The sequence below is a fragment of the Physcomitrium patens genome, chromosome 8 (genome assembly GCF_059467195.1).
Source record: "Physcomitrium patens ecotype Gransden chromosome 8, ASM5946719v1, whole genome shotgun sequence".
Lineage (NCBI taxonomy): Eukaryota > Viridiplantae > Streptophyta > Bryopsida > Funariales > Funariaceae > Physcomitrium > Physcomitrium patens.
The window spans coordinates 5,187,956-5,260,044 of NC_143417.1; the positions used below are offsets into that span (position 1 = coordinate 5,187,956).

Genomic DNA, 72,089 nt, shown 5'->3' on the forward strand with positions numbered 1-72,089 from the left:
CAAAAAGTTAGGTTTGACAATAACCTTGCAAAATCAGAGAAGACATGAGACTTTAGCATATCCTTAATGCCCTTGAACTTTTCTCTCAATTCTGTGATTTTTGGAATGTCACTGTATGCTTCAAAATGGCTGCAAAGCTGATTAACTGCCTGCATGATTCACATGCAAAACCAGGCTCACTCCTTTGTGGTCATGAAGACCACTTGCTAAGCACTATTATGCTGATTGTTCTTTATATTCATAGAAGGGCGGTATTTGTAGGTGCGATATCTGTTCAACGGCATAGCCTGCCAGGCAAATGATGTGATAGCAGCACATAGATTATCGAACATCGACCTATCGTATCTTATCAAACACTTGCCTTCCGTACTAGCCAGCACAATCACCCAATAATAAAAATTTCAAAAGCTCAGCACTAACCTCAAGCTGCCCAGCTGCTTCCTTGTATTGACGTTTCACAGCCATAGCTTGAAGTTGTTCCACAGCTGACACTGCATTCAATAATCATCACGGTACGATACTCAAAAGCAAGCCCAGAATACTTCATCGTCAATAAAAAGCATTCAATCTTATGTTTATTAAAAACTGTAGCTTTCAGCCATTAGAAAACATAGAGATTATTTTAATTCAAAATGTGCTGTAGTAGAAAACATAGACATTATATTTTTAGTCGTTTTTACTTTTAATTTTTTCCTCCTTGGTGCACTTCTACAAAGAAACAAGAGCCGAATTTATGAAGTGAAAAACACATTTAAAAGAATTACAAACAAACCTAGCATTGCAAGACGATGAAGAGCCGTTACAGTGGTTGTGATATTCTTCTTTGCAAAATCCAGCTTCTTGATATCACGACAGATTTCCTGAACCATCACCTCACTTTGCTCTGCCTTTTCTTTCATTTCACTTATTTTCTGAGTCAACTCCTGCACATAACCAGCATTCGAGACCAGATTGCGCTTGGTTACCCTAGGTGAGTGATAAATCTACTTCTGCATGCATTACAAAGAAAGCCCAAGTATACGTGCGACAGACAAAACGAAGGCCATGTTCATAATGGCTATTTATGTTTAAAACTTACAAGGCTAAAATTTAACGGCTCCACAACTCATGCCGAGAGTAAGTCACACTATCAGCAAAAGCAAGACTCTCCAGATTATGTGAAAAACCAAAACACAAACCTAGAATATTAGCAAGGATGAGTGAATAATTAAATAGCCACAAACATATAGCGAGGAAGCACTACCTGGATGGCACGCATTGCAGCTGCAAGGTCCTCCTTAGCTTTAGAACCCGAGGTGCTCTGAATATTGCTAACTTGTCAATAATATGATAGAGGAAGGCTAAAAATACTTATACCATCAAGGACAGTCAAAGGCTTCTTTCAAAATGTTAGTATGTTGAACAAGGATCAGAGAAAAAATCAGTCAATAGTTGGAGAAGAGCAACAAGATCTGCAGTTAATCTCTCCACGAAGATTGGTTCCAAGCTAGCACCTGCTGCCTAATTGCTGAAATGATCTCAGCATCTACATGCCGGATCTTGTTACGCAGCTTTCCAAGAAGAGGATCTACTGCCACTAAAGATGCCTCTGCAGCACACCACAGAGTGCAGTTTTCAAAACCCTGTACAAACACAAAGCATAATATGTGCGGGGTACATCTCCCAAACGCAGGATAAGATTGAATTACTTACATCTGCGTAAAAATGATAGACTTGAATCTACCAATAGCAGATTGAGCATGTCAGTGACCATTTGGAACGAATGAGGTTGTAGAATTTTTAGAGTAGAAAACTGCAGAAGCATCGATTTACTACGAAACAAACCCCGACTAAGGTAAACCACTTAAACGCAATAATTGCGATTGAATGAATGCGGTTTAGGAAGACTAGGTTAGCTAAAGATATTAATTTGCATCTAATCCACTCGACAGTACCACATCGAACAAATCCATCACCCTTACTACCAGAAAGGATTGAAGAAGATGATTATATAGAAGGACTCCAGTACTCGGTGAATTGAAATCCGAGGAGTTCGCAAAAGGAACAAATATTAAATTAGAGCATCCAATCTACGCTATATTGCGATTCTGATACTGCTACAAGTGAACAGGATTGTTCCAACTCAAGCATTCTCAACCCACAGTCTTCAAGTCTTTGGAAACTCTTACAGTCTTCAAAGTGTGCTTCAAACTATATTACAAGCGTGTACGCCATAGGTAGCATGCCTCCGAGAATATCACAATCCACAAAGGTGTACAATGCCATTGTAGGACCATTCATATTAAACAATCCTTCCCGTGAGCTTAGACACATAGAGAAAGTCAGAGGAAAGTGCGGTGTTGTTCTAAAACTAAAGATGACTCTTCTGACATGACCTTCATAGTTCATAGTTAACTCTGGAGGGGCAGATAGTCCAAGGTTAGATGCTCAGAATATACGAGAGAACGTTCAGACGATGTGTATAGATGCATACCTGTTGGAAAAATTTCGTTGATGAACTCAAGAGTGCTCGCTTTAGTCCTCGCCATGGCGACCTCTAAATAGACTCCACTCTGACGAAACTTGTTCAGCTAATCAGCTCCAATTTGAACTTATCTCCCATTGAACCCTGCCCCTCTACCATCAGCACTCAAATGCATCGTCATCCTGTCCACTCCCGCCCAGATCTGTAATTAGAGCTCCTCCTGTTCTCCTCTCAACGTGAACAATCCGCCACGCCCCTCATCTACACAGCGCTCCTCGAGCTTTCCACTTCCTCCAGCCTAAAATACTTCCAAAAATTATCCTCGCAGCGAATCCAACAATACAACAAGGGTTCACACAACTCCGAGTAGATTCTCAGCTCCTTTACCACACATGCAATAATACTTCAATAAAACCTCTTCAAACAAACCATCCAACGACGCACGAGAGCATCTCACAAACCGCAAATAAGACAGTACCGCAATCGCAGAGGCATGTTCCCGATGCACTAAATGTGTCTATGAGATGCAAAAATTTGTCGCAGTTGCGAGGAAACGGAAGCTTCAGATCTTGTGAGGGGGGGATGAGGGAGACGGATTCCAGAACGAAACGGTCGTATGAAGAGCCTCCTGTTATTTATGGAACAGTCCACTGAATCAACCAGTGACCAATCAATGATCACGGAGGTCTCTCTATGTGTTATTGATGACCTGGTCTTCACTGGATGAAGGAAGAACCGTAAGGCGGGTATCAACAAGGATTCTGTTCCCTTCGTCCCCTTTGCCGTTCCCGAAAAGACCAGGGCTGTGTGTGCGTGCGTCGAGGTCTGGGTTGATTGCGGCATTCTAGCGTCTCCGAGGGACACTACAGGCTGCGTTTTGGCACCTGTCTCGTTCTCTTTGCTGGCCTCAGCGCGTCTGAGCGAGCGTAGTGACTAGAATTTCTTGCACAAAGCTACACAATTTTTGGGATAATTGTTTTTGGGTCAGCAGGCATCATGTTGGCGAGGGGTTTGGGGCGGAGGCTTCCCACACTCACCCGCCTCGTGCAATCCGCGGAGGGTTCCCCTGGTGCTCTCTTGGATGTGAGCAGCTGCGTGAGGGAGGGTCGTGGTAAAGATGGAGCCGTGGTTCCGTCCAGCTCTAACTTGCTCAGCCGATTCGGGCACTTTTCCCGCGGTAGATCTTGAATCTCTTTCTTCTTGCGTATGGTGTCAACTTTAAGAATGATAGTTATGAACGGTCAAACTAGGGCACGATGCGGGTTGTGTATCCCGTTATGCATATTTTTTTCCCTGTTCTGGAATTTTTTTCATTTAATAGGAGTGAGCTTGGTTTTGTGGCTTTTAGGAAAGGGGAACCGGTTTTGTACGATGCGTAGAGTTGTGGGTTCTGTCTGTTACCTTCTTTTGAGTAATTGTAATGATTTTGCTCTTGATCTAGTAGAAGTGCGGATTCTACAGCTAGAATGTTTTACCTGTCCAGGTTTTTGGCTAGCTAGCAGTTGCGTATGTCGCGGAGGTTTAGTTCTGGAACAGTTTCGGAAAGCTAATTATGTGTGATGTTCTTTGAAAATCTATATCCTGTTACCCTAAAAAATCAGTGATTCGATGTAGTTGATCCAGTGCAGAGAATTGTAATGTCTGTTTGAAAGTTATGATGTACAAAGGTTATTCAGTGAGAATGTGCGTTTAGGGTGAAAATACGAGGTCATGTATTAGAGGTTTTTGATTATGCGGAGTAACAGTGTGGTAGCAGTTGTTGCCTTGGGGTTTGATTTGAAATTGAATGAAGCGACTGATTATTGTATGTGTGCTTCGGCAATAAGATTTATTTATGACCACCAGCGTATTAGCAGAGAATATTAGTCTGGTACATTCGTTGTGATGGATGTGAAAGATTAGTATTTTCGCTCCTGACTGTGTGCTACAAAACATTGGTCCGAATTCGTCATAAATTTTCAAATGTTGAAATTAATTTTGATAGGCTGAGTATGAAAGGCGCAAGAACGTTGGTACTAAGCAGCCATTGTTGAAACTAAAATACCTTTGTTTCATTTTCCAGGATTTGCCTCAGACGCCTTAGCAGGTACAGCTTCAGGAACTGCCACTATGCCAGCTACACAAATGGCACTCAAGAATATATCCAACGAGATCACATACGATGAGCACACACATGAACGATGTGCTCCAGGAGATCCTAGCAAGAAAGCTTTTGCTTACCTGGTTCTCACAGGTATATTGTAGACCTTTCTCTAAAAGTTTTCCAGCGTTTCTTTAGTCCCGGTCTTAATCTTGCCTGGCTTATTTTTTTGTGAACTTCGGAAGTTCTGGGGTAGGGACTCTTTAGTCTCGGTCGCTTCTATGTTTTGTTTGTCCCGACAGGCGCATGTTTCAACAACAATGGTTGTAATTATGTACATACAGAAGATGTGCTCTAACAGTGTGGAGCATGTTGCAGGCGGGCGTTTCATCTATGCTTCAGCTCTGCGAATCTTGGCGCTGAAGCTGATTCTGTCCATGTCAGCCAGTCGTGACGTTCTTGCTCTGGCGTCATTGGAGGTGGACATCAGCAGCATCGAGCCCGGATCGACGGTGACTGTGAAGTGGAGAGGCAAGCCCGTGTTTGTGCGGCATAGGACTGAGGCAGACATCAAACTGGCGAACTCAACTCCATTGAACGAGCTTCGGGATCCCGAGGACGACGCCGCAAGGGTCCTGAACCCGGAGTGGTTAGTGGTGGTGGGCGTGTGCACCCACTTAGGATGCGTGCCTTTGCCGAATGCAGGAGATTATGGAGGCTGGTTCTGTCCATGCCACGGTTCTCACTACGACATTTCTGGAAGAATTAGGAAGGGTCCAGCTCCTTACAACCTAGAAGTTCCCCAGTACAAGTTCACCGAGGAGACGAAGCTTCTAATCGGTTAAGAGAGCAAAATGTGTTGGGTGTGACTCGGCTGATCTTTGGCTACACTTGAAGCTGCTGAATGATATATTTCAATCTTCGAAGTCCTATTGTTAGCTAGGCAATCGCAGTAGAGGTACATCGTGTGCGTCATACCAAGCAAGCTTTACATTTGAGACACATTTATTGAAGGTTGACAGCGTGACTTGTAGTCAGGCGTTAGGTTTGGTAGCTTTACTGGAGTTGAAATAACAATTGTCCTCCGGCACATATTACAAATTTGAATTGACTCCTTTCAATGCGTTTACAGCTTTCTGAGGAATTCAGTTTTTAGATTATGCCAGAGATGTGCCTGACTGCCATTCAGTATTGTCTCCTCGTCATTGCATTGTTCAGAAAGAGTCCAACCTGGAGTCTGGAATTCTCTATTCTTCACTTCTCGTCTTCTTCGCGCTATTAAATACTAGCAAGCTTCCAGATAGAAGTTCAACTTAATTCCATATAATGAAGGTCTCACAGTATATCAAATAATTAACTTGTGGTGAACCTGTTTTGAAAAAGCAGGTAGAAAACATTTCTAGATGATCGCATTAAGAAGGTACAAAAGTCAGAACAACAATGAGATTGTGAAATTAACGGAGGAACTTTGGATGTATTTTAGTTATCAAGATCAAATTTGCTTCCAAAATTAAGAGAAATGGATTACAACAGAGGCAAATGGGATTAATTAACTTAGCAATCTGTGAAGGTCAAAGGAATTAAAATCGTATCAATCACTGATTTCAGTAACCCAACTATTTACAAAACTTCTTTGAAGCTTTACAATTGGCAGCAGAGTTGAGAGCTAATGATATTGCATTTCAATCTCATTTAACTATTAATACTTTCACATTTCCAAAATCTTCTTTCACATAGTTTTTTTTTATAAACTTCATAGATCTCATAAAAAGAGTATTCATTATGATAATTAAATAAAATTAAATAATAATTATCTTAATTAATGTGTAGTTTCTAAATGTATTAATCACATTCATAAGAATTATTTCCATGCACCTCTTCCAGACCTTGATACTACTTTCAAAAAAATCTAATGTCGTATTCCATTGTATTTTTTAAAGCCAATTTAAAAATTCATATTTTATCATAACATATTTTTTTACACTTATTTCATTATTTTTTTCCACTATCTTTATTTCTTTTATTTAAATTAATTTGATTCAATAAAGACAAGGACTAAACTTTTGTAACTAGAGACATTGTTGAACTAATTATGATTTATATTACAAACAACACAAATGTAATAAAATTGCAATACATCAGCTTCATAATAAAACAATTGTTCACAACATGTGTTGTTTCCTATTAAAAAAAAGATTTTAAAAATTATCATGAAAAAAAAAATGTATTCATTATATACAATTTATACATATATATGCATTTATATTGTTTTATATACAAACTTTATATTATTTTACATACTCCCTCTTCTAGTTCACTTCTTAAAATGCTGCAAGTCACTTGTTGTATTAAGGGATTTCAAACATGATAAGATTGCAAATCTAAATAACTAAGATTTACAACTTGATATTTCCAAAATCACTCAAAATATCATATCTAAAATATCATTGTTCAAACCTTTGTACCCCTTGATATTTTGTGAAATATCAAGTAATATCAAATTGACCTAGCATGTTGACTTAACATTCTACATCCATCATTTTTCACTCTTTTTTGATATTCCTTATGTCTTTGAAGAAGATTCCTAATATTATAGGTTGTAGCAAAGGAGGTCATTTTGGAAGAACTAACCATGCCACAATTGTTTCTTCCTTGAAGACCCAATAAACTTCCAAAAGTTACATGGTTCAACCAAGACTAAAGTATGCGAGAAGCAAAGATCAAAATTTGGAGCTTTGGTGCGGTTTGTGAATCAGATAAACAAAACATCAAAGAACAAATTTAATTTTTTTGCGACTAATATACTAGGTTGAATGCATGGTATATATTATAATATTATAATTATTTATAGTATGTAAAAATTAACTAAAATATATAATATATTTATAATTTTTGATGTACATTAGAATGGTTAGTAGGTTAATTTTAAGAGAGTTGATGTAAGAAAATTTATTTTGAGGTTTATCTATATTGATTATAGTGTTTAAATTATATAGGATTTAGATATTTAGTATAAAACTTAAAGAGGACATTGGGATTCAAAGATGAAGATCTAAACCTCTAAAACAACATATTTGGAGGGATGAAAGCAAGATATGGATGGAAAAAATCAAAAGATAATGATTTTCATTCCTATTGATCAAGGGCCATGCCCAATAGGCATTTAGCATGTTGTCGACAACTATAACAAGGATTTTGACAACTATAGAAGAAGCATTTGAAAATCAAAAGGAAAAATTGTAAGATTTATAATTGAAGCTACAATCTATGTGCAAAGTTTAGAGGATTTGGAATTAGGATGATGAAGTTATAACCATTTGAAGTTAAAAAGTCTTTTTAAGACATACTGTTGCTATTTTGAAAAAAAAATGAGTTTTATGATTGATTTTGGAGATCGAGAGGTACAACTATAAGGGTAATTTCAAGATCTACATATTTTGTGAAAGAATTTTTGCATTTAGAGTTTGTATAAAGAAGTTATAGAGCGTTGAAGACAATACATGTAATTCAAAGGCAGTAAGTGAGTCATTTTGTTGATAGTAATGGTTGGAACCATATCTTGAGCTTTCGGATGAAATTTTGGCTCAATTTTTTTAAAAGTATATATTATTAGGTTAAAAAGCTATATATCAAAATTTTATGATATTTGAGTATTTAGTTTAAGAGATATAAAGAAAATTGCACATATGTGTATATAAGTAAGGATTTGAAGCTACTATTAGAATTTTGGCAATATCTCAAGATTTGTAATGAATTTGTAGTTAAAATTTATTGTGGTAGTTTTTAATTTTATATTAATACTTCATGTAAAATTTTGGTTTATCTAGACAGTCTAACCAAGAGATATGAGTTGTTGAAGTTTGAAAAAAATTCACTTTAAGGATATAAAAGATTTTATAATATTTTTATCACATTTTTAGTAATCTTTGGTACTTAAGGCCTATGTATTGATGTAATTGCTCCTATAGGGACAATTTTATATATGAACTTGGTGTGTTTTTTTTTTTTTTTTTTTTTTTTTTAATATCTTGAGAATTGAATGATCAATTAATAACAATTAGAAGTCCAACGCTTTCTTAAAGCAAATTCTCTCTACTTTGACAGTATTTTTAAGGCTAAGTTCATGGATGCATATGACTAGTCAATGGATATTGGCATTGGCATCGATGAAAAGAATTACAAGTGGGATATATATAACATAGTTACAAAGTTAGACATCACTTGTTATTTCTTTTGAAGAATAAATGCTTTATAAAACATATAGCCAAATGAGATCATTTTTTGTGAGAAAGATTCTATAATAGGAATAATTACTAATTCACCATTACAATCACTTGACTTGAACTTGCTACTTGAAGAATTGGTATTCAAAGATATTTGAGAGGTCTTGCTGTAAGATAAATTCAAAAAAGTGTATAAGGATAAGTATAATTTTTTTCTCTCTTACAATTCTCTTTGGTCCTTGTCCTTATCACCATCATTACTTCTTCTAAGACATCTATCAATTAACACCATCACCTCTATTATTCCAAAAAAATTGATTTAACCACTTATTTAAGAATTTGAAAAAAATCTTTAAAAAAATACCACATAATGGCCAATTGTCACAGATATACACATGTAAATCAATAATTACCTATATGATTAGATAAAAGTAGGTAAAAATAGGTTAATTTTATAATATTTTTTATACAAGCTTCTTAGAAGCTTTATAAATGTTGCTTTGATTTTATAGATATCTATAATTGATTTTTTAAGTTAAAAACGTGGTCAACAAGTTAGCCATGTGTTATACATATTGGTAGCTTGAAGAACAAGCTAACTATGTGGTCCACACATAAAAAACTTATTTTTGTAAGCTAAAGCATATATCATGCAAAGTCAACATATATTAGAGGTCTTATAGAACATTGCCACATAGCTCATAGTTAGATAGTATATATTGAGGGAAGAGTGAAGCCCTCTTTAGTCGTGCCTACTTCTTCATTGCTTCCAGTCTAGATTAAAAAGTCTCTAGTTTTTTTGTCTTTTAACAATAGCTATTCCAATTTTTTTTTAATATACATACTACTTTATTGCTATTTTGTCACTTTTCTTTTGATACAAACTTTTCAGATTTATGCATCTTCTTCTAGTTCATATTTTTGACGAATTGACAAGAGTATACTTATAATATTGGAGCTTTGTCTTCTCTTAATTAAGAGTGGATTACTTCTTTCTCTTGATAAGACATAAGTGTATTAGAAGTTGTGGATTACTATTGAGGACATGAATTTTAAAGAAAGAAAATCTTCAATACACTCTTCTATCACTGAAGAGAATTAAAAAGTCACTCAAAAATGATATATTATTGAATTAGAATGGCTATTGCCAAAGACAAGAAGACTAGAAAGTCTTGGAATAAGACTAAGGACTAGGAACGCATTGACAAGAGTGAAGAAGGCTTCACTCTTGCCTCTATATGTACTATCTAACTAAGAGCTACGTGGCGATGTCCTATAGGACTTCCAACATGTATTGACTTTCCTAGCCACATGTCTTATCTTACAAGGCAAGTTATCTATGTATGCGCCACGTAGTTGACTTGTTCTACAAGCTACTACATAGAGATAACTTATTCCATAAGCTACCAATACATGGTTAGCTTTTTGGCTAAGTTTCTAACCTACAAATACATCTAAAGTCAAAACTGCATCTATGAAGCTTCTAAGAAGCTTTCCTAGAAGACTTTATGAAATTATTCTATATTTACCTACTTCTACTTAATCATATAAGTAACTATTGAGATAAATACATATGTCCATGATAATTACCTTCTTCTAATCTAATATTATTTTTAATATCTTCTTTGTTCTTAAGTCCACTCTTTTGCTTGTCTTGAGTGATATTAGATATTTATTTTTTAAGTATTATCATGGCAAAGCTTGTTGAAATAAAGAGTCCAATGACACAAATGTAAGAGCAATTGAGGGACTTAATACTTGCGATGCATCAACTCAGTTTACCATCACAAGGAGCAACAAGAATGTGTCAAGGACAAAGACTCGATGAGGGAAAATATACACCAAAAGGCTATCTCGATATAATAAGTCAAAATATAAATAAGTACGTATATTAAAAAGAAACTGGAATGGCTATTGCCACAAGACAAGAAACTAAAGACTCTTGAACCTGGACTAGAAGCAAGAAAGGAGTTGACAAGAGTGAAGAAGCCTTCACTCTTGTCTCTATATATACTATCTAACTAGGGGCTACGTGGCGACGTTCTATAGGACCTCCAATATGTATTGACTTTGTAGGACACATGCCTTGACTTACAAGGCAAGTTTTTCTACGTGTGGGCCACATAGTTAGCTTGATCTTCAAGCTAACAACATGTGTGGCACATGGCCAACTTGTTGACCACGTTTCTAATCCAAAAAGTCAATTAAAGACACCTATGAAGTCAAAGCAGCGTCTAGGAAGTTTCTAGGAAGCTTCTATATTAAATATTATAGAATTAACTTACTTTTATCTACTTTTACTTACTTCTACATATTTCTATATGTAATTATTAGCTTACATGATTATGGCCGTGACATTACCCCCCCTTCTAGAGACGAGTTCCACGAGGAGCGGTCATCACATGTTGAGGAAATCTATGATGCGATGAATTATATTCGCCACATACTCTGATCTCTGTTCTCTTCGAAGATGATTGATAGGGCCTCTCAACCATCGGTAGTGTCCCATACCAGGGCGGGAAGACCACCCAGTTATTTGATCATTGTTGAGGCCTTCGTAACTTCCTTCGAATATAATATTCGGAACACCATCAGGAGTTGTTCCTACCTCTAGCAAAATCACCAAACATCGAGAGTCCCTTCCCAAATCGTGATACCAAACGCGTTGTATCTCACCATCTGTTCGAGGAAAAACATGTCGTTCTTGAAGATCTTCATCTCGATTGCGTCGTCTTGAAGGTTGTGACAATCGTAATGTCTCGTCCGACAGGTCAGCAAACGAAGGTTCTTGAGTTGAATCCGCTGGTTGTTGGCTCTCCATCTAATTAGCGTCACAAATGCAAAGAAGTTACAAACAAGGATAGGAAATTGAATGTTATCTTGCCTCAATCTTGTCTCTTTTATAAGAGAGATTTTCATCTTGGTTTTGATGGATGTCGTTGATGAAAAACTTTGACTTTAGCTGATGCATTTCCTAGATTCCTGGATGGCTCCCATGTGCGTTCACTAATATCATATCCGTGCCAAGGAACAAGTTATTCCAACTTATTTCGGCGCCGCCTTGAGTCTAATATCTCTTCCACCTCAAATTCTTCATTATTATCTACTTCTATAGGAGGCGATGGCATTTGTCTTCTTCCTTGTATATCCACTGTCTTATATGGTTCAAGAAGAGACACGTGGAATACAGGATGGATCTTCATTGACTCCGGTAGATGTAACCGATATGCAACTGGGTTGATCTGTTCAGAAACAGAAAAGGGGTCAAGCCTACAATAGTCCAACTTGTCACAAGGTCGAGTAGTCTTGATATTGCGATGAAGTAGCCATACCTTATCACCCACGTTGATTTGTGGTTGCTCCTTACGATATAGATCTGCGTTTATCTTTTGTCGTTCTTGAGCTTCCTTCAATTGCGTCTTCATTATTGCATGTAACTCTGACAACCGATTTGCCATATCTTCGGCTGCTGGATTAGCAACTTTTAAAAAATCAAAAGTATCAAGTCATAGATGATAGCCATAATTGGCAAAGAAAGGTGTTTGTTGTGTGGAAGAATGTATCGTATTATTATAAGCAAACTCTGCCAATGGCACAAGGGTTGTCCAATCATCTTGTTGGTAGTTGATAGTACACCTTAAATATTGCTCCAAGACTTGGTTTACGCGCTCTGTTTGTCCATCAGTTTGAGGATGGAAAGCCGAAGATAGCTTTATGTCCACTTTTAAAATCTTGAAAAGGATCCTCCAAAATCTTGACACAAATTGAGTTCCCCTATCTGATATGATATCTTTAGGTAATCCATGATAGCGATAGATATTATCAATGAAAAGCTTAGCTGTTTCTTCACCTGTGATAGATTTTGTACATGGCACAAAATGTGCCATCTTGGTGAAACGATCTACTATCACAAATATAGAATCATAAGATCTTGAGTTTGAAAGATCTGTGATGAAATCCATAGAAACAGAAGACCATGGTTGTTCTGGTATAGGTAATGGCTGAAGAAGTCCGTAAGGTCGATGACGAGGAATTTTTGATCTTGAACAAATATCACATGATTGTACAAAGTCTTTGACTGACTTCCACATTTGTGGCCACCAAAAATCTCTTGATATGAGTTCCAAAGTCTTATTATATCCAAAGTGCCCTACTGCTGGAAAGTCATGACGTGCTTGAAGAACACGTAAACGTGCTTCTCCTTCTGGAACATATAGGCGTCCTTCAAAATATAATAGATTATTCTTGAATTCGAACTTAGAAGGATCATGAGACTTGGAAGAATTATTCCCGATATCATAAACAAGAGGGTCTTAGGACATACTGGACTGGATTTGCTTGAGAAAAGTTGAATCAACAGTCAATGTTGATTTCATAGCTCGGAGATGAAATTGCTCCTGTTTCAAGAGGACCGTTCTTTGTTGCTCAAAAGCTGCATCTCCTTCTTTTGGTGCAAAATAAGAACGTCTAGATAGGGCATCAGACAAACCTTGTTGTTTTCCTGGTCGATAAGTGATAATGAACTCGAATCTTGACAAAGACATACTCCAACGAGCTTGACGACGATTCAACACGCGTGCTGACATGAAATACTCGAGGTTCTTGTGATCTGTATACACAGTGACTGGACTAGAAGCGCCTTCTAGATAATGACGCCATTCTTGAAAGGAATCCACGATTGCAAGAAGTTTTTTATCGTGGATTTCATAATTGATCTCGGCTGCTGAGAATTTTCTTGAATGAAAAGCTATCGGATGAAGTTTGTCATCTGTTCCCATTTGTGATAAAACTGCACCCAAGGCAAAATCTGATGCATCTGTTTCCATAAAAAATGCCTTGGAAAAGTCAACACGATATAAGACTGGTGCAGAGACAAACGATGTCTTCAAGGCTTCAAATGCTGCTTCCGCTTCTTGATTCCATTGGAATTTATCTTTACTAGTCAAGCGTGTAAGTGGATCTGCAACTCGTGAGAAATCTTTGATGAAGATCCGATAGTAATTGGCAAATCCCAAGAAACATTGGACATCTCTTACTGTCCTTGGAATCTTCCAATTCATGATTGTTTGGACTTTCTTAGAATCCATCATGAGACCATCATTTGAAATGATGTATCCTAAAAAGTCAACTTGAGTAGTGTGAAATACACACTTTTTTATCTTGGCGTACAATCCTGCATCTCTAAGTTTTTGTAATACTTGACGAACATATATTTCATGTTCTTCGACGTTCTTAGAATAGATCAGGATATCGTCTAGATAGCAGATGACAAAATTATCTAAGAATTCATGAAATACATCATTCATGAGATGTTGAAAAGCAGCTGGTGCATTCGTGAGTCCAAAGGGCATGACATTATATTCGAAATGTCCATACCTAGTTCGAAACGCAGTCTTCCATTCATCTCCTTCTTTGATCCGTACTAGATTATATGCTCCTCTTAGATCTATTTTTGTATAGATCTTAGCTTGATTGAACTGGTCAAGGAGTCTTGATATCAAAGGTAATGGATACTTGTACTTGATTGTGATCTTGTTGAGTCCTCGATAATCAACACACATTCGTAAAGATCCATCTTTTTTCTTTACGAATAGAATTGGAGCTCCTGCTGGAGATTTTGAATGGCATATGAAATTCTTTGCTAAATTCTCGTCAATATATGTCTTGAGTTCAGCCATCTCATCTTGCGATAAACTGTAAATTGGTCCAAATGGTGGCTGAGTTCCTTCCTTGAGGTCGATTGAACAATCATATGGGCGATGCTCAGGAAGAATATCTGCATTCTTTTTCTCAAAAACGTCTTGATACTCCTGATATTGACTTGGAATGCCAATTGAAGTCTTTACGTTTTCAGAAATAGGTGCAGCATAAATAGCAAAAGTTGATCCTTCTTTTGCTGCGTGTATAAATGCTTGTGCACCTATCAGTACGGATTTTACTATACTAGACTTATAATTTTTTACTTGGTTGGTAGAACTATTAATAACGCTTTGGGAAAAGTCAAGTTTACGCGAATTCCAATCTATTCGAGGGTTATATTTTTCTAGCCAGGATAAACCTAAAATAACTGGATTGGACGGGGATTTAATTATGTTAAAAGCTATGTAGCTATCATGACCATCTATTGTTACTTTTATAGGATGAGTTTCATGAGTGATATCTCCAGAAGACAAGGGACGACCATCTATGACTTCTACATGTACTGGTTTAGGTTTCTGTACAAAGGGTATTTTACGACTTTTAACAAATTGTTCATCTACAAAACATGCTGAGGCTCTCGAATCTAATAAAGCAGAGGCTTTGTAATTTTTAGGTCCTAAATATAAGACTATTATAAAACAAGGAGAGGGTTCTAAGGAGAGGATAGGACCTTCATTAGGAATTGTACAAGGTTCCAGCTGCATGGTCCCTATTGTAGCTGGACGAATCTGTTTTTCGACATGTTGTCTTCTTTGACCGTCGTACCCCTCATTTTATAGTTGCGTCGTTTCTTTGGACAATGTTGAGCAGTGTGCTTAGGTTCTCCGCAATATAAACATAATCCTTCTTGACGACGACGAATCTTTTCTTGCTCAGTGAGGGGTTTAAAACGTACCGCGTCAATTTGCATGTCTTCTACTTCTGAATGTACGTTTGGCAAAGATGTTGATGTTGCCATTGAGTAATAACGTTGAGGTTCTCGTGAATGATTCTCGGATCGAAATTCGAAAAGTCGATTATCACATTTTACCGCAAAATCGATTGCTTGACTCAAAGTTTGAGGATCAGGTAAGTTGAGCATCAATTTCTTTACTTCGTATTGCAATCCATAAAGAAATTGACTGATGAGTGCAGCATCATCCCACTTGATGTCAATTGCAAGTTGTCGAAATTGTGAAGTATACACTGTTACAGAGCGATTTCCTTGTCGCAGAATTCGGATCTTATTTGTTGCAACACGAGTTGCATCGTGTTCACCATACATAGATCGAAACTCTGCCAAAAAAGCTTCCAAATTGTCCAATATTAGATTTCGTTGTTCAAGAAAAGACGTAAACCACGATAATGCAGAACCAGAAAGTAGAGTGCCAATAAACCTGACTTGTGATCCTGGAGTTGGATAGCTTTGCGGTTGAAGTTCAATTGCCAATTGTACTTGATTGATGAACCCTCGAAACTTTGATCTCGTACCATCAAATTTCTTAGGTAAGACAATTCTTGGTTCTCTAGTGCTTACAGGGTGTTGTACAATTGGAGAAGGAACATGATTTGTTATAGATGTTGAAGCAGCTCCGATCATCTCTATATCCCCACTTTCTGCTATTCTTATTTTTTCCTGTGTTGGTGAATTGAGTTGATGCATCGCAAGCATTAACTCCCTCATTTGCTCTTGCATTTGTGCCATTGCACTCTTCATTTCAACAAGCTCTGCCATAATGACACTAAGAAGAAATTTTTTTTTGATACTACTCAAGACAAAAGAAAAAAAAGACTTGATAACAAAGAAGATACTAAGAACAATATCAGTTTAGAAGTGGGTAATCCACAAACTTCTAATACGCTTATGTCTTGTCAAGAGAAAGGGGTAATCCACTCTTACTCAAGAAAAACAAAGCTCTGATATTGTAAGTGTACTCTTGTCAATCTGTCAAGGACAAAGACTCGATGAGGAAAAATATACACAAAAAGGCTATCTCGATATAATAAGTCAAAATATAAACAAGTATGTATATTAAAAGGAAACTGGAATGGCTATTGCCAAAAGACAAGAAAACTAGAGACCCTTGAAACTAGACTGGAAGCAAGAAAGGAGTTGACAAGAGTGAAGAAGCCTTCACTCTTGTCTCTATATATACTATCTAACTAGGGGCTACGTGGCGACGTTCTATAGGACCTCCAATATGTATTGACTTTGTAGGACACATGCCTTGACTTACAAGGCAAGTTTTTCTACGTGTGGGCCACATAGTTAGCTTGATCTTTAAGCTAACAACATGTGTGGCACATGGCCAACTTGTTGACCACGTTTCTAATCCAAAAAGTCAATTAAAGACACCTATGAAGTCAAAGCAGCATCTAAGAAGTTTCTAGGAAGCTTCTATATTAAATATTATAGAATTAACTTACTTTTATCTACTTTTACTTACTTCTACCTATTTCTATATATAATTATTAGCTTACATGATTATGGCCGTGACTGAATGGCAGGAAGTGAAAATATAGATATGATTGACGCTGCTTCAACATTTCATCCAATCATGTCTCTTTTCCTATAGTGGAATACCTTTTAGGTACTAGAGAATTAAGAGTTTCTGTGCTTGAGAAGTTTGATGGCACAAGATCCAAGTTTTGAGAATTTAGCAATCAAGTACAACTTATAATTGAACTTCAATCTTAAAGCTATCCAACTCCAAGATCACAAATTAGATTCATTAATATACTTCTTTCAGCATTGTCCAGATTTTTATTTTTTTTAATGATAAGATCCAATACTTGATAATTTAGAAGATTTTTTAGCAGAGTTTTGATCTATGTATGGAAAGCATGATGTAACTCGTGTTGCAACCAACAATATATGTATTTTGCAATAAGGTATATAATCTGTAACATTATATGCTTCATAATTTTGTCAACTTGTAAATGATATTAAGTTGGATGATGCTGCACTTATTAACCAATTTCTCTATAGATTACAATTTGAGGTAAAGAAATTGATGCTCAACTTATTTGATCCTCAAACATTGAATCAAGCAATTCCCTTTATTGTGAAGTGAGACAACTGAATTTTTGATTTTTGATTTGAGAGTCACATAAGTGGGCCTGAAAATTACTATAATTCAATGAAAATATCATTGCCTTTTCATTATATATATTCAAAAGTAGAGGATATACAAATTGATGTGGTGCATTTCAAACTTCTTACTGAGCTAGAAAAGACTCTTTACCATTAAGAAGGATTGTGCTCATATTATGGAGAACCTAAGCACACTGCTCAATATTGTCTGAAGAAGCCACACAATTATAAAATGAAGAGTATAAATGTCAAAGAAGGCAATATATTGAAAAACAAGTTTGTCCATCTGTAATAGGAATTGTGTGGTTAAAACCTTATATAATACCTAATGAAAGTCATATTTTTTTTTAAAACTCTTTCTTTATCTTACATTAAATATTATTTTAGGACCTAAATATTATAAAGCCTTTACCTTGTTAGATTCAAGAGCCTCAACATATTTTTTAGATGAAGAATTTGCTAAAAGACTTAGGATATCTTTAGTAAGAAAAATTAAATCTGTTCATGTTGAAGTCATAGATGGTCGTCCATTATCTTCTAGAGATATTATTCACAAAATCGTTAGTACTAAAGTAATAATCAATGGTCATAATAGCTTTGTGGTATTTAATATCATTAGATTTTTTTTCTAATTCAATAATTTTAGATTTATCGTGGTTAAAAAAATACAACTCTTGAGTAGATTGGATTTCTTGTACTCTTGACTTTTTTAAATCTATAAGTAAGAGTGTAGTTAATCTAGTAGAAAATCACAAGTCTAGTATAATTAAATTAGTGTTTGTAGCTACAAGAACTTTTTTACATGTTGTAAAAGAAAGATCACCTTAAGTCATTTATGCTACACCCATTTCTAATGGTGCAAAGACTTTAAGTGGCATTTTAAGCCAATACCAAGAATTTCAAGATGTATTTGAAAAAAAGAATGTGATTACTCTTCCTCAACATCATTCCTATGATTGCTCAATTGACCTTCAACGAGGAGCACAACTGTCATTTGGACCAATCTATAATTTATCAAAAAATGAGTTAACTAAACTCAAAGAATATATTAAAGAAAATCTAGCCAAAAACTTCATATGCCATTCCAAATTTCTAGCAAGAGTCTCAATTCTATTTGTAAAGAAAAAAGATAGATCATTGTGGATGTATTTTAATTATTAAAGATTCAACAAGATCACCATCAAAAATAGATACCCACTACTTTTAATATTTGGACTTCTTAATCAATTGAACGAAACCAAGAGCTATATAAAAATAGATCTACAAAGAACATACAATCTGATATGCATTAAAGAAGAAGATGAATGAAAGATTGCATTTCAAACCATGTATGGATATTTTGAATATAATGTCATGCCTTTTGGACTTATAAATGTACTAACAACTTTTCAACATTTTATGAATGATGTTTTTTGAGATTTTTTGGACGATTTTCTTGTCTGTTATCTAGATGACATCTTGATCTATTCTAAAAAGATAGAAAAATATGAACTTTATGTTTGTCATGTGTTACAAAAATTAAGAGATATGAGAGTCTATATTAAGATAAAAAAGTATATATTCTATACTACTCAAGTTCACTTCTTAAGTTATATCATTTCAAATGATGGACTTATGATGGATCCTAAGAAAATTCAAACTATTATACATTAGAAGATTTCAAAAATGATAAAAGATGTCTAATAATTTTTGCGATTTGCTAAGTACTATCAAATATTCATCAAGAACTTCTTTTTAATTGTAGCTCTACTTACATTCTTAACTTGTAAAGATAAACTTTAGTAGAATCAAGAAGTAGAAGTAACATTTGAAGCTTTAAAGATAACCTTTGTTTCTATACCAATCTTATATTGCGTTGACTTTTTAAGGCATTTTTTATGGAAATAGATGTATCAGACTTTGCTTTGGCTGCTATATTATCATAAATGGAAATAGATGATAAACTTCATCTCATAGCTTTTTATTCTAGGAAATTTTCAATAGCAAAGATTAACCATGAGATTTATGACAATGAGCTTCTTACAATTGTGAATTCTTTTCAAAAATAACATCATTATCTAAAAAATACTTCTAATCTAGTCACTATGAGTCATTGAATTGATTCACTTGGATATTTAGTATAATAAAATACTTATTATGCTTAAAAATATAAATTTTGTGAGTTGATAGTAGAATTTTTAGAAAAAAATATAAATTAGATTGCTCATAATAGATATGCAATCTAAGGTAGAATTTATTAAGATAAGTTTCCATGATGAATAGGTTTTTGTATAGTTAAAATTAAATGATGGCTAAAGGGAGTAGCCTTCATTACCAAAAGAAAAGAAACATAAATAAATAAATAAAATTAAAAATTAAAAAATTAAAAGGTGACCAAGGTGACAATCTCCTCATTGATAGGGATCTAACTGCTTTCTCTCTCTCTTTCTCTCTCTCTCTTTCTCTCTCTCTCTCTCTCTCTCTTTCTTTCTTTCTTTCTTTCTCTCTCTCTCTCTCTCTCTCTTTCATTAATTGGTTTATTTTTCTTCACATCTTCATGAGCTTTGGACACTTTGGAACTATTTTTTCTTCCTTCAGTTGGTATGTAAGGTGAGCTCCGCATGAAGCAAAGTCTGTGGCTCTCTATTTCTACTATGCATGTGTAGTGGTGCTTCATTTGGCTTCTTTCAAAGGCTGTTTTTTTTTTTTTTTTTTTTTTTTTTGTTGTTGTTGTAGGGATATAATACAACTAGTAGGTGAAAGAGATAAAGATCTAACTTCAAATATTATAAAAGATCTAACTTCAAATATTGTAGTAAGTTCTCTTAGCAAATAGACAATAATCCAAAAGAAAGTAAAACTTAAGATATAAATATAATTTTTATAAAGTAGGCTTTTATTTACTTTGTAAGGCTATAAATAAAAAAAAACAAGATAGATTAAAAAAATAAAGAATATGAACATATATAAGAAGTAATTAAAAATTTATTTAAATAAAAATTAATTCAAAAGAAAAAATTTTGATACGCAAAGAGGACTAATTATCAATATGAGTCGAAATTAGACCCCCAGGCACAAAACTAGACACAAATGGTAATTCAAGAGATTTTTATAGATTAAAGAGTAAAATTTGAGAGAAAAATTAATAGGATTTTTTTAGGCATTGATTTTGAGTGATTTAAGTGTGTAATGACTTTACAAGAGCTTTACAAAGTTATAGTTGTTTTGGATGACTTTAGAATTTGTGAAATAAAAGGATATTATGTTTTAGAGAATATCATGCAATTGGTAGTAGATCTAGTGTTTAAATTTTAAGAACTTATGTCAATGGTTTTTTAAAGTATATGCTATAAGTTTAAGCTTAATCAAATGGTTGAATTTAAGATTATTGATTTTTAAGTAGGTTGAAGTCTCAGAAATTAGACTTTGAAAGGCAGTTAGGATTTTTAAGATCTTTAAAAATTTACTTTTTGAATTTAAGTAAAATTTATATGTGAGGATATGAGTCTTAATTTTCTATATATATATATATATAAATATATATATATATAATTTGAGAATAATGAAATAGTTTGAAAAAGAGATATTAATATTGAAAGTTCAACATTCAAATTGGAGTAAAAGGTCGGCCAATATCCAAGCAGATTTAAGGATTTTTCTTCTATTAGGTAAGTGCAATTATCTTCAAATATTGTGTATTTTTTGGCAACTTAGTTGTTGAAAAGTGCATAAATTTATAAATAAGATCAACAGTTCAATTGATAGACATTGACGTTGTAATTTGTACTAAGATTATATTGAATTGGTAAGTATTTGTTTAGGATTTGATTTAGGCTTTGATTTAGGATTGAGGGTTTGTCTAAGGTTTGGTTTAAGATTTAGAGTTAGGATTTTTCTAGGATTTAGGATTTGGGATTTAGGATTTGGGATTTAGGATTTGTCTAGGATTTGATTTAGGGATTAGAATTTATCTAGGATTTGATTAAAGTCTATTAGGATTTCAAGTAGGATTAAATTAGAACTTCATTGAGATTTATTTAAAATATATTATAATTATTTTAATATTTTTTTGAGGATTTCTTAAGGATTCTTTTAAGGTTTATTCTAGGTTTATTATAGGTTTTTTTTGAATTCTTTTAAGATTTTTTATTGTTTCTTTTGTAATTTCTTTAATATTATTTTAAATTTTGATTAAACTTATTTAGCATTGTTAAGATTTAAATAGATTTTATTTAATATTCTATTAAAGTTAGGATTTTGATGTTGTAATTTCTATTTTATCTTCTATAGTCAAGTACCTTGTACATTCTTAAATTAGACTTTACGTAATACGACATTGTTCTATGTGTTTTGAGCTCCGCCTTTGATGGAGCTATTTTATAACTTTCTTGTGATCATATCTACAATCATTGTATACTCAATCAAGAGGCTCCTTAGGAACAAAATTATGCTCATTTGTAGTAGTTGGTATTTTGTGACTAATCTAGTAATTGAAGTCTACATTGAGTCAATTCTGATATTGTTGGAGCGACATTTGAGCAAGTCTAGCTTCTTTGAGGTGTTGCAACTAGAATAGCATTAGTATTCATGCTATGATAGAGCTTCAATCGCCTATGTCATAGTGCGGGTGGTTAAAGAATCTATTGTTGTTGTATTTTTTTATTTTATTTTTATTTTTTTATATTTTGATTATAAAAGTGGCTTTTTTTAGTGATATCATTTCAATTCTTTATGTGCCAATCCTAAGTCCCTAAGATCTTACCACAGTCCCTCGTCGTGTATTTATTTTTTTGATTCTCGTTAGCGATATTTCTTTTTTGTGTCATTTTCTAATTTCTTGGAACAGCTGATGGTCATCAATTTGAGGTTGTTGTTCTTCTTGCTTATCCTCCTCTCATCACCATTGCTTTGTTCACTTATCCTAATGATGTTCTTTGTTTGGTTAAAGGGGGCAAACAATGGTAGTAATTGTCACCATCACAATATCTTGGCTGAAGTTATCTTGTTATCTTGAATTGGACACAAGTCATTGGGAAGAAAGATTTGATCCTAGTGCACTTAAAATCAATCACAATTCTCCTGCATAAAGAAAGTTCTCTCAATTGCAGCTGACTCAGAAAGTTCTCCAATATGGTTAAGCCTTAGTGGTCTCTATTTTTCTTCAGCTCGACATCTAAACCAATTCAATACGGTTCATACTATGGATGATATAATTTTTACTAAATTACCATTGTTGTTCACGATCAAATGCTCTTATTAGAATACAACCAAAAGTTATTGTAGGAATTGATCTCATAGGCTGCTAATGATATATTGAGGCTATTATTTTTGTTGCTATTTATCGATCTTGTTGTAGATTGCTACCTATGTAAGAGTCTAAAATCCATCACTCTATAGAATTAGTACTATACAATAAGTGGAAGAGGTAGAATGGAAGAACTCTCAATTGTGAAAATGTTAAGATAATTTAAATGTATGTGTTTGTATTTCAATTAAAATTAATACCTTCCAATATTAAATTAAAATATTAAATAAATTTACTATAAAAAAATAATAAAAATAATAAATTAAGTTATTACTATTAATTCATAATAAGAATAAAAATTTAAGTTTAAGTTAAAATTAAAAGTTTAAAGTTAGATATAAAGTTTAAAGTTGAAAATTAAAATTTAAAAGTTAAAATTAAAAGTTTAAAGTTAAATATAAAATTTAAAGTTAAAAATGAAAATTTAAAAGTTAAAATTAAAAGTTAAAGTCAAAAATTAAAGTGAAAATATTAAAGGTGAAAAATTAAAACTTAAATTTTTTTAGCCAAAAGTTGAAATGTGGAGATTGCAAATCACTATGAAGATGAAAGTAAAAATACAATAAGAGAGATAAAAGCAAAGGTACCTTAACAACATCCAAGGATTAAAAGTAACAACCTCCTTTTACTCCAAAATTTTCCGAAAATTATAACTAGTTCTAAATTAAATGGTTCTTAGTTTATTAGAAGGCTAACTTGAAGGTGCTCTTGCTCCAATAAATTTCATTGAAATCTAGTAATCCAATAGTGAGAATTGCTCCTTTAAAGTTGAGTGATCCAAATTGCTACGGCAACCAATCCCCTTCACATAGAAATTTGCTAAAAACCCAAATCATCTTTAAATCTAGGAAAACTTGTGCTTTTTAAAGCTTAGCTTACAAAGCCCAATTTTATCAAAATTTTAATTGAATCCAATTATATGGCATTGAGAAATGCCTTCCCAAACCTGATTAATTCAAATTGCAAAGGTAGTCAACTCCTTCACATTCAAAATTTTACCAAAAATTCAATTCAATTCCAAATTGAGCGAATCTTACCTTCTTAAAAAGTTGACAATAAAAGCTACAACCACAAAGAATTTTACATTGAAAATAAAAGAACTAAATAATTGATTAAGGAAAATCCGAGACTCTGAAAACCCTTATGTGAGCCCAAAAGTTGGTTCACATTGTTGGTTAAACTAAAAAATCTAAAAAAAATGAGGATTTTGATTATGTTTTGTTATAATAAGTTAGTTATAGACATAAATGTTAGTGGCTTATTGATGATTAGTAGTGGAAAGAAAAATCAAGGGAGAATGGAGTGGTGGAAAAGATAAGAAACAGAGCCAAAAGAAAAAAATAAAATAAAATAAAATAAAACAAAACAAAACAAAAAAAAAAAAACAAATAAGGCCAAGAATAAAGAAGGAAGAAGATGAAGAGGGACAAGGAGAAGAAGGAGAAAAAGGAGAAGAAAATAATTAGAAGTAAATTTATTGTGATGGGTTTGTCAAATTGTTAGTTCTTAATGATCTAAAACTTAGATTTGGGTGTATGAATAGTCAAACTTGATGTTTAAATATGTTTTAAACACATTGATGGAGTTAGTTTTGTCAAAAAACGCTTCGAATTGGAGGTTTTGGGCATGTCCAGCCCTAAAATCGGGTTTAGGACTTAGGGTTAATGTGGGCCCTTGATCTTGATTAGGGTTGGTGGATTCGGATGGTGGAGATGTGGCCGCCACCCTTTGGTCTCTTCCTACTTGGATAAGAGGGTGGGGGTGGCCACACTCCCTCTCTCTCTTTTTCTTTGGGGCGAAGCCATGCCAAATTGCTCCCCCACGTATCCTTGTTTCTATAGAGCTGCAATTGTGCAGCTGTAGTGTATTAGTTATTTGGAAATAGAACGTCAAACTTTACCAATAGTTAGATCTTGTCGTTAGCTTCCTCGGGACAGTAGGCACGCTTTGTTTGGAGAGAAAACGAGAAAGTTGTGGTGGTTGTAGTGACAAGGAGGTCAGCTGCCGGCCAGATCTGGAGGTCTGACTTTGGAAGGCGATTGTTGGCGGACAGTATTGAATTTGGAGCTGAAACTTTTGTGGTGGATGGTTCTTGTTGTCAGCTTTGCAAGGACTATTTGCACGCTTAGATTGAGTAAAGGCCAAGGGAGTTATGGTGGTTGGAGTGAAGAGGAGTCGGCCATGGTGAAGATGTAGCACTCTGCCAACTCAAGCTACTTTGGAAGGTCATATCTTGGAATTCACTCAAGATTTTCAAGAAAAAAATTGTTGGAGGTGATGCGGTTTCAATTCTAGTTTCTGGAATGCTAAAGCATATGCGTTGCACAACTGGAATGGAGCAAGGGCAAGGGTTTTTGTGGCCAGGGGTGCTCTGACTAGGCCGAGAAAGTCAGGCAACTTTGAGGCAAGATTTCTTTTAGCTTAATTGTTGTTTTGCATTGAATTTTGTTGGAGGACAAGCGCTTGTAAGTCTACTTTCTAAAATAGCAAAGCTTGTTATAAACAAGTTAGTGATGCAACCATTGTAGTGGAATTCGTGCAAGGGGGTCGCTGCCATGACTTGGAAGGTGGCGACTTCCAATTTTCTTTAATTTTTAGGATGAATCTTGGATGAATTAGGTCAATTGCACGAATTGTCAGTTGGATGATAAGTTGATTTATGGTTGGGTGAATGAATCTTTAGATGGAAATTGGATGAATAAACTTTGAATGAATGAATGTTATGGGATGAATGAGAATTAATGGATGGATGATTGATGAATGGAAATTTAGGATGAATGAACTTAGGGTTCATGGATGAACTTAGGGTTTATGGATGAACTTAGGGTTTATGGATGAACTTAGGGTTTATGGATGAACTTAGGGTTTATGGATGAACGTAGGGTTTATGGATGAATTTAGGGTTTATGGATGAACTTAGGATTTATGGATGAATTTAGGGTTTATAAAAATTACGTGTGAGTGAAATTAATCCACTTGACTACTAAACGCAATTAAGGGTGGAGGAATTTAGCTCACATAAATGGTGCATTTGTCGGGAGACGATCCTAGAGACGTTGTCTAACAATTTTTTTTTTTTTTTTTTTTTTTTTTTGAGGTGAGATGATTGATTACATGGAGGAAGGAGATAATAGGAGCAAGATGATGGGGTCATGATTGGAGGGAGCACAGCAGAAGGTATGTGGATCTTGGGGATATCTATGGTTAGTTTGTGCTAGAAACCTTAGCATGTAATTGAGAGGCCGGTGGTATACTAATGGCGCAGGAAGCTGGAATTGTTTGAGATAAGCCATCATACCTTGAATGATCTATGTTAACTTAGGATTGTAATTCGTCGTTGTCGTTGCCTTGTTAGTGGATAATACCTCGGCAGTGAGCTGAATTGAGAACGAGGAGGATTCTGGCCGCGAAGGCAGAATCACAGTGTCTCGTTTACTGACCGTGTAAGTCCCACAACATAAGTTGTACCGTATGCCAAGATTGGACTAGCGGGCTGGTTTGCCTTGGTGAATTCTATGTTATCACCCGTAAATACTATCTTGGTGGTTTGCATTCCCTACCCACCTGAGGGTAGGCTAGATTATTAATTATCAATTTAAAAATTTAAAAATTTCAAAAATTTCAAAAAAAAAAAAAAAAAAAAAAAAATGGGTTGGTAGGTAATGAGAGAAGGTCAGTGAGGACGTTTAGATGTTTCCAAAAACTAGATCTAAAAAACCTACTTTAAACCAAGGACTTGAACGTATTAGAAGACGTGGAGGCAAGGTCGTGGATAACAAGGAAGCAGCCCCTTTTCGGAAAACACTCATTAGTAGTAGAAGCAATGAAGAATTTCTTAGAGGAGACATTAGAAGGAATTTAGAAAAGGCTTCAAGAGACGTCGGGGGCAGCCAGCTATTGGAGGAGTTGGAAGTGGAGGAGTTAGAGATAGAACACGTAGATCCTGAAGACGGAGTGTTTGGAGACGTGAACCTTAGGGAAATAGGAGGACAAGATAGGACTTTGGACTTTGTGCCTGCGGTCAAAGGATTTTTTCACGAGATGGCGACGGAGCGGCTTCCAGTTTTGGATCCCTTAGTTAGGCCACGAGGTTTACCCGTGGCTATGCCAGCAGGGCTGTTAGCGGCCACAGTTCTAGGGAATCTCTCCAAGTTCTATAGCACCAAGGACGAGGATCCAACCCTACACATGGAGAGGTACATAGAGATCTTGACAACATCCCTCATTGGGAATGAGGGATATTACCTGGTTTGGTTCCCCGGAACCTTACACGGTGAGGCTTATAATTGGTACTGGGACCATGATGAGAGATATTTTACCACATGGTCGCAGTTGCAAGTAGCCTTCTTAAACCATTTTAGGCTGGAGGTTGGACAAAGTACAGCCTTGAGAGCACTGGGAGCGGTACGACAGCAAAGAGACGAGGAAATGGCTAACTACATCAGGAGGTTTGACTTAGTCTGCATGCGTTATGTAGGAGGATTGTTGAATGGCGATACGTTAAAGTAATTCTTCATTGAAGGATTTGCTAATCGATCTACAATCAAGGGAGTATTAGAGAGAAACCCAGCCACTTTGGAGGAAGCCAAAACAGCGGCACGCGTTGTAGATTTAATCGAGAGAAGTTATGAAAGGCATTGGAGGAAGGAAGATGAGTCTATTCCGAGGTTTATTCCAATTAATCCCGTAAGCCAAGCGGTAGGACCAAGTATGTCAACTATACCTCCGATAGTCGACAATGGTGCCCAATATTACAATGTCATGTCCATGGCCACCAGAGCTCCGGTACCCTTATTGGCGTTACCAGAGCCACAATTGGAGAGGAGAGTGGAGGACTTAGAGAAGAAAATACAAGCCGGACAAGAAGGTTTTCAAGACTCCGTGATGAAGCAGATCAAAGCCTTGACTGAGCAGATGGCATTCATGATAAAGAATCAAAATTCAAACACCCCACCTCCTCGGATAGAGTCTGGTAACCATAACTCGGGGGTTTGGTGTACTACTTGTGGCCAAAATGGGCATTCATCTCTTCAGTGCCGAGTAAGGCGTCAAGGTAATCTAAATCCTCAACCATATCAGCCAACACATGGCTATGGAAGAGATAGAGGACCTCAACAGCGGCAAGGAGGTTATCAAGGTGGTCCTCAAGGATATGGTAGAAGTGGCAAGCCTCGAAAGGAGTACCATGAGCTTTGCAGGAGATGGCATGAGCCGGATCAGTGCTGGGATGACGGCCAATCATGGCCGTGTGGCAATTGTGGTGGCAATCATCCTACCCATGAATGTAGACAACCTGATAAGGTAATTCAACTACCACCACCAATAACAAATCCTTATGAGAATGCGCGGAATAACATGAGAGATCAGAGACGACCTCATGGTGATGATCAGAGGGGCCTAAGACCTCCTAATCTCTACTACAACTATGAGGATTCCAGACAAAACCATCAACATCCGGAAGGGTTACAAACCCGCCAAGGTTATATCCCAGTTGCCCAAAATCAACAAGGCGGCTATCGAAACTATGCAAACCAGAAACAAGGTCCATCTTCTAACCAAGATGTAAGAGTAGCGGAAGAGGTCTTATTGAATGGTCGTGCGCCATCTCTAGTAAAGACCACAGTGGTGATTGAAGAACATGAAGCACCTTCTAATTTAATGACCCAAGAATTGAAGAAGGACGGAGGCGGTGGCCAGGAGAATGCTACTTTGGGTGTGATTACCCGAGGGCAAGCTCATAGGCAATCACCAATCGATGAAGAAGATTCAGATAGTAGTGAGTTTGAAGAGTTGTTGGATTTAGTAGCTCTTGAGGCGGCTGCAAAGGAGGCGGCAAGAATTACAAAGGAGGTAGGCACCGCGGTAGGTGATGAAAGGTCATCTGAAGGTTCTGATCCAGGTAAAGGGTTAGAACTGGGTGAATGGAAGGGTCCAGATATTCCAGAGGAGGAATTTGGAGGGTTGGGTTGTACGATGCCAACTTTTTACCAGAAGTATGATCTCTGGAGGGACTTGCGGAGGATAAAGGCTGACATCTCAATTGCTCAACTATTAGAGATATCTCCTTTGATGAGGAAGAGTTTCAAAGAAGGATTACCTAGGGCGAAGAGGAAGAAGAAGACTCAGAAGAGGACAGTGGCTAGGGTACAAGCATCTATTAGGCTAGTGGATATGAAGGCAGTGGAGATCGAGGTCACTATCGTGGACAAGGTGGTTCTGAATGTGCTCATTGATGGAAGTAGTGGGCTTAACATCATGCCACTTCATACCATGGAGAAGTTGGGGTTGAATTTAACCAGACCTTCTTCATTTGTATTAAACATGGCAGATCAGAGTCCTGCTAGGCCTTTAGGCCAAATCACAAACTGTAAAATCTCTATAGGAGGGGAAGATTACTTAGTGACCTTCCATGTTATCAGGATGCATACTTCCAAAGAGTCTTTTCCACTTCTCTTGGGTCGTCCGTAGTTGAGGATGGCCAATGCGACCATCATGTGGGGTGGTGATAAGCCCTCCATAGTTTACGGTCCATATAAAAACTCTACTAAAGTTAGAATCAAGCCTTTGAGGTAGTTGACACCATATCTATTGGAGAAAGCACACCATTAAAATCCGTGGATGGGATGACGTTTGAAGCTGAGGTTCAAACCTTGAAGTGTCTTGGTCCAAATCTCTACCATTGGTCAAACAATGGAGAGTATGCCAAGTGGCTCCAGGACAACCCTGATTCTTCATCAAAAATAATGGCAGGATTGAATTTCATTGGAATGGAGTTGGACGATGGTTTGACACCTTTAATTGAGATAGATGTCCATTTGATTGGAATAAAGGATGCTGAAGGAGTAGAGGTTTTAGAGGAAAGTGAGCCTTTGGGAGGATCATTGAAATTTAAGACTGATTCTTTGAGAATTACAGTTGGAGAAGACGTTTCCAATTATCCCAATGTACCTTCGGATTGGTATCGGGATAACAATGAGCAATCTCACGTTGCTAAGGAAGACTGGAAGCTTGTGACAGTGGAATTTGAAGGAGAAGAACCAAGACAAATGAAGATGGGAAGCCAACTAGTGGATGAAGAGATCAAGGCCTACTGTTAGTTGGTAAGAGAGTATCGGGAGGTCTTTGCATGGTCTTACATGGAGTTAAAGGGAATTCCTCCTGAGATTATAGAACATCGAATTCCCTTGATGACCGGTGTAGTGCCGATCAGGCAAAAAGAGAGGAGAATGAATCCTCAGCTTCAATTAATTGTGAAAGAGGAACTGGAGAAATTACTCCAAGCAGGTTTTATTAAACCTATTGAGATCACAAATTGGGTCTCTCCCATGGTGCTTGTAAAGAAGAAGAATGGTAAACTTAGGGTGTGTGTGGATTATAGGAAGTTGAATTTCTGCACCCAAAAAGACCACTTTCCCTTGCCATTTATCACTAGCATCTTAGAAGAAGTGGCAGGTCACGATTTATACACATTTATGGATGGATATTCTGGATACAACCAAGTATCTATTGCACCTGAAGATCGACAAAAGACTGCATTTACAACACCTTGGGGGACGTTTGTATGGCATGTGATGCCATTTGGATTATGTAACGCCCCTGCTACTTTCCAACGTTTGGTGATGTCTATCTTCCCAAACTTGTTATACAAATCAATGACCGTATTCATTGATGACTTCAGCACCCAATCTGATGCAGATTCTCACATTCATTTGGTGAAAGAAAGCTTAGAGAGGTGCAAGAAAGCTTGAATGGCCCTGAATCCAGAAAAAACCTATCTTGCCTTGACTAGAGGTATTTTATTGGGATATATGGTTAGTAAGAGGGGTCGTGAGCCCGAGCCAGAAAAGGTGAAGGTAATTCAGAATTTATCACCTCCTACCAGTGTGAAGGAAGTGCAACGTGTATTGGGACACACCGGTTGGTATAGGGAGTTGATTGAAGATTACACCACTATTACCCTTCCCATCACTAGCCTTTAGAAGAAAGGCACCAAAATTGTATGGACTCAGGCTTGTAATGATGCTTTCGAGGTTCTAAAGAAGGAATTGTCTTCTTATCCAATATTGAGGCCCCCGAGGTGGGACTTGCCTTTCCACATCTATTGTGATGCAAGTGCGGTGGTGGTTGACAACATTCTAAGCCAACTTATAGAAGGCCCAAGCAAGGGCAAGGATCATCCAATTGCCTATGCAAGTAGGCAATTAAATCCTGCAGAGAGAAATTATTCTACCACTGAGAGGGAATGTCTAGCCATGGTGTTCTCAGCTAAGAAGTTTAGACATTATTTGTTAAGCAACAAAGTGGTTTTTTATGTGGATCACATGGCCATCAAGTATTTGGTTAACAAATCTAAGTTGAGCGGTCGACTAGCTAGGTGGGTCTTGTTGCTACAAGAGTTTGATTACACTGTGGAGTACAAACCTGGATCCGTACACAAACAAGCAGATCACATGTCGAGATTGCCTGGAGGAATGGAGACCCACCCGATTGATGATAGATTGATAGACGAGAGTCTTTTCTTGGTGACAACTAGACCAGCATGGTATTCTAGGATTATTGAGTTCTTGACTACTTAACAATTGCCAGTGGATTTATCCAAGGACGAGAGGCGAAAGATTCAGGTCAATAGTCGTCATTTTGTGGTGTTAGGGAACCGGTTGTATCGACGTGGATTGGATGGAGTGTTAAGACGTTGTGTGATGGAAGATGAGGTTCCTTCCATTTTGTCGGCTTGTCATGACAGTGCGTGTGGCGGGCATTTTTCTGGCCAATTGACTGGTCAGAAAATTCTTAGGGCTGGTTATTACTGGCCAACACTCTTCAAGGACGCTCATACCTATGTGAGGCATTGTGATGCATGTCAGAGATTTGCTAGGAATGACCTTCACATGCAATTGCCGCTTCACATTTTCCTACCATTGGTGCCATTCGAGAAGTGGGGCATCGATTATGTAGGAGAGATTCATCCTCATTCATCTCAAGGAATGGCATATATTGTAGTGGCCACCGAATATCTCACTAAGTGGGCTGAAGCCAAGGCTGTGAGGACAAATGATGCCAAGAATGCTGCGATCTTTCTCTTTGAGAATGTGATTACTAGATTTGGAGTCCCGAAGATCCTTGTGAGTGATCGAGGTATTCATTTCCTCAACGAGGTGATTGAATCCATGACTGAGCGATTCCAGATTGATCACCGGAAGACTACACCCTATCACCCTCAAACCAATGGTCAGACAGAGCGAGTCAACCAAACACTTGGTACTATATTGAGGAAAACTGTTAGAGACTCCAAGTGTGATTGGGATGTGAAACTGCCAGCTGCCTTATGGGCATATAGAACAACATTCAAGGTCACCACGCAGGCTACGCCATTCTCTCTAGTCTATGGACTGGAAGCAGTTTTACCAATTGAGTTTGAGGTTCCATCCCTTCAGATTGCAATAGATTCCAGATTGACTCACAGACAATCTTTAAAGACAAGGTTGTACGAGCTCGAGGCGTTGGATAAGAGCAGGAGACAAGGGACTCAACACATTGAGGCCATCCAGAGGCGACGCAAGGTCGTGTTTGATAAACGGAACAAGACTCGGGTCTTGCAACCTGGAATGCTAGTATTGTTATAAGACGCTCGGAAGATCGACTTTCCAAGCAAGTTTGATGCTGTATGGTTGGGTCCTTATCTTGTCAAGGAGGTGTTTTTAAACAACTCCGTGCAATTGGAGACCTTGAATGGTCAATTGATTCCCACACGAACATCAGGTAGCAGGTATAAAGAATATAAGACATGAGGGAGCGCAATTTTGGGCAAGAGCTCCACCTCTCTATCTTATGACAAGGCGACAGTATGAACTGGCATGGTGAAAATACTTTAAAGGACAAAAAATAGCAAGTACAAGCTGGATTCGTCCCCTGATGGTCGTCAATTATGTGAGCCCAAAAGTTGGTTCACATTGTTGGTTAAACTAAAAAATCTAAAAAAAATGAGGATTTTGATTATGTTTTGTTATAATAAGTTAGTTATAGACATAAATGTTAGTGGCTTATTGATGATTAGTAGTGGAAAGAAAAATCAAGGGAGAATGGAGTGGTGGAAAAGATAAGAAACAGAGCCAAAAGGAAAAAAAAAAAAAAAAAAAAAAAAAACAAAACAAAACAAAAAAAAAAAACAAATAAGGCCAAGAATAAAGAAGGAAGAAGATGAAGAGGGACAAGGAGAAGAAGGAGAAAAAGGAGAAGAAAATAATTAGAAGTAAATTTATTGTGATGGGTTTGTCAAATTGTTGGTTCTTAATGATCTAAAACTTAGATTTGGGTGTATGAATAGTCAAACTTGATGTTTAAATATGTTTTAAACACATTGATGGAGTTAGTTTTGTCAAAAAACGCTTCGAATTGGAGGTTTTGGGCATGTCCAGCCCTAAAATCGGGTTTAGGACTTAGGGTTAATGTGGGCCCTTGATCTTGATTAGGGTTGGTGGATTCGGATGGTGGAGATGTGGCCGCCACCCTTTGGTCTCTTCCTACTTGGATAAGAGGGTGGGGGTGGCCACACTCCCTCTCTCTCTTTTTCTTTGGGGCGAAGCCATGCCAAATTGCTCCCCCACGTATCCTTGTTTCTATAGAGCTGCAATTGTGCAGCTGTAGTGTATTAGTTATTTGGAAATAGAACGTCAAACTTTACCAATAGTTAGATCTTGTCGTTAGCTTCCTCGGGACAGTAGGCACGCTTTGTTTGGAGAGAAAACGAGAAAGTTGTGGTGGTTGTAGTGACAAGGAGGTCAGCTGCCGGCCAGATCTGGAGGTCTGACTTTGGAAGGCGATTGTTGGCGGACAGTATTGAATTTGGAGCTGAAACTTTTGTGGTGGATGGTTCTTGTTGTCAGCTTTGCAAGGACTATTTGCACGCTTAGATTGAGTAAAGGCCAAGGGAGTTATGGTGGTTGGAGTGAAGAGGAGTCGGCCATGGTGAAGATGTAGCACTCTGCCAACTCAAGCTACTTTGGAAGGTCATATCTTGGAATTCACTCAAGATTTTCAAGAAAAAAATTGTTGGAGGTGATGCGGTTTCAATTCTAGTTTCTGGAATGCTAAAGCATATGCGTTGCACAACTGGAATGGAGCAAGGGCAAGGGTTTTTGTGGCCAGGGGTGCTCTGACTAGGCCGAGAAAGTCAGGCAACTTTGAGGCAAGATTTCTTTTAGCTTAATTGTTGTTTTGCATTGAATTTTGTTGGAGGACAAGCGCTTGTAAGTCTACTTTCTAAAATAGCAAAGCTTGTTATAAACAAGTTAGTGATGCAACCATTGTAGTGGAATTCGTGCAAGGGGGTCGCTGCCATGACTTGGAAGGTGGCGACTTCCAATTTTCTTTAATTTTTAGGATGAATCTTGGATGAATTAGGTCAATTGCACGAATTGTCAGTTGGATGATAAGTTGATTTATGGTTGGGTGAATGAATCTTTAGATGGAAATTGGATGAATAAACTTTGAATGAATGAATGTTATGGGATGAATGAGAATTAATGGATGGATGATTGATGAATGTAAATTTAGGATGAATGAACTTAGGGTTCATGGATGAACTTAAGGTTCATGGATGAACTTAAGGTTCATGGATGAACTTAAGGTTCATGGATGAACTTAGAGTTTATGGATGAACTTAGGGTTTATAAAAATTACGTGTGAGTGAAATTAATCCACTTGACTACTAAACACAATTAAGGATGGAGGAATTTAGCTCACACCTTAGAATACTCGGGAGGCTAAGAGAGCTATTTACTACAATGAAGCATATTTTCAAACCCAATGACTATCATTCACAACTTACAATCTATGCACACTTATCCACAAAATTCACAATGAGATTTAAAAATCTAAATGAAGTTAAGATTAGAGTTTTTTTGGCCAAATTTTGGCATGGCTTCACCCTACACCAAAAGAGGAGAGAGAGAGGCCTTGGAAAACCAAGCCTCTCTTATACAATTGAGTAGAGGCTTATAAAAGGATGGCTGCATCTCTATCCTTGATTTGTAAGATCCTAATCTAGATCTATGGCCTTCATTCATCCAAAAGCTAATTTCATTACCAAGGCTGATGGCTATTGTAAGTGGTCAAAAAAGAAATTTTTGGTAAATCTAACTTCACCATCGTATTCAAAGCATCTTTTTATGATAAGATTGACTACTCACATGCCTCCATCTATGTTTATTTGTAATGTTTATGAAAGTTTTAACGTTTAAAGATTTTAGCAAGTATTGTAAAATCCTTCAAAAATGAAAATTTCATTGCTCCACTTGTATGTTGGAAGAGAAGGTGCTGATCTTATTTTCTTTACTCCATGGAGTGAATCCAATGCCACCATTGTATTTGAAAGCCTCCATTAATTGAAAAAATACTACTTTGTTGCTTGGATTTGTTGAAGTTAAAGAAAAAGCTTCAAAACTATCATTACTAAATTTTACTAAATCTTTTAGAAAGTTCTAATTCTAATTCACTCTAAATCATATGAGATGATTGTAGGTGAATTCATAGGCTCTCAATCAATCCTCATAGCAATGACTAACAACCTCCAAATTATTAAAACTAATCAAATTACTATTCTAATTTTCTAATCCTTATTATTTTGGTCTTAATTGACCTAACTCAAGGAATCAAGCTAAGATTTATACCATTAGAGGTTGCAATTCTAAAAATTTAATGAAATCAAATTCTACTTATATAAATCCTAATCTAATATGCTCAATTATCATAAAATAAGAAAAAAATAAAAAATAAAATTTTAGAGCATAAATGAGAGCTCACACTATGCATTGGAAGAGCATACTGGAATAAATAAACATCAACAAAGGAAGGCACTTTCCCTCTCCACAATCTTACTATTGTTTAATGAGCCATACAACCAATTTGCGACTAGTATTATTTGAATTGGAAGGATCATAAGGATTCATGCTACCAACGATGTGCAATAGTAAGGCAAGAAAAGCATTAACTACAATTAGTTTCATCAATTCTTCGCTTCACAGAGATGTTGCACTGAAGAGTGGGGCTGCTCAAAGAAAAAAACAACACTAGAATCAACCTAGAGGAATAGTAGTGATCTTCTTCGAGAGAATACTATGGCGACTTGGCTTTAAGATCTTAACCATTAGAAACAACATTGAGGAAGAATGGAAGATGTCTCAAGCTTTAAACACTTCTAATTTTCGGAATGGTTGGAATCCAAGATTAAGTATAATTTCAAAGACTAGGCAAGATTACCAAGTTTTATTATTAAAAGTTTTTAGTGAATAAAAAATTATTTTGTATAAATTTAAATCAATAGAGATGAATCTAAGATTTCAAATGGATGAATTATTAGAAATGACAATGATCTAAGGTTGGATGAATTCTTATTTATGGATAAAAATCAATTCATAGATGGATTTTTTTGGATGAATTTTGAATCATGGAATAATATTTAATATTAAAAAAGAATAAAAATTAATAATGATAATAATAATAATAAGAAGAAGATAAAACAAAAATTATATATACTTAAACTAAATCATATTAATTTATCTTTTAAGTATATATTATTGATTGAATTATTTAATTATCTTGTGATAGAATTGTAGTGTTTTTTAAGTGGTTGTATTCTTACCATAGAATTGATGGTGGGATTTAATTGGTAGAGAATTGAAAAATAAAAAAAATAAGAAATAATTTAATTAATTAAATTTTAAGCTTGTTAATATTGATTAATTAGAATAGATTACATGTTAGAAGAATTTATGCAAATCACGACATGAATTTTTTTAGATTGTAGAATATCTAATTAAACAATAATAGATACTTGTTAGAAATTTGAATAATTACATCATTGTGAATTAGAATAGACTTTTGATTAGTAGAGGTTTAATTTATTTCAGAGTCACCATGTATATGGATCATAAGAACGTCAAGTATTTCATGTCAGCTCATATTTTGAATTATTGATAGGCTCGTTGGAGCATGTCTCTATCAAGATTTGAATTCAATATTACTTATCAGCTACAAAAACAACAAAATTTGTCCGATGTCCTTTCAAGACGTTCTTATTTTACACCTAAAGAAAGAAATGCATCTTTTGATCAACAAAAGATAATTTTATTGAAGCCAAAATAATTTCATCTTCAAGCACTAAAATCAACATTGATTGTTGATTCAACTTTTTTTAAACAAATTCAATCAAGTATGTACTTTGATCTTCTTGTTTATGATATCAAAACTACTTCTTCTTAGTCTCGTGATACTTCTAAGTTTGAATTCAAGAACAACCTACTTTATTTTGAAGGATGCCTATATGTACCAAAAAGAGAAGCATATTTACTTGTTCTTCAAGCATATTATGACTTTTGAGCGGCAAGACATTATAGATATAATAAGACTTTGGACCTAATATCTAGAGATTTTTAATAGCTGCAAATATGGAAGGCCGTAAAAAACTTTGTTGAATCATGTGACATTTTTTCAAGGTCAAAAAGACTTTGTTATCGACCTTATAGACTTTTTTAGCCATTACCTATTCTAAAACAACCATGGTCTTCTATTTCTATGGATTTTATTATGGATCTTTCAATCTCAGATTTGTATGATTCTATTTTTGTAATAATAGATCATTTTATCAAAATGGCACATTTTATATAATGCACAAAATCAATCATATGTGAAAAAACTATCAAGATTTTTTTTTATAATACTTATCAATATCATGGATTGTGAAAAGATATTATATTGGATATGGAGACTCAATTTTTATCAAGTTTTTGAAGTATTCTTTTTAAGATTTTAAAGATGGATGTAAAACTTTCTTTGACCTTTCGTCTTTAAACTAATGGATAAGCAGAGGGCATAAACCAAGTTTTGGAACAATATTTAAGGTGTACCATCAATTATAAAGAAGACAATTAGAGAATCTTCTTGCCATTGGCAAAGTTTACTTATAATAATACGATGCATTTTCCTATGCAACAAACACCTTTCTTCGCTAATCATGGTTACTATCCATAACTTGATACTTTTGACTTTTTAAAAGTTAATAATCCTACAACAAAATATTTGGCAAAACAATTGTTTGAGTTACATGCAATAATAAAGGTGCAATTAAAAGAAGCTTAAAAATGACAAAAGATTAATGTGGATGCCAATCAAAAGAAACAACCACAATTTATTGTAGTTGATAAGATATGGTTACTTTGTCATAATATCAAGACTCCTTGTCATTATAATAAGTTGGCTATTGCAAGCTTGGACCTTTTTCTATTTGTAGACAAATCAATCTAGTTGCTTATCAATTATATCTATTAGAATCAATGAAGATCCATCTTCTCTTCCATATGTTATTTCTTAAATCATATAAGACTATGAAATATCAAAAAGAAGATAAGTCCCACCTTCTCTTATAGAAGTAGACAATAATGAAGAATTTGAAATGAAAGAAGTTCTAGACTTAAGGCAGTGCCAAAATAAATTAGAATATCTTGTCCATTGGCATAGATATGATATTAGTAAATACCCATGAGTACCAACAAAGAATCTAACATATGCAACTGTCAAGGACAAGAACTCGATGAAAAAATAATTCGGACAAGTGAGCCTTCACTCAAAGAAAAGTAACAAAATATAAACAAACAAGTATGTATATTGAAATAGAAACTGGAATTGCTATTGCCAAAAGACAAGAAAACTAGAGACCCTTGAAACTAGACTAGAAGCAAGAAAGGAGTTGACAAGAGTGAAGAAGCCTTCACTCTTGTCTCTATATATACTATCTAACTAAGAGCTACGTGGTGACGTTCTATAGGACCTCCAATATGTGTTGACTTTGTAGGGCACATGCCTTGACTTACAAGGCAAGTTTTTCTACGTGTGGGCCACATAGTTAGCTTGATCTTCAAACTAACAACATGTGTGGCACATGGCCAACTTGTTGACCACATTTCTAATCCAAAAAGTCAATTAAAGACACCTATGAAGTCAAAGCAGCGTCTAGGAAGTTTTTAGGAAGCTTCCATATTAAATATTATAGAATTAATTTACTTTTATCTACTTTTACTTACTTCTACCTATTTCTATATGTAATTATTAGCTTACATGATTATGGCCGTAACAGCAACAAAGGCAATAGAGGCTTTTTATTAATGATATCTATCAAAATCAAGATGAAGAATAGTAAATTTTTAATGTAAAAGAAACAAGGCCCAAAAAAGATTCTATTCTACCTTCAATCTTTATTTGTGATTATTATATATTTGTAATACTAAAAAAATAGAAAACCAATAACTAGTAGATTCAATTCAAGAGCCTTTGTTTGTTGATTTGCCACACAAGATATTACAATTGTCCTAACCTTCAAGATGATGTAATCGAGATGAAAATCCTCAAGAACAACATATTCTTTTTTGAATAGATAGCAAGATACAATGTTTTTGATTTCACGATCTTGAAAGGAGCTCCTGATGTTTGGTGATTTTACTAGAGGTAAGAACAACTCTTAATGGTATTCCAAATATTTTATTTGAAGGAAGTTATGAAGGCCTAAACAGTAATCAAATAATTAGGTGATCTTCCCACTTTAATATGAGACACTATCAATAGTTGAGAGGCCCTATCAACTAACTTCAAAGAAAATAAATATCAAAGTATGTGGCAAATACAATTCACTACATCTTGGATTTTTTTAACATATGAAGGTAGCTCTTTTAGGAACTTATTCCTAGAAAGAGGGATAATATTACAAAAATACATATGTAAACCAATAATTACCTATATGATTAGATAAAAATAAATTAATTTTATAATATCTTCTATAAAAGCTTCTTAGAAGATTCATGAATGGTTCTTTGACTTTATAATTATCTATAATTGAGTTTTTAGATTAAAAACATAGTCAATAAATTAGCCATGTCTTACATATATTGATAGCTTGAAGAATAAGCAAAGTATATGGTCCACACATAAAAAACTTGCCTTATAAGCTAAGACATGTATCATGCAAAGTCAACACATATTAGAGGTCTTATAGAACATCACTACATAGCTCCTAGTTAGATGATATATATAGAAGTAAGAGTAAAGCTGTCTTCATTCTTGTCAACTTTTTTCTTGCTTCTAGTCTAAATTGAATCTCTAGTTTCCTTGTCTTTTGGCAATAGCAGTTCCAATTTCTTTTTAATATACATACTATTTTATTTCTATTTTATTACTTTTCTTTTGATAGAGATTTCTTAGGTTTATGCATCTTTTCCAGTTCATGTCGTTGACACCAATCTATTTACATAGTCATGACAATTAAAAACTATTGTAATGGCTAGGTACTTTGCTCTACTAAAACAAAATAGTAAAAGAGTTGAAACCTGTTTACAAAAAGAATTAAAAATAAAAGAGATGTTGGAGATAGATAAGAAGGTATTTAAAAGAAAAAAAAATTAACTGAAAAATAAGAAAATAGGTATATGATTTGAAAAGGCAAGAAAGAGAACTATGTCTTTGATTTGGTCCATTTTTAATTAAAATAAAGAAATAATATGCAAGAAATAGAACAAATTATAATCTTTATGAAAAAAGTATACAAATTAAAAATTGATTTATGACTTAAATTCTTATTTATCTATTATGTTTTAAATTTAAGGATTTGCATTTTAAGGCTATACTATTGTCAACCCTAAAACCTAATATATTGACTAAGATTTAATCATTTAAAATAAGCACAAAAATAAAAAAGTCAATGACAGAATATATTTGTTGGATGATGTATGGTAAGTGGCTTGGTTTTGATTGGTAAAGGATAGAAACATTAAGTTATTATTAAGCTATTATATAAAAATATAGAACTTAGCAAATTTTGTCTTGTATATTTGTAATATAAGCTATGACTTCATTGTTGTATTATATGTCTTTTTGTTTAGGAATGCATTAGGTACTTGGCTATGGATGATGAAGCCATATGTTGCAATTATTTTAAAAACTTTAATAGATTTCAACCATTAAGAAAAAAAGAATTTGAATTCAAATAAAAAAAGATTTAAAGCTAGTATAAATTACTCAAAAATATTCTTTTTAATTACCTCAAGGGAATACAAATTCTAATTATCTTATTATTTGTCCTTTTTTGAGACTTCTCATTTTTTCTCCTAATCTTAATCTTAGGCAATAAGCTTCAACTAGCTGTAATTTCTAACCTAATTATCTAATTGTTGCAAAATTTTGCACACTAGTGAAATAATATGTCTTTTATATGCTTAAAAAATTTCAATTCAATGCAACTTGCAAATTATGAAAAAAATTCAAAAGAATTGTATTGGTATCTCTTGATTACTAACTTAAAGGATGATAATGAAATTTGAGCAATAATTTCTCCATCTCCAACTACTAACTTCAGCTCCAAATTGGTATATAGCTTAATATATCAGTTTATTAAAAATATGCTAAATTTATCCTTATTCCAATGAGTAGATCTTTAGATATCACAAAAAATCCTATTCAATCCTAAATTGCTAATTTTTGGTACCTCTTTGTATTAATAACTAAATATCTCTCAATTATACTATTAAAATAACATGAAATTTACACACAATTAGCATACATATTTAACTATGCAATGACAAAATTTGAACTATAGATGTTATACACATCTCACAAATTAGCCAATAGTACTAGTTCTAATTTTATTGCATAAATTCAAAGTCACAAAAAAAAAACATGTTTTTATACAATAATTACAAAGTCACAAAAAAAAATCATGTCTTTGTACAAAAATTACAAAGTCATCTCAAGATCCTTGAAAACAAGCTTTATAACTTTGAAATGAACTTAAAGTCAACTTTCTGATTTAACTCACTAATCTCTAAAATTTTCTCTATTTTGTCCTAAGCGGCTATTTTAGTGGCTAGAGTATCATAGACATATACATGTAAACTAGTAATTACTTATATAAATAGATAAAAGTAAGTAGAAGTAGGTAAAAGTAAGTTAATTCTATAATATCTTATATAGAAGCTTCCTAAAAGCTTCATAGATGGTGCTTTGATTTTATAGGTGTCTTTAATTGATTTTTTAGGTTAAAAACGTGGTCAACAAGTTGGCCATGTACCACACATGTTGTTAGCTTGAAGACCAAGCTAACTATGTGGCCTACACACAAAAAAACTTACCTTGTAATTCAAGGCATATGTCTTACAAAGTCAACACATATTAGAAGTCCTATAGAACATTGCCACATAGCTCCTAATTACATAGTATATATAGAGACAAGAGTAAAACCTTCTTCACTCTTGTCAATTCTTTTCTTGCTTCTAGTCTCAAGTTTCATGGTATAAGATCCAAATTTTGAAGATTTATCAATCAAGTACAACTTGTGATTGAACTTCAACCTCAAAGCTATCCAACTCCAAGATCACAAGTTAGATTCATTGGTATACTTCCTTCAAGTTCAGCACTATTGTAGTTTTTAACTTTTCTTGAACAACAAAATCCAATATTAAATAATATAGAGGCATTTTTGGCAAAATTTCAATCCATGTATGGAGAACATGATGTAACTCATGTTACAACCAACAAGATTTGTATTTTGTAACAAAGCAATCAATTTGTAACGTTAAATGCTTCATAATTTTGACAACTTACAACTCATATCAAGTAGGATGATGCTACACTTATTAGCCAATTTTTCTATGGATTATAATATGAAGTAAACAAATTGATACTCAACTTACTTGATCCTCAATCATTGAGTTAAGCAATTGATTTTGCTATGAAATGCGACAATCGACTTTTTGAATTTTGATCTGAGAGTTATACAAGTAGGCCTCAATGTTACTAAAATTTGATGGCAATACCAACATCTCCTCAATACATACATTCAGAAGCAGAGGATATGTAAATTGATACAGTATATTTTAAACCTCTTACCGGACAAAAAAAGACTCATCGCCATCAAAAAGGATTATGCTTATGTTGTAGAGAATCTAAACATATTGCTCAACATTATCCAAAGAAGCGATAAAATCTCAAAATGAAGAGCACATCTGTCAAAGAAGATAATATATCAGATAACAAATTTATCCAGCTATAATAGGAACTGTGCGGTTGGAATCATATACAATTTTTAATAAAGGTCATATTTTCTCCTCAGAATCTTCTCCTTATTTTATAATAGATGTGCATCTAGGACCTAATAATTATAAGGCCTCTGCCTTGATAGATTCAAGAGCCTCAACTTATTTCTTAGATGTAGAATTTATTGAAAGTCATAAAATATCGTTAGTACAAAATATCAAACTTGTTCATTTATAAGTCATAGATGGCCGTCTTTTTGTCTTTTGAAGATATTACTTATGAAACATTTTCTATAGATGTAGCAATAAATAGTCATAGTAGTTACATAATCTTTAATATAATTAGATCTCCCTCCAATCTAGTCATTTTAAGTTAATCATAGTTAGAAAAATATAATCCTTGCATAGATTGGATTTCTCATACCCTTGATTTTTCTAAAAGCATAATTAGGAGTAAAATTAATCCAGTAGAAAGTCATAAGAATAGTGCAATTAAATCTATGTTTGTAGGTATAAGAACTTTCTTGTATACTGAAATTGAAGAAACACTTTATGTCATTTACACCACACCTATTTCTAATCATACAAAGACTTCAAGTGGCATTCCTAGCCAATATCAAGAGTTTTAAGATGTATTTGAGAAGAAGAATGCGGATATTCTTCTAGAACATTGTCCCTATGACTACTCAATTGACCTTCAAGAAGAAGCACAATTGCCATTTGGACCAATTTATAGTTTATCATAAAATGAATTGACTGAATTTAAGGAATATATTGAAGAGAATCTAGCCAAGAATTTTAAATGCTATTCCAAATCACTAATAGGAGCTCCAATCTTATTTGCAAAAAAGAAAGATGGATCATTATGGATGTGTGTTGATTATTGAAGACTCAACAAGATCACCATCAAGAATAGGTACCCTCTACTTTTGATATACGAACTTCTCAATCAACTGAATCAAGCTAAGATTTACACAAAAATAGATCTATGGAGAGCATACAATCTAGTACGTATTAAACAAGGAGACAAATAGAAGATTGTATTTCGAACTAGATATAGGCATTTTGAATACAATGTCATGCCTTTTGAACTTATAAATGCATCGACAACTTTTCAACATCTAATAAAGGATGTTTTTTGAGAGTTTTTAGACGATTCTGTTTATTATTTGGATGACAACTTGATCTATTCTAAAAACACAGATGAACACGAACTTCATGTTCTTCATGTGTTACAAAACTTAAGAGATGGAAGACACTATGCTAAGATAGAAAAGTATACATTCAATACTACTCAAGTCAACTTCTTATGATATATCATTTCTAATGATGGATTTATGATGGATCTTAAGAAAGCTCAAACAATTATGGATTGGAAGATTTCAAAAATGGTAAGAAATGTCTAATATTTTTTGGGCTTTACAAACTAATATTGGATCTTCATCAAAGACTTCTTTCAAGTTGCAACTCCACTTACACGTTTAACTTGCAAAGACAAACTTGAGTGGAATAAAGAAGCTAAAGTATCTTTTGAAACTTTGAAGTCAACCTTTATTTTTGTACCAATCTTGTATCGTGTCAATTTTTCTGAGGTATTTTTTATGGAAATAGATGCATCAGACTTTGCTTTAGATGTTGTATTATCACAAATGGAAGCAGATGATAAACTTCATCTAGTAGCTTTTTATTCCAGAAAATTTTTAGCAGTCAAAATTAACTATGAAATCCATGATAAAGAGCTTTTAGCAATCATGGATTCATTTCAAGAATGACATCATCATCTAGAAGGCATTTCTAATCTAGTCACTATATATATGGATCACAAGAATTTCAAGTTTTTCATATTAGCACGTATTTTAAATTGTCACCAAGCCTATCGGAGCATGTCTTTACCAAGATTTGATTTCAAGATCATATACTAACTTGGAAAACAACAAGGTTTATTAGACATCCTTTCTAGACATTCTTATCTTGCACCAAAAGAAAGAGATGCATCTTTTGATCAATAAAGAACAATTCTCTTGAAGCCAGAGCATTTTCATCTTTGAGTAATGAAATCAACGTTGACTATTGATTCGATTCTTGTGAAACAAATCCAATCAAGTATGTCTTTTGATCCTCTTGTTCACAACATCAAGAATCCTTCTTTTAAGTCTCAAGATACTTCTAAGTTTGACTTCAAAAGCAACCTACTCTATTTTGAAGGTTGATCATATGTTCCAAAAAGAGAAGTATAATTACGTGTTTCTCAAGCATGTCACGACTTTCTAGCAATAGGACATTTTTGATACAATAAGACTTTAGAGCTTATATCTAGAGATTTTTGGTGGCTACAAATGTGGAAGGGTGTGAAAGACTTTGTTTAGTCATGTGATGTTTGTTCAAGGTCAAAAACTCCTCGTCATCGACTTTATGGACTTCTTTAACCATTATCTTTTCTAAAACAACCATGATATTTTGTTGTTATGGATTTCACCATGGATCTTTCAATCTCATGTTCTTATAATTCTATATTCATAATAGTAGATCATTTTACTAAGGCACATTTTGTACCATGTACAAAATCTATCACGGGTGAAGAAACAGCTAAGCTCTTTCTAGACAATATCTATCGCTATCATGGATTATCCAAGGATATTATATTAGATAAAAAAACTCAGTTTGTATCAAAATTTTGGTGGACACTTTTCAAGATTCTAAAAGTAGATATAAAACTATCTTTGGAATTCCATCCTCAAATTGATGGACAAATAGAGTGTATTAATCAAGTTTAAGAGCAATATTTAAGATGTACCATCAATTACCAACAAGATGATTGGACAATTCTTTTGCTATTGGCAGAGTTTGCTTATAATAATATGGTACATTCTTCTACAAAACAAATACCTTTCTTTACCAATTATGGTTATCATCCACGATTTCATACTTTTGACTTTTCAAAAGCTGGTAATCTTGTGGCAAAAGTTTTGATAAATCATTTGTCAGAGCTACATGCAATAATAAAGGCATAATTAAAAGAAACTCAAAAATTACAAAAGATCAATGCAGATGTGTATTGAAAGGAATAACCACCATTCCACATCAGTGACAAGATATGGTTACTTCATCGTAATATCAAGACCACTCGTCTTTGTGATAAATTCGACTATTGTAAGCATTGACCATTTCTTATTTCTGCACAAATCAATCTAGTTGCATATCGTTTATACCTATTAGAGCCAATGAAAATTCATCCAATATTCAACGTATCTCTTTTTGAACCATAAAAGACAATGGACATACTATGAAAAAGACAAGTTCCACCTCCTCCTATAGAAGTGAATAATAATGAAGATTTCAAAGTGGAAGAAGTCTTAGATTCAAGGTGGTGCTGAAATTAATTAGAATATCTTTTCCATTGGCACTAATATGATATTAGTGAACACACATGGGATCCAGTAAAGAATCTTATAAATGCAACAAAGGTGGTGGAGGCTTTTCATCAACGACATCCATCAAAATCAAGATAAATACCTTTCCTATAAAAGAAAGAAGATCTAAATAAGATAACATTCTACTTTCAATCCTTCTTTGTAGCTTCTTTGTAGTTGTGATGTTAAGAAGATGGAGAACCAACAACCAGTGGATTTGAATGAAGAACCTTTGTTTATTGACCTACCGGATGAAATATTACAATTCTCACAACCTTTAAGATGATACAATCGAGATGAATATCTTCAAGAATGACATATTTTTCCTCGAATAGATTGTAAGATATGACGCATTTGATATCATGACCTCGAAAGAGACTCTTGATGTTTGGTAATTTTATTAGAAGTAGGAACAACTTCTAACAATGTTCTAAATATTTTATTCAAAGGAAGTTATGAAGGCCTCAACAACAATCAAATAATAGGGTGGTCTTTCCACCTTGGTATGGTATACTATCAATGGTTGAGAGGTCCTATCAACTATCTTGGAAGAGAACAAAGATCTGAATATGTGGCAAATATAATTTGTCGCATCATAGATTTCCTCAACATATGATGATTGCTCCTTGTAGAACTCATCCCTAGAAAAGAAGGTAATGTCACAAATTTATGCATGTAAGCCAGTAATTACCTATATAAATAGATAGAAGTGAATAGAAATAGGTAAAAATAAGTTAATTCTATAATATCTTCTATAGAAGCTTCATAGATGTTGCTTTGGCTTTATATGTGTCTTTAATTAACTTTTTGGATTAGAAATATGGTCAATAAGTTGGCCATATGCCACACATATTGTTAGCTTGAAGACCAAGCTAACTATGTGGCCTATACAAAGAAAAACTTGCCTTTTAAGTCAAGGCATATGTCTTACAAAGTCAACACATATTGGAAGTCTTATAGAACATCGCCACATAGTACCTAGTTAGATAGTACATATAAAGACAAGAGTGAAGCCTTCTTCACTCTTATCAACTACTTTCTTACTTCTAATCTAGTTTCAAGAGTCTCAAGTTTTCTTGTCTTTTGGCAATAAGCCATTCCAGTTTCTTTTAATATATGTACATCTTTATTTCTATTTTGTCACTCTTTCTTTGACATGGATTTCATTGATTTACACATCATCTTTTAATTCATGTCTTTGACATAGAGTTGACTATAATAAATATTTATCTAATCTATTTCATATTTATCAATTTATGGCCTTCTTAAGGTATTAGAAGAATTTTTTTAATAACATAGAAGATAAATTTGTTAATCAACCTTTAACCTACTAGCTATTAAAATAAAAAAATAAATTAAGAGATTTTCATAAAAACCTTATTTAAATGTCTATAATTATAATTAAACCAAGATGATAGAGTATGAATCATAACATCATAGAAGAAAAAAACCATAGTAAGACTTGAAACTAGATAAGAAATTAGAAATTGTTATATTCATAGCTATTAGAACAAAACACAAAATAAGTTGAAAAAGTTAATGACATGAAATATGGTGAAGGAGAAGTAATCTCAAGACTTTGATTTACTACACTATACTAAACTAAAATATTTTTACTTGTGTAATACTTTAAAAATACCAAGAACTTATAAAGTAAATTATTAAAAGAAGACAATGTAGCATCAATGTGCAATATTTCAAATTGAAGCATTTAGCACTTGTAAAATATCCAAAATATAATTATGTACCATGGCTTTATTACAAATTTTTTTTCTAAAATAAATTGCTTCTTTTAATACAACAACACAATTTTTTGATGGTTCTTGGCCATTCTCAATGAATTTAGTTATCTTCACATTATTCAAGTCAACAAACATAGTATACAAAATGCATCAAGTAAAAATCTAATTTACAATACATTTCATATGCTTTGTTCAATTGAGTTGAATATGGATTTCTCTAAGCAATATCTATCTACTTTTTAAGATTTCAATGCAGTATTCATTTGCAACCTATACTTTAGCCAAACAATAGTTGAACTTTCTATTAATCAACCATTTTGTAATTGAAGACTTGTAGTATAAATAATTGTTTGACTCACATCATAGGCCAAGTGTACTAACAAGTATTATCCAAGATCAAAGTATTTTTTTGAGATTTTTGTATATTCCCATCTTCTTAAATAACATTGCATTTGCATAAGATCTAGATTAGCCAATGATTAGACCAATAACACTATGGTTAAGGTTGCAAATGACTTTCACATTCACAAAGTATCTCTTCTTTCTATCAAAGAATGCAACTTTTTCATTCTTATGGTACTAGCTCAAGAAGAATTGTGTCTCATTGACAAGTTCAATGCATTGTTTGAAGCCAAATAGACTGAAAGATTGGCTAATTTGAATCCTTCTTGCAACATTGGACCATTACAAATATTGTTGTTTGAATGATAAAATTGCTTAAATTATTTAGTTAGTAAAGAAATGCATGGTGTTGTTGCCAAGATCCTAGGTCTTTCTTAATCTTTTGATGATAGCTATATTTCTATTTGACTTAAGATGCTTTGATATTAAAGCTAATTGCTAAGTAATATTGATTTGGGGATAATGGGTGTCATATTTAAAAATGGGGCGGTCTTTGATAGATGAAAGTAATGTCTGAAAGCCTTCTTGCAATATTTTTGCTGTTTGGCAAAAGTAGGCATCAGACTTATTTATAAAATTATTCAAAATCCAATAGCACAACTTGGATATAGAGTTTCAAGTGAATATGAAGGGAGAGTTGTTGATTGCATCACAAATCCCCACAAGTTCTTTTGCATCATCAAAGTCAAAGAAGTCATTTTGAAAATTGCTGTCAAACTACTGACAATATTCTTCAAACATTTCATTGAATCTATCATCAACTGGGAAAGTGGTCAGCAGTTCAAGATTTCAGAAAGTCTTGTTTTTCCAAGTGATAAAGCATGGTGTTAGGCAGTGTGGTATAGAGTTAAAGACTGAAGAGGTAAGAGACAAAGTTTTTGATATTTGAGCACCCTCTTTTGATATTTTGATTTCAAAATCACCCACTTGAGGTGGGTGATTTGGTAAAGTAAAGTTGTATTTTGAAATATCAAGAAGTACTTTGAGCAAATATCACCCAAAAAGAGGGTGTTTGAAACCCCCTGTTCAAGATGTTTTGGAGCAGAAACTCCATATTACCATGTTCATCCTTGTGTTATATACTTACCCTTCTACACCATCGAACTTTTAGCTAAAATATGGTTGAAAGTGTCGTCACAAGCTCAATCCTAATATATGACACGCTCTAGTTTTTGTAGTTTAATTTTTTTGAGTAAGTCGAGAAGACTCGCCAAGGTTGATGCTCTCGAGGCACAGTCTGCGGTTCACGTTGGTTCGATGAAAGAGGATGTCGGGAGCTTCACATGTTTAGGTTTCGGAGCTACGCCAGCGCTTCTGTAGGTTGTCCCTAGTTACCCGGAGATTGCCCGGACCCTGTGGTGGCGGCACTTGGTGTCGGTGAGACTGGTGCAGCAACACCGCTGGATAAGCTTTTGGCAGATGTCCATCGCCTTGCGTGTTCGTGCTCCGGATCGATTTCCTGAGCTCGCGGAAACAGGTTCGTCCGAATCGAATTGCAGTTAATTGTAGTTACTTCTAAACCTGGAGGAACTACTTCATTCGCGACGCGGAAAATTTTTGTTTTTTGTTGCTTTTATTTGTGTGGTGGAGCTTCGTTCCTGGGCAAATGCATGTCAATTGCAGATTCTGATTTGGAGGCTGTCTGCTGCTGTGATGCTTAGGAGTCATTTAGGAGATTGCACTAGTATTGATTGTACCGGCGGCATAATTTGTAGTAGTTACGAAGTTTCGAGATTGTAACCGTTGTGGAGTGCAGAGAGCGTGGATGGCTGTGTTGGAGATTGGTGTTTGAATCGATATACTTTCTGTTGAGGACTGCCGCTCTTTTATTTTTGTGAGGGATGAGCAGCTTGGATGCCGGTGACACCGTTGCGCTCTTGCAAGCTCTGTCTCTGAGGGCCTGACAAGGATAGGTTGCTTGCAATTTGAGCTACAATCCATCGTATCGAACTAGTAGATCCTCAAGAAGAGTTCAATTGAGAGTATTCGGGGCGTTTCGGTACAGATTGCTCTTGGGGAAAGAAAGGAAATCATGGGGTCAGGGATTGTGAATTTAGCCTACACAAATTTGACATGTAGGTTGGTTGTGATTCCCTCGACTTCAAGAGCGGTGCCATATAGAAGGTCCGCTGCTACTAGTACTAACTGTATTAATTCTAGTTGCAGAGATTTCCAATTCTTGGTTGCATCACCTCTTCCTTTGGCAAGATGCCTAACCTCACATGGAAACCTAAGAGCTCGGCGATCGGAGAACCCTGGCTTTCTCCGAGTAGAAGGCTATGCTCTTTCAAGGTCGAAGACTTGCTCGTGCCATAGACGAGTAGCTGCTTCTGCGGGAAGCAGCCCAGATTTACCTGCAAATGGAGAGGGGTTTTCAGAATCTAAAGAAACTCAAGACAAAGAATCCTCTAACGTTATGGATGGGGAAGCCATTACGACTGAGGTTCAATTGTCAGGAGACGACACTGAAGTACAAAAAATCGGGGACTCTGTGTATTCATTCAAGACATTACAGAAACTAATTTTCAAAATCGGAGATGGCAGCAAACAGTTGGTAACGAACAGCGTTGGCGGCGTAGTTGGCATCTTCAAGAAGGACAAGAACAAGAAGCAACCGGAGCTTCTAGCCTTTGAAGCTTCTTCCTATGAATCGAAGGATGGAAAGACTGCGTTACATCAATGGACTGCGACTGAGCTCACAATGCAGCACAATCAGCTTGTGCGAATTGCCGTTGACCTCAACTACCTCATCTTTGCCTTCGCATTTTTTGGTTGGGTGCGAGTGCTGGAGGCTGTCTTGGCAGCTTTTTCAACCAATCCTGCTAAACTCAGAAAACTAGCACAAGCCACAAACGCTATGGATCCTCTTACGGTTGCGTGGTTAGCCTACAACCTGCGGAAGCCAATTCTCGGCATTCTGATGGTGAATCCTACGGACTTTCAAAAGTTGGCCACTTTGAAAGGGAAGTTGTGGGAGGAGCTTCACGCTTTCTTTGAACGGCAATGGAAAGTGGTATGTGCGTCTCCCTCAATAACTTCAATTTCGTGAAGATTTCAATTTTGACTGAAGATTGTTGAGGATTATCTTGTGTTTCGGTTTTGTGCATGCATATCACTAAATCAGTCGGCTTGCTTTATAGATGGCGACTATTTCGATGGTGAGATTCTTGAGCCTGATAGCTACCAACATTCCCGCATCACAATGGATCACCAGCAAAGTGAAGGTTCTATGGGATGTGATGATGATGATTCCAATCTTTTAGGTACTCTGCATATTTCACGTGAATTGGATATTGCGCATGCAGCTCTCAATACGAACAGAATGATGCTCATGTAAAATTTTGTTGGTTGGATAAAACAAGCAACACCCCGTTGCTAGAACCCGAGACCATCTGGTTCATTTGATTTCATGGTTTCGTGTATAATAATTTGAATCTCAGTCTAATGATTTTTATTACATTATTGTGTGCAGCAGGCTAAGAGCTGAACTACTGTCTCTCTACTTAAAGATCTGCGATGGAATGCCGATTTGCAGTTTATGCATTGTAGTTTAGTACCCGTAACTAATTCTGAGTGTTGCTGTGTCTATTTATAATGATGACCTTCGGCTAAGGTTGTATCGCCTTTAAAGGACAGTGTTTTAGTATGTTCTTTCGTTACAATCATCTTTGTCGCAGAATATAATTGTTTGAAGTAAATGTTGTTCCTTTGGATTCTTGACAAATCTAGCAAAACTGGAAATTGTAGGAAGAATTCAATGCGACAACGGTATGCATACTCGATATATCCTTGTGGTGAGCAGTAAGGTCCTTGACATACTCCAGGACCTTGATAGTGATTAAGGTTTACAAGTCAAGGCTAGGTACAGGTCGTACCATGTCAACCATTATCATTGAGTTATCCACAGATCGAGATCCCCGGTGAGTGCTTGACCATAGAATTGTAAGCTAGAAATGCTCTCCAATTTTTTAGCAAAACTATGGATGTATAAAACAAAAACCGATTAATGTAGCCTTTTTGTTGACGTATTACCGAAGAATGTCTGCAACGTAGGCATCGTACGTGTAAAACTGATTACGTCCTACATGATTACACTTTTGACAGAAATAGTTCATTTGCAATTCTTCTTCAACTTAAGTTTCCATTCTTCGTTACAGATCAGAATGAACATCTCCGCATCCACATTTATGAGAAGCATTCGGCGAGATCAAATTTGAAAAGGAAAGCTATACTACACTCGATGTTTGCATCTCCAGTATGGAAACAAATTTGTACAGAATCAGCTGAATCAAAACAAAATGGCTGAAGAAATGCCTAGTTTAGGGCAAAACAAAAGAGGCGCCTGAATATCTAGAAGTTGTGAGCGGACATCTGTAGGACTGCACAATACAGACACACAAGGCGCTGCGAGATGTATACCAGGACGGCGAAAGAGAAGCTCATAAGAAATACATCTCTGATATCACCTCTCTCTTGGAGCCATGAATCCTATTGCTGCGTCCAAAGCTTTGTCCGGTTTCAACATCCTCATCAACAGTTGCTGCAAGGGCATTTGAGGTGTCTTCTCATTAACCATCTCGGGCTCCGCTTCTCCGTTTGAGTTTCCAACTTCCGCATTATCTTCAAAGGCATTCAACGACGCAACATTCACGTCCACAGCATTGTTCTTCTTCATTATCCTTCCGTGTGAGCTTTTCTGCGCTTCTGCAGAGATACGGGAAGACCTTGGAAATGAAAGACTGACGGGAATATCGTACAGTCCGCGACATAATGTCAATGCATCACATCCACATCGCAGCGCCAAGGTCCCAGTACCTAAGGACGCCATCGTTGAACCACCTTCTTAGTGCACACTTTCCTGAGTGGTCCTCACTCGAATCCACAGATAAAATCAATCCCACTTCACTGTCGCAAGCTCAGCTCAGTTCTGATCATCACCTCTAGTAGAATTCTAGGATCCAACGTATCCTGCACGCCCCTGTGCAATACACCCATCTGATGTCTCCCAAGTTTCAACACCTCTCTAATATCTAAGACCTAAAATCACCAAATAGACGATGCAATAAGAAACCCCAATCCAATAAAAAGCTCTTCCAATCTCAATTTCTGAGCTGCAGAAACAGAGGTGGGGCTGAAGAAATACACGAGATTCAGAACTCTAGAGCAGATTCGAATGTGGAAGAGATACGGAGGGCAAAACGATCGGACGTTCAGTTACCGAGTTCAAAGAGAAAAGTTCTAAAAGGTCCCCAAAAATAAGCTCGAGTTGGCTTTCCAAACAGTCGGGGAAGGTTCAAACCAGAGGAAAAGGACTTTCACGTGGTAGTGCACATTTTCTCGCTGAGCATAAGCTAGAGGGGCATAGGACAATCAGGTCTTCAACCTCGCAACCTTGGGCGAGGATATCAGCAGGAGTAGCAGAGAGTGAAGACGATAGAATCTCCGCAATAAGAGGTTGACAGATTCCTGTCTTCCAAAGGCTGCGGTCTCAGGTGGTGCTAAAGATCCACACAACAGCTTAGTGGTGGGTGGTCAAAGAAAAAGCAAAATTGGGTCTGCTTTTCGTTCACCACCGCTCCTTTCCCTCGCACCAATAGTGGGGTTCACAGTTGTTGCAGCCAGACGTTTCAGTATTCAAAACTTTCACAACAATTGCGACACCTCCTAAAGCTGGACCTTCTCATTCAAACGCTTGCGTAGAGCTGATGTTGCTGCCAATTTAATTCTTCCTTTGTGATACGATCAGTACGGCTTGACGCTCAAATGCTTCAGAATTATCGTCCTCTACTGTAGGTTTCTGCTCTCGTTGTTGCTCTAATAGGAATCAGCCCAATTGGCATTCTACTATATTGCCACTACAAAGTTTCTTTGTGTTGTCTTCGAACTTGCCTGTCCATGATGGAATAGGACCGACCTCTGCTTCCCGACTACGTCACTGAAATCGAGCATTCTGTAGCCAACCTCTGCACACGAAACTTGCGTTACAGCTGCTTAAGGTCTTTGCAATCCTATCACGAAGAGTCATACTCAAGACAGAAAGGAATGCCATTATGTTTTGGAAAAATTATGCTAAGCCATGGCGGAAGCCAGCTCTCGACATCATTTGGTCTACTCCCTGCAGATGGTCACCAACAGAGATTGAAAACTAGAAGCAAGGGGTTGTGGCAGGATTTGCACTATCATGTGGTACAATCCATTAATGACAATTGCTCTCCTTCTCACGTCGATTTGCTTCAAAGTTATGCTTGATCTCCGATGCGCTTGTTGCTGTAGCTGAGTGTGCAAATTCACTTCAGAAGTATCGTCACCTCGGGTGCTGTCTTTGTAGAGTACATATTTTTGATGCAGTGCTGAGAACATTCGTGTCTTTGTTATGTGTATGTTCAAAATTCCCACAAATAGGCATGGAGTCCCTTGAGGGCAGCGACATTCCGTCCGTCAGAAGGCAGATTTTCACATCTATATTGTAAAGCAACTGCAGAAGAACACAAGATTGATGTCAGCGTTGGTGCGACAAGCACTGAGACCCTCAGCTCGAGTCTTTCGGGTGATGCTACCATTCTTGATACTAACGAGCCCAGGTATATCTTCTCTCTTCACTTTCGTATTGCTTGGGCGAGCAGGTAGTAGCAACATGCATGACATTCTAGACTTAGGCTTCAGTCGTCGTCTGCAGGATTAGCTCTTGAATTTAACAACTTTTACTGTGCTCAATCGTTGCAGCCCTAAACCTGCCGAAGGAAATCCCAATCTAGACGTACAGTTGGTGGAGGCCAATGTGGGTCATTCCGCGGCTACGAGTTCCATTTTTGGGGCCGTGGCTCTAATCACAGGATCCAGCGTTGGTGCAGGAATTTTGGCCCTCCCAGCTATCACAGCACCCGCCGTAAGCCTTCATTTGGCTCAAACTCCTTAACCATACATCCTTCATTTCCTGCTGGATCCTTCACTTCAGCAAGTCTTCTGTTCTGCAGCTATCTTGGTGGATCGCACGCTGTTCTTTGAAATGCTACACCTAACCATAGAAGGTGTTTTTATTATTTTAGGGGTTCATACCAACAACCGCAGTTATGAGCATATCTTGGGCGTTCTTGCTTTTGGAAGCGCTCTTGCTTGCTGAAGTGAATGTGGAGTTGATGCGAAAGCGAGAGCCTGGGGAGGAGCTTCATTCGCAAGTGTTGTCTCTCAGAACCATGGCAGATGAGACAATGGGTCCATTTGGAGGACTTTTCACGACCGTTATCTATCTTATGCTATCATACACGCTGCTTGTTGCCTACATCTCAAAATCAGGAGAGGTTCTCTCTGTACTCCTGAATGTCTCCAATCGAACTGTTGCAGATGTAGTTTTTACAGTAGGCTTCGGCAGCCTGCTGTGTGTTGGGGGTGCCAAGATGGCGGACTCCATTAACCAAGTGCTCACCGTTATGCTTCTTGGTGAGTACATGTAACACCTGGACATTTTCTGCGTAGATTTTAGAGGGTTTCCATGGCGACAACCAACAAATTTATTTATGACTTCAGGGACCATTAGCAACGTATATGAGATATAAAGATTTCGTTGGAGCTTTGGAGAGGATTGAAACCTGAATTTTTCTGGGTAATTTGCAGGGTTTTTTCTGCTGATTGTGCTCGGAGGTGGATCGATAGCAGACTGGACAGGCCTTGAGCACGTTGATTGGGTTGTAGCTCCTCAAACTATACCTATTATTCTGCTGGCCCTCGTTTACCATGATCTCACTCCAGGTACTCGTTACACTGATGGCTTCAACCTGTCTACTATGCACGACTTATGGCAATGCAAAACCTTGACTGAACAAGATGCCCGACTTGGCAAGAATCTTTGAATGACTTTTAACTGCTCACTACTTTTCTGTGGTGGCAAGGCTCTAAAGAACTTGAAATCTTGAGAAATGTAATAGGTTACTTTATGTCAGTAAGGTCGATCTTTAGCTAATCCCACGTTCAGGACAATAAAATGTACTTAGGGTCAGTATGTTTTTTATTTCGATTTTTCCATTTACAGAGTATGTCCGTGCCGTGTGTTTCATTCGCGTGCTGTGACAGTGATCTGTGCGCAGTTGGGCGGTGACATTGCCCGAATCCGGATTAGCTTGGTGTTGGGCAGTTTGATTCCCCTTGCAATGTTTCTGAGCTGGGATGCGGTAGCCCTGTGCTTGACTCCACTTTCTGGAGCAACGGATCCAATCAATGAAATTATTAGGTTTGTTATTTGGCTTATGTTTATGTGTCGTTAGTCTTGCATTGCTGTGTAGGGAGTCGTCATCGTTATTATATTGAGCTGTTTGGCCTGGGGCACCTAAGCAATACTCGTCAATCCTTTGCAGTGTACTGTGTATAAACCTACTGTGTATAAACCTACGCCACCTTAGCATTTATAGTGAATGCTGTGTGTACATGTTACTGAATACCGATACTGTTGTTATTGGTGGTTCTCGTTTTGTCACCCTGAACGTCTGTACATCTCTAGAAGGTTTTGACATCTTTTCTGAAATTATCCAGAATAGGTGGTCCAGGGCCGGCATTTGTTGTTGAGACGTTTGCGCTCCTAGCAGTCGCGACCTCCTTCATTGGAACGGTATTGGGGCTGTCAGAGTTTCTCCTCGAGCAATTGGGCAAAGCACAAGGTTCTCAAATCTTCTATTCTGATCGTTTGAATGGTTGCCAATTCAGCACAGATTTCTTCAAGCCTTGTCGTACTTTTTTTCCCGCATTCATTGTATCCTTTTTTATTTCTTTACAAGAAAGAGTAAAATTTTCAATTCACCTAGGTGTATCACATTCTCAAAATTCAAATACTTAATCGTCAGATAACTGATGTCCAGGTCTAGCATTGGAGAAGCTGTCGATTCAACGTAAAACACCATCAGCACTCTCCGAATGGTTGGATGTTAACGGTCCACGCGCCCTTTCGTTTTTCCTTGTACTTGCGCCTCCTTTGGCGGCTTCATCACTCGTCACAGATGCCTTCTTTTCAGCATCAGACCTTGCGGTAATTTTATGCCTCTCTAAAAAGCCCTTAGGCATCGCAGTCTGCCTATTAAGATCATTGCGGACGTTATTCATCCTACAAGTGTTCCAATTCCGATTAGGTGCTTATACTTTGAGATGCTGATTTTGTTGTATGTCTGCTTGAACGTTGGCAATTCAGGGTGCGTACGGAATGACAAGTTTGTATGGTGTCATCCCACCAATCATGGCTTGGAGCTTATTAAATTCAAGCCATGATATTATCGAAGAAACGTCTACAGTACAGAACTCCAAGGCCTCTCAGAACACGTCACTACTTGGTGGCAGGATCACTCTTGCAACTATTGGTGCTTGTGCGGTGGCAGTGATTGCGGGTCAAGTAGCACTAGATCTGTATCCTCCGGTGCGTATACCTGCTGGCACTACGACTGCCGTTTCAGCCAAGTTCGACCAGGAAGGCAGCTCCTCCACAAGTGTTGTGCTGAACCCACAGTCCCGTACACGTGTAGCACCTCCAATTCTCGAATAGAGAAGCGTTTGTAATGCAAATACTTCGACGTCTAGAGAAAGATAGGATTTTTTTTTGGTTTGAAAGCCCTCGTGTGGAGCTTGTAAATTTGCTGTAATGTAACTTTTCCTGTAACAAATGTGTCTAGAATGTGAACCATGTGTTTCAAACGAAAAAAATAGCCACTTTAGCAATGTGTTTTTCAGTCATGGTTGAATTGGTGCAGTTTACAGCGCCAGATTTTGAATAGAAAATGGGATATCTGTGAATGAATGCTGCTGAATAATAAACCCTGCGCTCTTGTGATCCATCTTCTCTTGCTTCTTGTAAGAGCTTATTTGAGGTTCAACGAACTAACAGAATCGATCATTTTGAATGCAAGAATAATTAACACTCCACTAATTAAAATTGGCTTTATTGTGATCTTGCATACTCGAGATTTGTGCATTCAATACGTTGAAGATATATATCCAACACAAATATTCAGACCTTTCTTTAAACTACTCACCAAAGACATATTTAAAACATGAAAACGCTCACCGCAAGTGAGCAATCAAATGCAACTAGCAATCACGGTAAAATTGGTAAGCGACAATGCAGTTACACGGATCAGTCACCCTCCCTCAGGCATTGTACACAATGATCAAGCTGTTGCAACAATTCCAAGTTTTCCAAGCACATACCTACTTCGGGGCTGACAACCAGATCAATAGACATCAATGACAATACTAGCAAACAACCATGAAAAAACATAAATGATGTGCACACTTCTGCTCTGACTTTTGTGCAAATCACCTTCAAGCACCCATGAATTTGCTAAATAAACATAAGCCTTCGAAGGGGAGAATTAGTCTACTGGGAGCTATATGAGGTTACGAGCCATCGGAAGAGCCGCTGAAAGCAACAAAGTTAAAAGAGCGAGTTCGATTGCTCTACTAATCAAAACCCTCTGCTACTGACTAAACTAATGTGTTCTTACACTTTCCCTTGAGTTGCAGAGCTAATAAACTTACGAGAAGTTGCAGAGAATCTGCTTTACAGAGTAACTGTCATGTACATCAGTTCAAAGCAACTACTGCAAGGTGAGTAGGGTTGAATGCTAAAGATGCAAGCTTGATATTTGTGTGTAGCATCAGATAAAGGATTTGATGAGTACATCTGTCGAATTTTCGAAGTTGAACATGAAATTAGATGAAGCGGTTTCCTCACAACTTGTTGATTGGAAAGTGAAAACACAAGCCAATGTATATTGGTTGACTGTGGAAGCTCAGGCTGTTAATTAGAGTTGTAAATGATTGATTATCATGGTTTGAGATATCTCAAAGTGTAACAAAATAGATTTTTGTTTGTAATATTTGTAGAGGTTTATAGAAATATAGGGATTTGCTTTTAGTTTTGACAGGATAGTTGTGATAATAAAGGTAGAGGAAGTTGTGATTTCAATATTACCGATACACTAGTTGCAATAGTTGATACTAAAATCTATTTAGGAGTTTTTGTATAAATCAAACATGTTAAAATTATAATATAAAAAAAATTACTAATAAAAATTTAAATTCTTATAGTGTAAAATAATTCTATATGTAGTAGATTAAAAATGACAAATTTGAATCTTATTTTTTTTTATCATAATTAATTATATTAATTATTCTTAAATTTTTGATTAAATATAAACTGATTTTTTTTTACTCATTTTTACTAAGTTGTTACAAGTATCATCTTATATTTTTCTTTATTACCTTCAAGTTATAAAAATTTATTAAAAAAAGATGCATAAGAAGCATTATTTAATATTGGACCTTAAACTTAGTGACTTTAATACATTTTTAGTCAATATAATAGGCATACTTACATAAACATGTCTTCAGTTTGAAAAAAATTATTTTAAAAAAAATATTCTTTTTTAATTAATTTTTTTAAAACATAGTGGGACTTATATTTGAAACATTTCTAAAATTAATAAAATAATATTTTATCAGATATAATAAGATATAAATATAGATGTGATTGCAATAAATTATAATATATATGTTTTAAAAAGATTTGTTTATATAATTGGTTAATAAGAATATTAGAAATATTTTAAAAAATTCTAAAAAATTCATTAGAAATTAATAAAAATAACAAATATAGGATATTAATTAAATATCAATTTTTTCTATTTAAGTCTTATTTATAAGTAAATTTTATATAATAATTTTTATATTAGATAAGAATATACTTATCTTTCTATATCTTAAATTTAATATCACCATAACTACCTTATTCTTTTCATCTTGCATTCTCTATCTCTATACAAAATTCAAGAATGATACATATATTAAAGTAAAGACTTAGAAAATTAATTTCCTACTTTTTACTATTTATTTTCTTATATACTAAGTCTATCATGGTCTTCTAAACTTTTAAATCCTTATATTTCTAACATTTCTATAGTCTACTAGTTTTTCTTGATTCCTATATATATATATATATATATATTGATTTCTACATATTCTTAACTTCCAAATTTGATAATATTTCTATCTATTTGATTTCATTCTTTTGCTGACTTTTGTATTATTCTATCATGCATTATCACCTTTTATTTAAATAGATTTAGCAAATATTTAGTTTTTTTTAGTTTTTTTTTTTAATTATATATAATATTGTGATATTATTCTCTTTTCTAAAGACCAATTCCACAAGAAGTAGTAATCACAAGTTGATAAAGTCTAAGATGTGGCAAATTAAATTTGCTACATACTTCAAACTTTGTTTTCTTTAATAGTTATTGATAGGTCCTCTCAACTATCAATAATGTCTCATATTAAGCCAAGAAGATTACCTTAATATTTGATCATTGTTGAGGCCTTCATAGCTTCTTTCAAATAAAACATTTGAAATACCATTAAAGGTGGTTCCAATCTTTAGTAATATCATCAAATATGTTGAGTCTCTTTCAAGGTCATGATACTAAACACATTGTATCTTGTCATCTATTTAAAAAAAACATGTTGTTTTTAAGGATCTTTGTCTCTATTCCAATATTTAGGAAGTTGTAACAATCACAATGTCTTTTTTAATAAATTAACAAATAATTTTGCCTTAGTTGATTTTATTGATTATTGATTTTCTATCTTTAATGTTAAAAATATGCAAAATCAAAAACTATGATAGAAGATAGAATATAATCTTTACTAATCTTTATTTCGTTTGTAATAAAAAAATTACTTTATTCTTTATCTTAATTTTGATGGATGTCATCGATGAAAAATATCAATTTCTTTTGTCGCATTCACAAGATTCTTGATTAACTTTTTTGTGTGTTCATTAATATCATATTTATACCAATATATGAAATATTTTAATCTATTTTGGTATGCTTTAAGACTTCTTCAACATCAAACTTTTTATTATTATTTACTTCTATATGAGGAAGAGTTACTTATCTTTTTCTCAATATATTCACTATCTTATATGACTCAAGAAGAGACATGTAGAATATAAGATAGATCTTCATTGATTTTGATAGGTATAATCAATGAACAACTAGATTGATTTGTTTACAAATAAGAAAAGATCAAAGCCTACAATAATCTAACTTGTCACAAGGACAAATAGCCTTGATATTGAAATAAAATAACCATACTTTATCATCTACATTGAATTATGATTATTCCTTGTAATTAACATCTATATTGAACTTTTGTCATTCTTGAGCTTTCTTTAACTATTTCTTTATTATTACATATAGCTCTGACAAATAATTTATAAAATCTTTCACCATAGGATTATCAATTTTTGAAAAGTCAAAAATATCAAGTCATAGATGATAATGATAATTGATAAAGAAAGATGTTTGTTGAATAGAAGAATGTACCAAATTATTATATACAAATTTTGCCAATGGCAAAAGAGTTATCCAATTATTTTGATGATAGTTCATAGTATATCTTAAATACTACTCTAAAACTTTATTTATATGCTATGTTTGTTTATAAATTTGAACATAAAAAGTCAAAGATAAATTTATATCCACCTTTAGAATCTTAAAAAGGATTATCTAAAATCTTGATACAAATTGAGTCCTCCTATTTGATATAATATCCTTGAATAATCCATAATAGTAATAAATATTATCAATAAAAAGATTATTTGTTTCTTCACTTGAAATAGATTTTGTACATGATATAAAATATACCATCTTAATAAATTAATCTTCTATTATAAATATAGAATCATAAAAATATGAAATTAAAAGATCTATGATAAAATCCATAGAAACTAAAGACCATAGCCATTTTAACATAGATAATGGGTGAAAAAATCCATAAAATTAATGATGAGGAATTTTTGATCTTGAACAAATGTTACATGATTATACAAAGTTTTTAACTGTCCTCTACATTTGAAGCTATTAAAAATCTCTGAATATTAGTTCTTACGCTTTGTTGTATTCAAAATTTTTGATTATTAAAAAGTGATAATAAGCTTGAAAAACACATAATTTTGCTTTGACTTTTAGAATATATAATTGTCTCTCAAAAAAGAGATGATTGTTATTAAACTTGAACTTAGAAATTTTGATGTGCATTAGAGTAGTTAGTAGATTAATTTAAAGAGAGTTGATGAAAGAAAATTTATTTTGAAATTTACTTAAATTGATTGTAGTGTTTAAATTATATAGAATTTAGATACTTAGTATAAAATTTTAAGAGAAGATTGGGGCTCAAAGATAAAGTTCCAAATCTCTAAAAAAATATATTTGGAGGGATGAAAGAAGGGTATGAATAGATGAAGGTAAAAAATAAAGATCTCCATTCCTATTAGTCAAAGGCCATATCCAATAGATATTTAGTAAGTTGTCTGCAAATTTAACAAGGATTTTGGCAACTTCAAAAGGGGCATTTAAAAATCAAAATTAAGATTGTAAGATTTAGAATTTGGACAAAAATTTATAAGAAAAACTTAGAAAATTTGGAGTTAGGATGATGAAGTTACAACCGTTTGAAGTTATGAAGTCTTTTTAAGACATATTATTACTATTTTGAAAAAACGAGGGATTTTATGAATGATTTTGGAAATCAAGAGATACAATTTTAAGAGTGATTTTAAGATCTATATATTTTGTGAAAGAATTTTTATATTTGGAGTTTGTATGAAGAAGCTATAGAGCGTTGAAAACAACACATGTAATTTAAAGGCAATAAGTGAGTCGTTTTGTTGATACTAATGGTTGGAACCATAACTTGAATTTTTAGATGAACTTTTAGCTCAAATTTTTTAAAAGTGTGTGTTATTAGGTTAAAAAGCTATGTATCAAAATTTTATGGTATTTAAGCACTTACTTTGTGAGATATGAAGAAAGTTGTATACAAATATATGTAAGTAAGGATTTGAAGCTAATGTTAGGATTTTGGCAATATCTCAAGATCTGTAATGAATTTGCAGTTAAAATTTTAAAATTATATGAGTTCTTCATGTAAAATTTTGGTTTGCTTAGACAGCCGACTTGAGAAATATGAGTTATTGAAGTTTAGAAAAAATTCATCTTAAGGATATACAAGGCTTTATAATATTTTTACCACATTTTTGATGATCTTCAGTACTTAGGACTTATGTATTGATGTAATTGCTCCTATAGGAACAATTTTATATGTAAACTTAGTTTTTGTTTTAATCTTGAGGCTTATTTGAGCAAATAGTGATAGCTAGAAGCCTAGCGCTTTCTTAAAGTAATTTCTTTTTATCTGGATATATTGGTGCTTTTATTGAAAGCCTTTAGGCACTAAATTTTTCAACATGTCAAGATGAGAGATCAAATTCTAGGATTGACATTATGAGGTTGAATAAGTGCCTATGATTATTTCAAGGTATTTATTCAATTTATGGAAGTGAAGCAACATGTACATGAGGAGGATAAGAACACTATTAAAGCTTTACATGTAGTGGTAGATAAGGTTAGAAGATTTGATAGGATGAACATCACGAAGTTCCTAAAGATTTATACATGTAAAATAGAGGTGTATCAAGTTTCAAAAATCAAGATGATTACCACCTTTTATTTGGTAGTGATGTGAGAAATTAGAGAGAGGGTGCAAGAATTGTATACTAAAGCCATATCATGGAAGAAATTTGAAGAACTCTTAAAAGATGAATTTTTTTAGAAAGAGAAAATGACAAAACAATCATTTTTGGAGTAGATTGACCAAAGGCCAAGAAATCAAATGGCTCCAAATGAACAAATTAGGGAATCTGAGACTAAGGTTGAGTAATTTCCTCAATAAAAGATGTAGCTTTTGAAAACAAGAAAAAATAGGTTATTCTTACAAGCAACTAATAAATACTTGGAAGATAAGTTGTTCTTTTATCTAAGAGAGAAGAAATTTGAGAGTGGTTTTATCAATAATTAGAAGTTAATAAAAGAAACAATGGGACTTTTGGCTAAATAAAAAAAGATTAAGACTTGTGGTTTAATATCAAGGTTGGAGATAATACCTACATCTCAAAATCTAGTGCCACCTCAAAAGATGAGGAAGATTGTCAAAGATGAGATTCTTTAAGAATTGATTAAAAAAATAGAAGATTTAAAGGTGGAAATGATTGAATTGAAGAAATTTCAGATAGCAAGCTCATCAAAGATAATTGAAGGTTGAAAAGAATTTGTAGAGAGATGTATATGGTATGACAATTCAAACCACAAATATGCTGAGTGTAATAGTTATAAGGCTGCAATCAAGGATGGTATTCTATATTTTAAGAAAGGTAGGATAAAACTCTCAAGGTCAAATGAGCCTTTAAAGATTAATTTTAGAAATAATGGCAGGAAATTTTTTGTAGAGGAGTAAACATAAAAGAATAATATTATACAAGGAAAAAGAATTGAATCTTATTCTATTACAATTAAGAAAAAAATAATTAAAACTAATTCTTTACTAATTACAAAAGCAATGATTAATGGAGTTAAAGCTATCAAAAAAATAATTAGATAGAATGATTAATTGATGCTATTAGCATTAAAGTATTTTAATATAGGAACAAATATGATGATGATTTGCATGATTCTATGGTTGAAGAAAAAAGAAGTAGAGCTACTCATGAAGAAGATGTTGAGCTTGAAAACAAAAAGAGATCTGTGAGTGTAAATTTCACTTTTCAACCTCATTTACAAGATGGTTGTGAGCACAATTAAAAGATCCAATGGTTAGTTATAATTAATTTTATAATTTTTTATATATTTTTATTAATTTTAATAATAAAATAATTAATTAATAGATCTAATAAAATTATTTAATTAATTATGAATTTTATCATATTTTTAGGTTATTAATTAAATAGATACTTCTAATTATTAGATTAATTGATTATTAAAATTCTAAAAATAGTAAATTTAGAAGATCTATAATTTTTTTTTAATTTGGTTGAAATTCTCTTTTAGTACCAAAACTAAAATTTTAGTAGAATATTTATTTTTTAATTCTTAAAAATTATTTCTTGAATTAATTCACAATCTTAATTTTTAATCCCAAAGCTAATTTTTAATTTGAATATGGTTAGAAAACTCTTCAAATCTAATTGCTCTATCTTTCTAATTAATTTCAAGATTTTAAAACTTAAATTCTATTTTATAATTTAAATGGATTAAAATTTATAATATCTAATTTTTAAATTAATGATGAACTTTAGAAGATGGAGATGAGCTATTTTTTATGGTGGATTTTCCTTTCATATTTTTTTTTAGCACTATTTGGAGTTAAAGAATGAAAAAAAAATAATAATAAAAAATCAAAGGCATATTAATTCACGGCCAAATTGAAATTAGGAGTTGTGATTTGCTAAGAGTTTCTACTTAAGGGAGTTCAAATTGAAGAATGGTGATCATTAAGGCTTTGATGGCAAGAATCCTTGCTGATCTCTTAATTAGGATAATTAGAATTAAAATTTTAATTAAAATTTGAAACTAGATTAGTAAATTAATTAATTTAAATAATTTAGAACTTAGATTTGAGCTTGTGAATGTATTTTGGACACATTGGTGGTGTTAGTTTTGCCAAAATGGCATTATTTTTTGAGATATAGGTATTTCTAGACTTGAAATCGGATGTAGGCTTAGGATCACTGTAGACCCTTGATCTTGGTTAGAGATTTTTGATCTGGATGGTGGAGATGTGTCCGCCACTTTTGGACCTTCTCCCACCTGGTTAAGAAGGCTTGGGTGGCCAAGTTCCATCTCTCTTTTTTTTCCCCTTTTGTAAGGCGAAGCCTTGCCAAATTGTTTTTAGGCTTTTAATTGAAAGAATTTTCTTCCATCTAATCACTGCCTCAATATTTTTCTTCTCAGTCACTCAATTTTTATGCTTTTGAGAAATATTCTATATCCATCTTTTTCTAGTCACCAAATTTCCAATGATGTAAGCCACAAGTAATTTGAAGGTTGGACAGATTTTTGGCAAATTTCCAAGTGGAAGGGGTCCATTGCCCTTAGCAGCATTGCAGTACCAAATTCATAAATCTATAATTCGGTGACCCCTAATCCAACTTTAATGTGATTTATTGGAATGAATGTATTCTAAAGTCTAGTCTTCTAGAAAAATTAACTTACCACCTTTCAAATGATAAATTTTTTTTGATGAATTTCTAGGTGAGAAGGAATTTGCTGCCTCAGTAATTTAGAACAACTAACTTGGAAAAAACTTATTTTAGTGTTTACTTATGTTTTTTTATTGAAAATTTCTAAAAAAGAAGCTTTGCTAAGTTTAGTTTTAGGAAAAATCAGATTTTTTCACTTTGAATCATTAGCCAATTTTTTGTAGATCTTTAAGTAGACAAATAACTACTGCCTAGGTAGTTCAAGTCACCTTACTTTAAAAATTCATATCTTAAACGTCAAACCTTGGATCACCATGAGCTTTGGGTGATAAGAGCACACATAAGTCAAATCCAACCACTAAAAAAATTAAAATCCATAAGAGTTGTAGAGAATTTTTGGCAATTTTTTGAATAACAAGGATTTGATGTCCTCAATTCGACTCATTTGATATACTCAAGGTAAGTTTTTTTGCCCTAATCACCTCCTAATCACACTTTTTAGTGCATAAATTACTGGACTAAAACTTCACTCATCTTATTACCTCTAATTAATACTTAATTGAATCTTTTACCTTATCTTGGTAATTATTTGTTAATTTTAACTTCCAATTATTTTTCGACCTTCAATTTTTAACCTTATGTTCTTTCAATCTTTACTTAACTTTTCACTTTAAATTTAATTTTTATCTTTATTTTAATTACATAAAGATCAAATTTTAATCTTAATTTTTAACTTTATTCTTTAATAATATAAAGATCAAATAATTTATTCTTTAATAACATAAAGATCAAATTTTAATCTTTATGTTATTCCACTTTTACTTAAATTTTAATTTTGACTTTACTTTTTATCGTAAACTTTTAATATTTAGATTATTTTATTTTACCTTAATTTTTAACCTTAATTTATAACTTTTATTTTTTACCTCCAACTTTTAACCTTGTTATTTATTTTATTTTTTATATTTTAATTTTTAGCTTTTATATTAAAAATATATCTCCGTATTAATACTGAATTTTAATATTTGAAGCTAATTATTAAAGAATTTCCAACTTTGAATGAAGTTTTGCCTTTAGAACTTCATCCAAAGATAACTTCTTGGATATAACTCTAATTGATATGGTTGATATCAATTCGGAAAGCCCTAGACTAGCACTCTAATGTGGTACCAATTATTTTTATTTTTTTTTACTAACTTATAAATTTCAGAGTTTAAGCTTAATCGGGTAAGTCTTGGAATGCATTTAACTAAATGAATAGCAATTGCTAAAAAATAAATAAAAAAAAATATGTAATTTCTTTTTACCTCCATCAAAGCTTCATGGTGGGATTTTGCTAAATAAGAATGTATAGACATAGTATCTATAGGATCATTCCATGATGTAGCATTTCTAATTACTACACCTATATTGAATAATTCTTGCCTTGCTGTTTTTTTCTTATTCATGTTGATAATAATATGATTCTATAGATCTTCCGTATCTTCATGCTTATCAGAAATATCCTCCTTTTCTCTTATAACTTCAATACCATAGGTAGTAGCATCTCTTGATGCCATAGCCTGCTGAAAAAAATGCTCTTCCAAAACCTTTTTTATTTCTTTCTTTCCAAAATTGGTTTTGAAAAACTCACTTGTATCTTGCAACGAAATTTTTCTATCTTTCCATAAATTACTCTTTATTGCAAAATATCAACAAAATTTCCACATTCCTTACAAGGATGCTCAATACTATCACATCAAATACATTTCTGTATATATCCTTGCCTTGATGTAGGTTTGATCTCAGATGTTCCTCTTTTCTCTTCTAACTTTGTTAATTCGATTTATAAGTCTTTCATTTTTTTTTACCAACTCTTTAATTACATCTTTTTGTAATGTAACTATAGACATAGGAATTGGAGTAGTAGATATTGATATAGTAGTTTTTGATAGTTACCTATAAGATATTGTAATTGATAGAGGTCTAGTTTCTTGCCTTATCACCACCTTACCTCTATAGTATTTTCTTTTAGCAAGCATATCCACTACTTCAAAGACCTTTTTCCAATCAGTGGTGAGTCTATTGACTTCTATATTATCTTCTAATAATAATTCCAATTCCTTTTGTAATTCATTGTTGGCTGATTGAAGAAATAATTCTACCTTGTTATTTTCAAGTATAAGCTTTTTCTATCCAAGATAACTGAAGAAATTACCTTTCAAACTCTCAAAGTAATTCTGTTGCAATCAATTCCTTGTTGGATTTATTAATCCATTCAATGAATAATTTTTTTGTTACCCTTTCAGCATCTAAAGAATTTTCTTCTTTTAACTTAAGGATAAAATCCTCCCATTTTGCTCCATGAGTTTCCATAACCCCCCTTATATGCTCTCATAACTTTGGTACAATTGTAAGCTTAAATGTTATGATCATTTCTTTTTTTGGTACTTTATTGAATTCCATCTTTTCAAAATAATATTTCAAATACTTTGAAATGTTTCTCTTATCAAACTGATTCCATAAACCAACAATAGATTATAAGGCTTTGGTAGCCATTGCCTCCTTGTAATCCATTGCTTACTATTGCTATAGATAAAAAGTAAATGCTTGAAACATTTGAATTGTAGCAGAAACAAGCTGCAATGGTGATACCGTAGTGCAATTTCCACTATCTCTTCTTTGTTCTCAATCCATAATAAAAATAAAAATATTTCTTCAAAACTCTCTATTCCAAATATTTCACAATAAGTTCACCTAGTCTATTGTATTACATGATTTTCTATTTGGGAATAACACTAGGTATCTAGATATAGAGTTTAGTTTTAATTTATTCACCAAGTTCCAATAAGTTATTTAACCTTTAAAGTATAAGACAAATAAATACTACAATATCAAAAAGGTATTATACTAATAAAACTTTTTATATTTAAGAAGATATGTACATAATGCTTTCTAAAATATCTAGAAATTTCCTAACATTCTTGGCTATACCAAATCATAGCTAATCATTTGTTGATAGTTAGATTTTCAATAATTCCAAAGAAAATCCATAATCTCCTCTCAAAAGCTCACCTTTACATTAAAATTTAACCATAGCTCCATATATCCATCTTCAATATATATATATATATATATATTCTTAACTTTCAAAAACCCCTTTACTTTGTATAAAATATTCAAATTATAATAAAATCCCTTCAAAACATAATATTCCCACAAAGAATTTATTCTTTTCAAATTTCAAAAATTCATATCACTTGATTCAACATTTTTATTTTTGTCAAATTCATAGATATTTTAGAATTTACTCTTAAGCTTAATCTCAAAATACTTCAACTTTAAACTCAGCTATCAATTGACAAGTATCTTAAAACTTCTAGAAGGTGCTCTAAAACCCTCATTCACAAGTACCTGAGTACTATTTTCTTCATATCTCACAAACCCAAAATTTAAATACCACAAAACTTATGTATAAAGTTTAGTAACATGAAGATACACATTTTTAAAAAATTTCAGCTAAAATCTTATCAAATTTCACAAAATATAGCTCAAAATACAACCACTAGAAATTCAGGTCACTTACTGCTTATTAGATTCCAAGCACTAACTTCAACTTTCAACATCTTCTTCATCTTAGCTCAGAAATCATTAAACAATATATATATATATATATATATATATATAAAGTATATCTGAAAAAGTGCTATCTCCAAAATTAGTCACTAATTCTTAATTATTTTTTATATGCATACGTTATATCCAAAAGAGTTACAGTAGGTACAAAATCAACACCTTGACTTTGAGTGCCTATATCTCCTTCATAAAAACTCCAAATGACTCAAAATTTGTACCAAAACCATAGCTAAAAATCTAAACTTGCCAACTTTACTCTACAATATTTGAATCTTTGCCGAAAGTATAACCCTAATTCCTAATATGGCCTCGGGCAGCCTCCTTGAAGCCCATTGGTTATGATTTTTGACCAATGGATATGGAAATTTATATCATCCATCTCCATTCTTTCATATGGATACCTTAACTACCTTTTTTGCTACCAAAATCTCTTATCAATTCCTTTTATATAAGATTTATATATATATAATATGCCTTAAATACCAAATTAAAGAACCAAAATAAAAATTTAAAGGTCACCAATATTTAACAAAGGTGACTCTAAATGTATAAAGTTACTACCAATAAATCTAACTTCAAAAGTCACTGTTAAAAGAAAATAAAGTTATATAAATTTTAATAGTAATCCTTTTAAACAACCTCCTTTTAAAGTAGTAATTTAATCATATTCTACAACCAAGTAAAATCTAATAACATGGCTTTTTCCATGTCTCTAAGTAAATTATACATTAAATATATAAACATATTATTTTCACACGGTAGCCAAACCACAACACGACAACATGGTAGTGTACATTGATAAATTCAATAAAAAGTGCCTTAGAAAAGTTATCACATCTATAATACAAGGTAGAAACTTGCACAAATTTCACTTATTGCCAAGAGACAATTTGTAGATACCATTTGGAGCAAAACAAAGATGTTCTGCATTAGTAGAGGGAGATTAAGTGTAATATAATACAAATAAGATAATTATATTATTGATACATAGGAATAAATAGTTAGAATTATGTTTGAAAAATTATAGAAGTTCTTAGAATTAAAGATAGATTAGTGGATATGTAAGATCCATCATAGAATATTTTACAAAGAACTTAGGGTGGTTATTTAAGTAGGGCCTATCATAGAACCTTTTAGAAATGGCTTAGGGCGGTTATTCAAGTGTGGTCTATCATAGAACCTTCTAGATGGAATTTAAAGCAATTTTCTAAATAAAGTCCATCATCTACGAATATTCTAAAAAATCTAAGGTAATAAAATAAAGTATAAATAGGATTGGCCAGGGTCTTTTGAGACATCTAATTAGGTATGGCTTTGGACTCTTTTTCTTAATAAAATTTGGATTTATATCTTCTTGTTTTGTTTTGTTTTGTTCTAATTCTAATTGCTCAGTTTTGTCTTTCATGTCCTATTCTATTTAATTCACTTCAGTTTTGTTCTGGTCTATTTTATCCTATTTTGTAATGAGGTTTTATATTTTTATAGATTAGAAGGATCTTGGATACTTAAAATAGATCAGTCATGTTTCAATATAGCATCCAAAGTAAAATCTAATGTGACTATTTTCATAAAAAATGGCTTAAAAAAGTCAATGCAATACAAGATTGGTACAGAAATAAAAGTTGTCTTCAAAGATTAAAATGTTGCTTCTACTTCTTCATTCCATTGAAGTTCATCTTTATAAGTGAAATGTATAAGTAGAGCTGTAACCTTAAAGAAGTTTATGATGAAGATTCAATAGTAGTTGGTAAATTTCAAAAAAATTGGTCATCTCTTATTGTTTTTGAGATCTTCTAATCCATGATGGTTTGAACTTTTTTAGGATCCATCATAAGTCTATCATTTGAAATGATGTAACCTAAAAAATCAATTTGAATATTATGGAATATATATTTTTTTAATCTTTGGATAGAGTCTTGCATCTTTTTATTTTTGTAATATACAACAAACATGA

The 72,089-nt window shown here is 34.0% G+C and overlaps 5 protein-coding genes across 14 annotated transcripts in view; 4 read left to right on the forward strand and 1 right to left on the reverse strand.

Moving 5' to 3' along the window:
• LOC112285946 (vacuolar protein sorting-associated protein 53 A) overlaps positions 1–3,075 on the reverse strand; it is a 9,684-nt gene extending 6,609 nt beyond the window's left edge. For 2 of the 4 annotated variants that reach the window (XM_090252402.1, XM_090252401.1), the window contains exons 1-7: positions 2,943–3,062; positions 2,474–2,762; positions 1,494–1,588; positions 1,244–1,300; positions 773–923; positions 421–491; positions 25–149 (exon numbers count right to left, since the gene is read on the reverse strand). In XM_090252402.1, coding sequence (XP_090108528.1) covers positions 25–149; positions 421–491; positions 773–923; positions 1,244–1,300; positions 1,494–1,588; positions 2,474–2,528 — 554 coding nt within the window. In that variant the 5' untranslated portion in view covers positions 2,529–2,762; positions 2,943–3,062. Of the gene's footprint in view, positions 1–24; positions 150–420; positions 492–772; positions 924–1,243; positions 1,301–1,493; positions 1,589–2,473 lie in introns of all 4 variants that reach the window. The other 2 variants (XM_024527366.3, XM_024527367.3) reach the window with 2 other exon arrangements.
• A 265-nt stretch (positions 3,076–3,340) lies between these two features.
• Positions 3,341–5,669, forward strand: LOC112286142 (cytochrome b-c1 complex subunit Rieske-4, mitochondrial). The gene is made up of 3 exons (XM_024527771.3): positions 3,341–3,641; positions 4,527–4,697; positions 4,923–5,669. Exons 1-3 carry the CDS (start codon positions 3,461–3,463, stop codon positions 5,387–5,389), a joined length of 819 nt encoding a protein of 272 aa, XP_024383539.1. The 5' UTR covers positions 3,341–3,460; the 3' UTR covers positions 5,390–5,669.
• Positions 5,670–24,379: 18,710 nt separating this feature from the next.
• Positions 24,380–34,124, forward strand: LOC141045706 (uncharacterized). 4 transcript variants are annotated; one of them, XM_073535892.2, is made up of 3 exons: positions 24,380–25,228; positions 25,922–26,001; positions 27,302–34,124. In XM_073535892.2, exon 3 carries the CDS (start codon positions 27,535–27,537, stop codon positions 29,290–29,292), a length of 1,758 nt encoding a protein of 585 aa, XP_073391993.1. In that variant the 5' UTR covers positions 24,380–25,228; positions 25,922–26,001; positions 27,302–27,534; the 3' UTR covers positions 29,293–34,124. The 4 variants fall into 4 exon arrangements, with proteins under 4 accessions (XP_073391993.1, XP_073391991.1, XP_090108530.1 ...); XM_090252404.1 differs by having other exon boundaries at positions 24,383–25,228; positions 25,927–26,001; XM_073535890.2 differs by having other exon boundaries at positions 25,922–34,124.
• Positions 34,125–49,751: 15,627 nt separating this feature from the next.
• Positions 49,752–52,174, forward strand: LOC141045703 (uncharacterized). Of its 4 annotated transcripts, none has more exons than XM_073535833.2 (4): positions 49,752–49,927; positions 50,207–51,463; positions 51,591–51,713; positions 51,926–52,174. In XM_073535833.2, exons 2-3 carry the CDS (start codon positions 50,483–50,485, stop codon positions 51,711–51,713), a joined length of 1,104 nt encoding a protein of 367 aa, XP_073391934.1. In that variant the 5' UTR covers positions 49,752–49,927; positions 50,207–50,482; the 3' UTR covers positions 51,926–52,174. The 4 variants fall into 4 exon arrangements, with proteins under 4 accessions (XP_073391934.1, XP_090108533.1, XP_090108532.1 ...); XM_090252407.1 differs by having other exon boundaries at positions 50,617–51,463; XM_090252406.1 differs by having other exon boundaries at positions 49,780–49,927; positions 50,617–51,463; positions 51,923–52,174.
• Positions 52,175–54,188: 2,014 nt separating this feature from the next.
• LOC112285728 (uncharacterized) lies at positions 54,189–58,259 on the forward strand. The gene is made up of 9 exons (XM_024526782.3): positions 54,189–54,636; positions 54,853–55,031; positions 55,174–55,336; positions 55,497–55,887; positions 56,062–56,196; positions 56,518–56,674; positions 56,974–57,098; positions 57,297–57,463; positions 57,623–58,259. Exons 1-9 carry the CDS (start codon positions 54,493–54,495, stop codon positions 57,968–57,970), a joined length of 1,809 nt encoding a protein of 602 aa, XP_024382550.1. The 5' UTR covers positions 54,189–54,492; the 3' UTR covers positions 57,971–58,259.
• The last annotated feature ends 13,830 nt before the right edge of the window (positions 58,260–72,089 follow it).

What these genes read in the sequence shown, in the direction of transcription:
- LOC112286142 (XM_024527771.3), top strand. Translation starts at nt 3,461, where the DNA reads ATGTTGGCGAGGGGTTTGGGGCGGAGGCTTCCCACACTCACCCGCCTC. An exon ending in ATTCGGGCACTTTTCCCGCG is followed by an intron (nt 3,642 to 4,526) that starts GTAGATCTTGAA and finishes TTCATTTTCCAG; the next exon opens with GATTTGCCTCAGACGCCTTA. An exon ending in TGCTTACCTGGTTCTCACAG is followed by an intron (nt 4,698 to 4,922) that starts GTATATTGTAGA and finishes AGCATGTTGCAG; the next exon opens with GCGGGCGTTTCATCTATGCT.
- LOC141045706 (XM_073535890.2), top strand. Translation starts at nt 27,535, where the DNA reads ATGTCAACTATACCTCCGATAGTCGACAATGGTGCCCAATATTACAAT.
- LOC141045703 (XM_073535833.2), top strand. Translation starts at nt 50,483, where the DNA reads ATGGGGTCAGGGATTGTGAATTTAGCCTACACAAATTTGACATGTAGG. An exon ending in TTGAACGGCAATGGAAAGTG is followed by an intron (nt 51,464 to 51,590) that starts GTATGTGCGTCT and finishes CTTGCTTTATAG; the next exon opens with ATGGCGACTATTTCGATGGT.
- LOC112285728 (XM_024526782.3), top strand. Translation starts at nt 54,493, where the DNA reads ATGCCATTATGTTTTGGAAAAATTATGCTAAGCCATGGCGGAAGCCAG. An exon ending in CTTGATACTAACGAGCCCAG is followed by an intron (nt 55,032 to 55,173) that starts GTATATCTTCTC and finishes CAATCGTTGCAG; the next exon opens with CCCTAAACCTGCCGAAGGAA. An exon ending in GCTCACCGTTATGCTTCTTG is followed by an intron (nt 55,888 to 56,061) that starts GTGAGTACATGT and finishes GGTAATTTGCAG; the next exon opens with GGTTTTTTCTGCTGATTGTG.